Here is a 72,089-nt window from a genome sequence, read left to right as displayed (position 1 = left end):
ATGAAATTGAGTCATATTGGAGGAATTGGTTTTTTATTAATTTAATATTAAGATATTAAATTAATTTTTCTATTAATTAAAAAGGTTTAATTAAAATATAATTAGTTTTATAAAAACAAAATTTAAATAAAATAGTTTTATTTAAAACAAAAATAAATATTAGGAAAATTGATTTTTAAAAACAAAATTAAAGAGAAAGTGGATTTTTCCAATTTTGGAAAAAATCCACTATCTCTTTAAGTGGTAACTCACTAATTTCCATCAAATATTCCAAGTAGGAGCTGCATTTCATACAACCTTATGATCCTGCATGTTTTAGTATATATATTCATACTTCATGCCTAGAAATAGAAGAAGAATTTTTGGAATTTTGACTGAAAAGTTGGGAAACTAACAACCCTCTCAAACCCATCAAAATCCCCTCCAATTCAACTAGATTTGAGTGTTTCCACCACATATTTCTTCTTGAGCTTTGTAGAGAAGATCTTGGTAGGTCTTGTTGAAGTTTCAAGCTCAATCTTGGAGTATTACTATTGAATTCATGGATAAAGTCTTCAAAGGTAATGTTTGCTTCAAACCTACTTTGAAGTTTACTTAAATAGCATGTTTAAAACTCAAATTAAGAGCAGTTAGAGTGTTTATTGATTATGATTTATTTCGCTGCATGTTAGATTACTCCTTCAATCATTATCATCATGTTTTAACTTTGTATGTGGAACCATCAATAGATTGGTTGACTTAGCTCGAAGTAAACCAGAATCTTCAATAAGTTGTAAGACATAACGTTTTTTAGACAAGAAAATGCCTAATTGAGAATGAGCTAGTTCAAGACCAAGGAAAAACTTCAAGGAACCTAAGTCTTTCAATTTGAAAGCTTCATTTAGAGCAACATTGAGATGTTCAACATGAATGTAGCTTGCCCCGGTTATTATTATGTTATCCACATAAACAAGGAGAGCAAGAAAAGTTCATCTTTACCTCGAATGAAGAAAGAATAATCAACTTTGAACTACTTAAAACCTAAAGATAAGAGAAGAGTAGAGAATTTAGCAAATCACTGCATTGAAGCTTGTTTTAGTCCATATATGGACTTGTGAAGCTTGCAGACCATTTTCTCCCCCTAAATTGGAACAAGAGACTTGTATCCGAGAGGTAGATCCATGTATACTTTCTTAAACAAATCACCATGTAAGAAGACATTGTTGACATCAAGTTGAAGAAGTGACCATTGTTTTGAAACTGCAATAGTGAGAATAGTCTTGACCATGACCATTTTAGCAACTAGAGAAAAAGTCTCAAAATAATCACGACCTTCTTGTTGAGTGTAGCCTTGAGCTATAAGTCTTGTCTTATATCTTTCAATGGATCCATCTGCCTAACGTTTGATCTTATAAATCCAACAATATCCAAAGAATTTTTTCCTTTTAGTAAAGGTACAATACTCCAAGTGTGATTAGCTTCCATAGCATGTAACTCTGTTTCCATTGCTTTTCTCCAAGGATCAAATTTGATAGCCTCATGATAAAAAGTCGGCTCTTAAGTAGTAGAAATTTGTAGAGTAAAATTTCTATGTTGAGGTGAAAGCTTGTGATAAGAAAGATATTGATCAATGGAATATTTGGTAGAGACTTTTGGGCATGGTGACATGGTAAGTAAATTGCATTGGTAAGCTTGTAAGTATGAGGGTGGCTTAGAGACTCTGTTGGATTTTTTTGGTAAAGGATGTATAGATGGATTTGATGGATTTTCAAGGATAATTTGGGAAGATATTTGAAAGGTCTGTGAGGGAGAAGACTGAGACTGAAAATGAGGTGATACTGTGTTGGAAGATTCAATGGCTTGAGATGATGTGGTGGTTTGTGGTGAAAGGTATGGGTCAGGAGTTGGTATGAAGTGATAAGCTGGAGAATTATCATCACTGTTGATAACATAGTTTGATGTGGTTGGGTTGTTTCTGTCTTGTTTTGTGAAGGACAAATCTGTAGTGTCTACAAAGGTTTAAGAAAAACAATCCCAAGAAATGAATCAACTATATTTCCATTGTCTGAGATTTTATGAAAGGGAAATACTTCTTCATGAAAAACGACACCCCTTGAGTAAAAGAACCTTTTATGTTCAATGTCATAAAATTTGTATGCTTTCATACCCGAAGGATAGCCAACAAAAACAGCTTGTATAACCCTTGGTTGGAATTTATCTTCCTTGAGCCAATGTAGATGCAAAACATAGAGAAACAAAGACTCTCATCATTAGATAATCTGGTATGGAACCAGTGAGTACCTGAAAGGGAGATGTCCAGTTGTGTAGCTTGGATGGTGTCCTATTGATGAGAAACACTACATTGATTCTCCCCAAAAGGACAGTGGAACACGAGATTCAAAAAACAGAGCTCGAGCAACGTTGAGAATGTGTTGATGCTTTCTTTCTACTACAAAGTTTTGTTGAGGATAAGTTGTTGGGGTTGATGTCCTAAATCTCGTAGGGACATATAGTTTGTAAACCTTGTATGAACAAACTTTTATGTGATTAATAATATATGATATTTTTATTCACTTTGTCTATAAAATATGTGATATTTTAGTTGCATTAACCACAAACTAATAAACTAACATCCAATGTTATCAATGTAACCTGAACATGTATGTGGAGACATACAGGTGGATATGTTTAAGCGATAACCTAAATGGTCTGTAGTATATGTATAAGGTTGGGTACCTTATCCTGGTGACACATCGAGTATGGCCCGCTTTATACGTGTTACAAATATTTTAAAGTGCTACAAATGATCTGATCCTTATCATTCATGTATTAGACATGCGAGTAGGGATATTCTAAACAAAGGAGTTTGTATAAGATCGGATCACAAAATGTTTTGTCTCATTATATAACACGTACATAATAGAGACTTTCATTTCACCAAGATGACCATAGGTAACATGACCTTAATCTTGAGTGAGTTGTGAACTATTGCCTATGAGGGCGGTTCTTTGATTTGTATGGGTGAGAGTGGCTAGATCGCCGATTAGACAAGCCTACCATTTTGAGAATTCATCTGATTGGGAAGCTGCGAACTCAGCTACACAAGATAGAATTCACTCCTTTCTCAAAGCAAGGGTAAGTAGATAAATTGCTCCCTCAAGGGCTGATTCCGGGTCTTGAACAATGTGGTGCCACATCCTCTCCTGGCCCGAGAGGGGTTTAGTCATAATAGAACGATGATCTATTATTTATTAGAGGAATCAGTGTACTTAAGGAGTTGGATGTAACAACAGGGGAAAAATAGTAATTTGGCCTAACTGTATTTACAAGCAATTTGTGAAGGGTCATCGTACTGTTGAGTGGTTATATCCAATGGACACAGAAATATATCTGTAGTGCGAAGAGTGCAGTTGTCGGTCTTTAATGGAGTGTCCAACAGTTAATAGATGGTAGATAATATAATTAAAGAGTTTAATTAATTATTCATGTACAGTTGGAGCTTCAAGCTACAGGTCTATAAGGTCCCCTTAGTAGCTCAAAAGAATTTAGTTGAGAATCAGTTTTTGGGTTAATTTGAATTGTCAAATTAATAAGAGGGTTATTCGATTATATATTATATAATTGTTATAATGTATTTAATTATAGTTTAATTGGAGGAAATAAATATTTGAATGAGAGTCAATATTTGTTAATTTTAATATAAATGTGATTTATATTAAATGTCATAAAATAGAGAAAAAGAACTATAGTTTATATTGTATATAATGCAATATTAAAAGTATAGGTTATAAATATAATATGATAAGTTGGTTATCATATTTATTTATATTATTTATTATTTTTTTTTTAATAATAATCCTTTTTTTCTCTCCAACCGTCTTAGTGGGTGGTTAAGTATTTTTTTATGGCAAATGAGATAAATGAAAATAAGTTTTTTTTTTCCTAACAAGTCTGCACGAAAAATAAGAGTTTATACGATAGGCTGATACACTACACGATTGAGAAGCTTTCTATACAATAGTGTTCTTCCTCAATCTTCTTCCTCCTCAAAACTCAAAATCCTTCCTAACCAAAATAGTCAGAGTCCACAACTTCTGGATTCTTTTCCCGAGTATACCGAAGGTTCCAAGTGGTCATGTTTTCTATTTTGGTTCGTGTTTTTCTTGAAGTGGGTCTTCAAGTTCTATTGCTGTTTGTAGAGTTCGTGACAGCTCAAGGGTTTTACGAGAAGAAATGTTCTTCAAGGTATAATCTCTTGAACCTATTTCTTGTTTAAAAAGTATGATGTAATTTTACTTAGAATGCATAATTTGTATGTTTGCTGTAATTCGTGTTTTCAATCTAAATGAAATTTGGACGATCCGCTTCCGCTCAATGATCTCTTTCAAACGAGTTCCTTCAATTGGTATTAGAGTTGGGTTGTAGTTCTGATTACAAATTCTATTTCTGTATTGAAATCGTTTATAGTTTTGGTGGGTTTTTGTTTCTGCATTGCATTTAATTGTTAAATGTATATGGATGGTTGTTGATGGATATTTCGGGGTAGTAATCTTTGTTTATGGCTTTCTTTTGAAATTACAAAAGTTAAATTTGTAAGGGCCCTTACGTTTTTTGGGCATTAAACTTGCAATTGAGTCTGTATTCGTTTGGTTTAGTCGTTCGTGAAGCTTCAGAAGAAAGGTTGCATTGCGTTTCGATGGAGAAGACGAAACGGTGGTCGCATCGTGTAGCTAGAGCTAAACGATCGTTTATATTTTGTTATGCGTTTGTGTAGATTTTTTTTTACATGATTATGTAGCATTTGCTAAATGATTGCATAGCTAATGCTACGCGATCGTATAAAGTTTGCCATACGTTTGTGTTGTGTTGGTTGATGCTCGACGCAAGACATGCGTGCCAAACGATCATGTAGACTATCATGATCATTGCGTAGTCTTTAGCTACAAGATCATATGGTATGCGCTACTCGATATATGCTGCACAATCATGTAGACTTTCATGCTCATCGCATAGTCAAAAGCTACATGATCGCATTTACACGATTGTCTATACTCGACGCATGTTACTCGACGATCAAGAGTTTGCTACATGATCAAGCTGCAAGGGTTCTTGGTGGAGGGGTCTAAGGCGAGCGGTTCAAGACCCGGTTCATTTGTTTGAAATCGGTGGACTCAACTTGTGTAATAGTTTAGCTTTTTAATTTCCTGTTTTGACATTATTTATCCCGGTCCATCAACTTTAATTAAATATGCATATGATGTATGTTTATTTTATATGTTATAATGTATGTCAAATAGTTTTAAAACCCACCATAGGTTATGCATTTAATTTCATGTGTCATTTTATATTATAAGTGTTATAATATATTAATATGCATGATTTAAATTACATAAATCATGCTCATGCATCATATAATATAAGAGTTATAATACATGTATGCATGCATTATGGCAAATCCATGCATCATTTATATTATAAGTGTTATAATATAAAGTTGAATGTTTGTATGGAATGTATGCTATAATTTAATTCATTACTTGTTTACATAACAGTTATATATTAGTAATGAATGAACATTGCATAAGCATGACACTACCTTAGATTAATTTATAATTGTTATAAATAACTTATATAAGTCTAGCTTGCAATATTGGTTGATTTTAATTGTTTCATTTCTTATAAGTGTTATAATAAATGAAATTAGAATTAAAATCAATAATAAAGAGTTGCATGCAAACCTTAGGCTTTAATCATTTTTTAAAAGTGTTTTAAAAATTTGATTGAGATAGACCTAAGATCATGTTTCTAATAAGATTGGAAATCTAAATTTAATCTTTTAAATTGGTCTAATAGGATTAAATTGATTCATAATAAAAGATTTAATATGTGATAAATGTATCTATAAGGAACTTTTATCTAAGGCTGGTTCTGGCTAGGTTGGGGTATTTAAGTCGATAGAAACGTCATATCCCTATCTGGAAAGGTGAATCAGATAGATTTGTTACATGCACACAAATTTGATGAAAGTTTGTTAAAGAGTTTAATAAGACTTGAATCAAAGGTTTTTAATCATAAAAAACAAGTGTTATTTTTTAGCAAATTAAACAAACCACTTAGATAAAATCGGTAGCCGAATTTTCTAAGTTAATGAACCCTAGGTAGAACACTCAGTGGGAGAAAATGGAGTGTATGATACTTTACTTTAACCTCGACACGTATCTCCCTAAAAGTTCACACCGTGAGATCTATCCTCGGCCTCGAGGCATCAAGGGTTTCCATCTACATGTGGCATTTGGGTAGGTCAATACCAAGGTGAATGGAGAGAGTGTTCATTGTAAGTGGGAGCAAGACGTATGACAACATATCCCTCGGTCTCTTTCATTAGGTTGGATAAAGTTTTATGTATTGCCTCGTGGCATCGTGGGTGTTCCCTTAAAGGATGGCAGTTTTACATAACTCTTTATTTGATCTCCAGAAATGGATAGGGTTGCTTTAGTCTCTTGTCCTAATCAGTTTTTCCACTAAGGTTGGCTCATTAAGGCAAGACTCTATGACCTAAAATGAGGGGTTACACATAGAATTGTTAAGGATGTTAACAAATTCTGGACCAAACAATGGTGATTATTAGATTCAGTTAAGAGTTTTTTGTCTAATGGTTGAGAATGTTTTATTTCAGTGAAGGGGCATTTGATCACCCTATGGTGGCTTTTTCCTGACTCGCTGAAACATCATTGCAAAATAGATGTAACTTAGGGTACACTAGACTATTTTGCTAAAACATTATTGGTTTTCTAAAAGTGGTTTAATGCAAGTAGACTTAATTACGTTTGTTCTGTTTCAGCATATTTTATTGTGGCTATTGCGACTCCAAGCTTACTTGCCACCGACAAACTAACTGGCGAGAACTACGCTAATTGGAAAAATACAATAAACACAATTTTAATCGTCGATAATCTCCGATTCATCCCGATGGAAGAGTGTCCTCACATTCCAGCTCCTACTGCTCCTCGAAATGTTTGAGAAGCATACGAGTGATGGACAAGGGCGAATGAGAAGGCCCAAGCATACATCTTGGCCAGCCTTAATGAAGTTTTGGCCAAGAAGCATGAGCCCATGATCAGTGCACGCAAGATCATGGAGTCCCTGCATACAACTTAGGCACGACGCTCTCAAGTACATATTTAACTTGCGGATGCAAGAGGGGTCATCTGTTAGGGACATATTCTCAACATGATGATCCATTTTAACGTGGCTGAGATGAACGGGACGAGCATCGATGAGGCCAGCCAGGTTAGCATTATTCTGGGATCTTTACTAGATGGCTTCCTTCACTTCCGTAGCAATACTATTCTGAACGGGATTGACTACAACCTTACTACTCCACTTAACGAGCTGTAGACTTTCGATCCTTGTTGAAAAGAAAGGAGAAGAAGGGTGAAGCGAATGTTTTTTCTGAAGGAACTCTTAAATAGGAGAATTGTTGAGTGGAAGCAAGATCATTCCAAACCCATTGTGAAGAACGATACATTTACAAACAAACAGAAACAGTTATGCTTTATCGAGTAAATTACAACATGCTATCTTTTTAAAACCAACTAGAATCGAGTGACATACCTTAAAGAATTCTTCTTTGTGTATTCCCTTGATCAACACCAGTCTAGCATCCAAGCAAACTCGATCACAAGCACGAACGCAACGAACAACCAGTGTAACTCACGAACTGTCAGATCCTCGAACCCAATCGAGTAAGACTCGATCCTCGACCCTCGAACAGAAACACTCGACACTACCATTCGGTTGCCTTGGTATTCTCAGTGTAAGAATCCAAAAGATGTGGGCTCTGTGTGGATTTAGTAGAGGGAAGGAGGAACTCAACGATCGAGTAAGTGGGAGAATGTCTAAGTCTATCGTATAGACAGGGTACTCGATCGTCTAGTAAACGTGAAGCTGTCATCTAGTAAACTCGATTCCTCGTCGTTCACTCTCTCAAAGGCTATCGTATAGCTCTTTCTTTCACTAAATTGAATGTGATGCAATCATTAAAAAAGTGAAACATTTTCACTTTTATTCATTAGTTATTAAAAATGATAGTAACTACCCACTCAAACACGATTAAAGGAGAAAATAATAACCAACCAACAATTATCTTATAATTGTTTTGTTATAAATAAATATAATAACTAATTTATCATATTATATATATAACTTATAGTTTTAATATCACATTATATGTAATATTTAAACCATAGTTCTTTTCTCCTTTATAGCATTTAATATAAATCATTTTTATATTAATTCTTCCATTTAGTGTATCTAATACATCATATCAATTATATCACATATAATTGAATCAACTTAATTATAGCATATATAATCAAATTCCCTCTTGTTAATTTGAACACTCCAAACTAACCAAAAAACTTATTCTCAACTTTAATCCATTGAGCTACCAAGGGGACCTTATGGACCTATAGCTTGAAGCTCCAACGGTACGTGAATAACTTATTAAACTCTTTAATCATGATATCCCCCATCCGTTAACTGTCAGACATTCTACTAAAGACCGACAGCTGCACTCTTCGCACTATAGATATATTTATATGTCCATTGGATATAACCAATCAACAGTACGATGACCATTCACAAATCGCTCGTAAGTATAGCTAGGCCAATTTACCGTTTTGCCCCTGTAGTTACATCTAACTCCTTAAGTACCAATGATTCTTTTAATGAACAATACATCATAGTCCTAATATAAGTGAACACTTCTTGAGCCATGAGAAGGTGTGGTGCCACATTATTCAAGCCCCGTAATCAGCCCTTAAGGAAGCAATTTATCTACTTACCCCTGCTTTAGGGAAAGAGTGAATTTTGTCTTGTGTAGCTGAGTTCCCAACTTCCCAATCAGATGAATCCCCAAAGTAGTAGGTTTGAGTAGGCAATCTGGCCACTCGCACCCATGAAAATCAAAGGACCACCCTCATAGGCAGGAGTTCCCAACTCACTCAAGATTAAGAGCATGTTACCTATGGTCATCATGAAAGTCTCTGTCATGAACGGCGTTATATAACAAGACTAAAAATTTCATGGTCTGGTCTTATACAAACTCTTTTGTATAGAATACCTTCACTCGCTTATCTCCACATGAATGGTCAGGATCAAACCATTTGTAGCACTTTACAACACTTGTAATATCTACAAAGCGGGTCATATCTGTAGTGTTACCAGAATAAGGTTTTTCGTCCTTTATCCATATACTACAGACTATTTAGGCCATCATTTAAGGCACGATCCACTTGTATGTCTCCACATACATGCTTAAGTTATAACGATAACCAGGGATCTTAGTTTATTGGTTTGTAGTTAATGCAACTAAAATATCTCATATTTCATAGACAGTAGTGAATAAAATATCTCATATTATTACATCACAAATGTTTATTCATACACGTGTTTACAAACTACAGGACCCTACGAGATTTAGGGCATCAACCCGAATAGTTTCATCATCTAAAAAGTTCCACAAATGTTCGACCTCTGGAACTAAGTCTGCACCTTCTTTTTCTAGCACCAGAAAGTGGAAGAAGAATAAGGGTGGTAAGGGGAAGGCACATGTTAACCCACAAGTAGCTGCTCCAAGGGGTAGACAACCAGTGAAGGTTGACAAGGAAAAATGTTTTCAATGCAACCAGGATGGGCATTAGAAGAGAAACCGCCCCGGATAGTTGGCAGAGAAGAAGAAGGCCAAATAAGGTAATGGTTTGCTTGTTTTGGAGACTTGTTTAGTGGAGAATGATGATTCTTCTTGGATTACTAACTCTGATGCCACTAACCATGCTTGTTCTTCATTTCAGGGAATTAGTTCCTAGCAACAGCTTGGTGCTGGTAAGATGACGATGCGAGTTGGAACCGGACACGATGTCTCAACTGTGGTAGCGGGAGGTCTTCAGTTAACTTTACAGAACAAATTTCTCATTTTGAATGATATATTTGTTGTTCATTATTTAAAAAAGAACTTAGTGTCTGTAAAGTGTCTATCAGAATGTAAATATCAACTCAATTTTTCTTATAATAAAGTATTTATTACTAAGAATGGTGTTGATATATGCTCTGCTCAACTGGAAAATAATTTATATGTGCTAAGGCCGTTAGCAACAAATTCCCTCCACAACACAGAGATGTCCAAAATTTTCATAACTCAAAATAAGCGACTTAGAATTTCTCCTAAAGAAAGCGCACATCTTTGGCACCTAAGATTAAGACACATTAATCTCAATAGGATTGAGAGGTTGGTGAAGAATGGACTTCTAAGCAAGTTAGAAGAAAATTCTTTGCCTGTGTGTGAGTCATGCCTTCAAGGCAAAAGGACAAAAAGGTCTTTTATGGGAAAAGGTCATAGGGCCAAAAAGCTCTAGAGCTAGTGCATTCAGACCTTTATGGTTCAATGAATGTAAGAGCCAAGAGACGTTATGAATATTTCATCACTCTCACTGATGATTATTCTAGATATGGGTATGTTTATTTAATGCAACAGAAGTATGAGTACTTTGAAAAGTTCAAAGAATTCAAGGCTAGAGTTGAAAACGCATTAAATAGAATGATTAAAACACTTCTATCTGATCGAGGTGGAGAGTTTTTTGATTCATCTTTCTAGAACTATTTGATAAAACATGGAATAGTTTCCCAACTCTCAGCATCTGGTACACCTCAGCAAAATAGTGTATCAGAGAGGATAAATCGAACCATGTTGGACATGGTTTGATCTATGATGAGTTACGTTTCCTTACCTAACTCGTTTTGGGGTTATGCAATGGCGACTGCAGCTTATATCCTGAATTGCGTTTTCTCTAAAAGTATTGTTAAAACACCTCTAGAATTATGGAATGGTCATAAAGCTTGTTTACGTCATTTTAGAATATAGGGCTGCCCAACACATGTGCTTGAGGCTAACCCTAAAAAACTGGAACCACGTTCAAGGTTATGCCTATTTATAGGCTACCTCAAGGAAACGAGAGGTGGTTATTTCTATGATCCTAAAGAAAACAAATTATTTGTATCAACAAATGCTACTTTTCTTGAGGAGGACCACATAAGGGAACACAGAACTAGAAGTAAAATTGTCTTGAATGAGCTTTCTAAAGAAACTACTGAATCTTCAACAAGAGTTGTTGAAGAGCCTTTACCTCAACAAGAGTTGTTGAAGAGCCTATTACCTCAACAAAAGTTGTTGAGTAGGTTCATCTAGTAGGTCAAATCCACCTCAAGTGTTGAGGGAACCTCGACGTAATGGGAGGGTTGTAAACTCACCTATTTGCTATATGGGTTTAACTAAAATCCTAGCTATGGTAGTTGATGGTGAGGTTGAGGATCCATTGTCTTATAAGAAAGCAATGAAAGATATTGACAAAGATGAATGGATCAAAGCCATGGATCTCGAAGTGGAGTCTATGTACTTCAATTAAGTATGGGATCTTATAGATCAACCTAATAGGGTTAAATCTATAGGTTGTGAATGAATCTACAAGAGAAAACGAGGTGCTGATTGGAAGGTGCAAACCTTCAAGGCTAGACTAGTGGCAAAGGGTTATACCCAGGTAGAGGGAGTCGACTATAAGGAGACTTTCTCACCTATTACCATGCTGAAGTCTATCTGGATCCTCCTATCTATTGCCTCATATTATGACTATGAGATATGTTAAATGGATATCAATATTGCTTTTTTGAATGGCAATCTTGAGGAGTCCATTTATATGGTACAGCCCAAGGCATTCATAGTCCAAGGTCAAGAGCAAAAGGTTTGCAAGCTTAATCAGTCCATTTATGGACTGAAACAGGCATCTCGATCTTGGAATATAAGGTTTGATATTGCGATCAAATCTTATGGCTTTGACCAAAACATTGATGAACCTTGTGTCTACAAGAAGATCATCAACAGTTCAGTATTTTTTCTAGTGTTGTATGTAGATGATATCCTACTCATTTGGAATGATGTAGGTTTACCGACTACAGTTAAAAACTGGCTAGCGACCCAATTACAAATGAAAGATTTGGGAAAGGCTCATATGTGTTGGTATTCAGATCTTTCGAGATCGAAAGAACAAAATGCTAGCGTTGTCTCAAGCATCGTATATTGACAAGATGCTTGTCAAGTATTCGATGCATAACACCAAGAGGGACCTATTGCCTTTTAGGCACGGAGTTACTTTGTCCAAGGAACAGTGTCCTAAGACACGTTAAGAGGTTAAGGATATGAGTGTTAGGGTTGATGCCTTAAATCTCGTAGGATCCTATAGTTTGTAAATCTTGTATGAACAAACATTTTGTGATATATAATATGAGATATTTTATTCACTTCAATCTATGAAATATGAGATATTTTAGTTGCATTAACCACAAACCAATAAACTAAGATCCATGGTTATTGTTGTAACTTAAGCATGTATGTGGAGACATACAACTGGATCGTGCTTTAAGTGATAACCTAAATGGTCTGTTGTACGTGGATAAAGGAGCGATACCTTATCCTGGTGACACTACGAGTGTGGCTTGCTTTGTAGGTGTTACAAATGTTGTAAAGTGCTACAAATGATATAATCCTGATCATTCGTGTATTAGACATGCTAACGAGGATACTCTATACAAAGGAGTTTATATAAGACAGACCATGAAATGTTTAGTCTCGTTATATAACATCGTTCATAATTGAGACTTTCATTTCACTAGGATGACCATAGGTAACATGACCTTAATCCTGAGTGAGTTATGAACTCCTACCTATGAGGGTGGTTCTTTGATTTGCATGGGTGAGAGTGGCCAAATCTCCTACTCAACAAGCTTACCATTTTGGGGATTTGTCTAATTGGGGAGCTGGGAACTCAACTACACAAGAGTGAATTCACTCATTTCCCGAAGCAAGGGTAAGTAGATAAATTGCTCCATTAAGGACTGATTCCGGATCTTGAACAATGTGACGCCATACCCTCTCTTGGCCTGAGAGGGGTTTAGTCATAGTGAGACTATGATCTATTGTTCATTACAGGGATTAGTGGTACTTAAGAAGATAGATGTAACTACAGGGACAAAACAGTAATTTGGCCCACCAGTACTTATAAGCAATTTGTGAAAGGTCATTGTATTGTTGATTGGTTATATCCAATGGACATAGAAATATATCTATAGTGAGAAGAGTGCAGTTAACGGTCTTTAGTGGGGTGCTCGATAATTAACAGATGATGGATAATGTGATTAAAGAGTTTAATCAGTTATTCATGTACCGTTGGAGCTTCAAGCTACAGGTTCATAAGGTCCCTTTGGTAGCTCAATGGATTTAAGTTCAGAATTAGTTTTTGGGTTAATTTGAAATGTTCAAATTAATAAGAGGAAATTTAATTATATATGATATAATTCAATTAATTCAATTATATATGTTATAATTGATATAATGTATTTGATACATTATTGTTTAATTGGAGAAATAAATATTTGAATATGATTCAAATATATTTTATATGAATAAGATTCATAGTTATTAAATTTAATATAAATATGATTTATATTAAATGTCACAAAATAGAGAAAAGGAACTATGGTTTATATATTGTATATGATGCAATATTAAAACTATAGGTTATAAATATAATATGATAAGTTAGTTATTATATTTATTTGTAATTATTAACTATTTAATAATTAACCACGTTTCTCTCTAACCACCCATTAGTAGGAAGTTATTTGGTTTCTTAGTAAATTTGGGATAAATGAAAAATTGGTTTCTAATTATTCCGAAAGAGACAAGAGACACACGATCGAGTAACTACACGATTGATTCTTGAGTGCCTATGCGATAGACTTGTTTTCTCTAAAGGATCAAGAGTGTCTTTGTTCACTGCTCAATCGTCTTCCTTCTCCAACTCCAAACTTCCCCTCTAACCAAAATTAGCCAGAGCCCACCACTCCTGGATTCTCATATCGAGAATACCAAGGTCACTGAGTGGGAGTGTCCTGTTTGGTTCGAGTTTACTTGTTGCTGTTTTCTATTGTTCGAGGTGAGCTCGTGACTTGTTCGACACGTTCGTGAACAAGTATGATCGGGGATTAACTTGAAGAACGGTTCTTCAAAGGTATAATATCTAAACTTTGTTTTTATTTCAAAAACATGATGTAATTTAAGTTTTATGCATAATCTATTCTTGTATGACGTAAATGTATGTGATCAATCATAATGGGATTTGGACGATCCGCTTTCGTTAAAAGGTTCTCTATCAAAAGAGTTACTTCAATGAGATGGGTCCCCTATGCATTTGTCGTGGGTAGTTTGATGTATGTGATGTTATGTACCAGACTTGACATCTACTATGCAGTGGGGATAGTCAACAGATATCAGTCTAGTCCAGAATTAGATCATTGGATAACTGTTATGAACATCCTCAAGTATCTATGGAGAACGAGGGACTACATGCTTTTGTATGGTTCTAAGGATTTGATCCTTACAGGGTATATGGACTCTGATTTGAAGACTGATAGGGATTCTCGAAAATCCACTTCAGGACCAGTGTTCACTCTTAACGAAGGGGCAGTAGTATGGTGAAGCACCAAACAGGGGTGCATCGTGGACTCTTCCATAGAGGTCGAGTATGTAGCGGCTTGTGAAGCTACTAAGAAGGCCGTTTGGCTCAAGAAATTCCTAATTGATCTAAAAGTTATTCCATATATGCCAAAGTCTATCACATTTTATTGTGATAATAGTGGTTGTGGCTAATTCTCGTGAGCCTAGGAGTCATAAACGCGACAAGCACATAGAGCGAAAGTATCATATCATCCGATAGATTGTGCATCGAGGGAACATGATTGTCACGAAGATAGCTTCCGAGCACAACGTTATTGATCCATTTATGAAGGCCCTCATGGCTACAGTGTTTGAGGGCCATCTGCAGAGTATGGGTCTATGGGACAGACCATGACTGGACTAGGGCAAGTGGAAGATCTTGTACTGGGCGTGTTATACCCTAGTTTATTATTTTGTGTACTTGTATTTCTTTATCTTGTACACCCCACTAGCTTTAGGACATCAGATTTTTGTTTGAGTAAGAAAACCCAAGTGAATCTAGTTGCATCATCAACAATAGTAAAAAAGAAAGAATGTCCAACATGAATAAGAATTGAAAATGGGCCCCAAATATCGGCATGAATCAAATCAAATGCATTAAGAGACAAATGATTATTGGAAACAAATGGCAAGTGTTTTTGCTTAGCTAAAGAACACACATTACATGAAGAATGTTTGTGAAGCAAGCTAGGATGCAAACTCAAAACTTTATGCAAAGTAGTGATGCATTCAGTAGAAGGAGAACCCAATCTTTGGTACCAGAGAGCAACCCTTTTATCAGTTACAATACATATATGATTCAATGAGATACCAAGAATTTGTGTGTTCAAGAGATATAATCCTCGCACAAAACTGGCACTATCAATCCTTCTCGAAGTGTACTTGTCCTGGATTATGCAGCCATTAGTATCAAATTCCACAGTCACTAATGGTAAATCATTTATGAGAGCACTTATTGATAAAAAGGTTGAATGAAAAATCAAGTAAGTAGAACATATTTATAAGGATTGAAGTGGATGAAAGAGGAATAATGCCAATATTTTTAACTAGGATAGTCTGTTTATCAGGTAATATGACAAAAGTTGAATAATAGTTAGGGTAGTAAAAAGACTTTTTGAACAACGTATATGGGCAGATGCTCCTGAATCAACTATCTAGTGAGATGTAAAGTGAGTACCTATAATATGAGAAGTTGCTGAGGATGTGGGTGGAGGATTTGATGAAGATCCGGATGAGGTTACTGTTAACAGTTGAGACTGTAGTTGATAAAGAATATTTTGGCATTGTAAAATTGTATTAACAATGTTTGTATTGATTGGTTGAGCAGTGACTGAGTTAGTAGAGTTGGTGCTGACAACATTGTTTGAATTATGTTGTTGTTGCTTAGTTTTATATCCAAGTGGATAGTCATGAACCTTGTAGCACTTATCAACGGTATGGTCAACAATGTTGCAATGAGAGCAGATAGGTTGATCTTTATGTTGCTTTGATGAATTATTCTTCGAGTTATTGGCAGAGACGGCAAGGGTAACAATAGGAGGAATAGTTGAAAATGAGCCAATGGCTCTCTGTTGTTCTTCTTAAAGAAGTAAAGAAAAAGCACGAGTAACTGAGGGAGTAGGATCCATCAGAAGGATATGAGCTCAGGCACGAGAAAGGATTCATTAAGCCCCATTAAAAAATCCATCAGGTACTCGGTCTGAAGGAAGTTGGCCATGTCATGGATACCTCCAAAGTGACACTTTCCACAGTTGCAAGGAGGTCGATATGTACTGAGTTCATAATGAGAGTTTTAAACTTGATTAAATACATACCTACTGAATCTTGATTTTGATACAGAGTTGCAAGAGTCCTCTTAAGTTGAAAAATTTGTGGAGTTTTTTTCTTCTGAAAATGTTCTTACAGATCAAGCCAGATAGTTCGTACAAAATCAGCAAAAATGATACTAGCAGATATGGGCTTCGAGACTGTGTTCAAGATCCAGGAAATAACGATGTTGTTATTTCGAATCCACGCCGGAAGAATTTCACCGGTTGGATAAGGAAGAGAACCATTGATGAAACCAAGTTTATTTTTAACTGAAAGACCGATCACCATGGCTCGACTCCAAGAAACATGGTTATCTTCAGTTAGAGGTTCCGATACTAGAACAAGACTGGTATTATCATTATGATGAAGATAATAGGGATTGAGGTAAGTTTCAGATTGATGTTGAGAAATTGAAGACGTGAAGGAGTTATTTGGAGGAATAATTGCAGGGTCGGCTAGTTGTTCAGTGTTGAACGGAAAACTTTTGTTGCTCATGGTGGAAGGTTGAAGACGAAGAAGAGAACGAAATGGTGGGAAAAATTAGAGGGAAAATTTCTCTGATACCATATTAACAACCAATATTCAAAAAGAGTGAATATCTTCATATATTTTATTAAAGGAATTATGGGCATATATATATATACAGAGATAGGCTTTAACAAACTAATTAGGCCCAATACATCAGTTACATTTTATAAACATCGAGCTGCGAGTACTTAAATAAATTCTAATAAGATCTAATGCTTAACTCTTCTACCAGATGGCGGATACATATAGAAAAATGCTATAAACATTGAATCTTGATTGAATATCTTGTTTCAAATTTTTATTTTCAGAACACAACCTAGACATGCGCCCTTAAGTTTTGTCCAGAAATTGATGTAGAAATTGAGAATATTAAGAGAAGGAAAAAAATATTGTTCTTAAAATCAAATTTACCGAAGAAATTATTTTAAATGAAAAATTATTTAAAATATTTTTAAATATAGCATAATATTACAATCTATTAGTTATAGATACGGATAAATATCCATAAGTGTCTATCAATGATATCTATAAATATCTACAAGTGATAGATGATAGTAGTCTATTAGTGTAAGATAATAACATTTTATTATATTTATAAATACTTTATTTTTTACTCGGTTTGAAAACATCTCAGTATACATGCTAAATAGTTTTTTGTTACATTTTTATATATTTTTCTACAGTTCCATTATAAATTAAAAAAAACTTTAAAATAAAATTTTTATTAATTTTAGAAACAAAATAGTATTTTTTTTAAGCTTAAATTTTAAATATATCCCTATTTTATATAGAGTCTAGAATAAAAAAAAATGGAAGGTCAATTAATCAATCAACTTTCATTTTTTAAAACTCACAAATTTACTTAAAATAAAATTCACAAACTCGTTGGACAACAAATTAAAATATCAACATTTTATTTAAACAAATATAAATTTATATCTAATAGATCAATTAATTTGTAAAAAATTTTAAAATTATTTTCGCTTGGATCTTGTTCGCGTTAGATTTCATTGCGAATGTCTAATGGTCTTGACCTCCTAAGCTAATCTGCATAAAAGATTATTGCACTAATGTTGGAAACAGCAGAGCCCTCAGAACGGCGAACTGTAAACCGTCAAAGCACGACGGTCAAGCGAAGAACAAAACCTGCAAAACAGAAACTCGTTATAGGTTGAGTCGCGGAGCTCGCTCTCTTTAAGACGTTATGCGGCTCTGCACACTCAAGTGTGCAAGCAGGTCTGAAAATTGCCACGTCGTACGAAACGTGCGCGAACGTTACAGATGGGCAGACGAAACGGAACGGGATGAACAGACCGTTTTCCCCTTTTTTCCCGTTATTCAGACACAAAACACAAGGTTGGAGTACATAAAGGAGACTTCCAACACCAAATTTTCCAATGTGGGATTCTCCAACCAAAAAAATTGGTTCCCTCTTTGTTTTGAAAGTTAAATTTTCACCCAACAATCCCCCACTTGGAAATTTAAACAAAAGAAAAAGAGAGAAAATATTTTCATTGAGTAGTTTCAATCTATACAACACTGTGCATAAGCAAAGGTGTCTTACGACTTGAACCGTTACATAGTATACATGATTCAGAATATACTAGAGTAACCATTAGTTTTGAACTCTATCTCTAATAGTATCTCACACAGAGTGTCATTAGGGTGTAGTACGAAAGCCCGTGCTTTTAAGGCCTAACATGTGAATACCAGATTAGTGAATGCTCTAGAGAGTTTGCCTAAAAACTCCATAGGAAGCGGCCTCCACTTCTACATTCACACAGGTGAGTCTATCAAGGGTACTTCTGTAGTTGGGTACCCTACTTGTCATCAAGTATAAATCTCATTGAGAACTAAGTTCAACCTTTCTTACGCTTCGAAATATCATGCTAAGACTTTAAGTCATAGGAATGGAACTTTGTGTTTGGTTTTTAGAGTTCAACAATACGGAGTGGAAGAATCAAGGATCTATAAACATTCTAATTCACTAATTTTGGCAAAAACTAAAGCATGTTGTTCATAAAAATGGGTTTTCAGAACATACTTTTGAAAAACTCTTCAAGAAAATCGTTGTTCAGTTGCTGTCTTCACTTAATATTAACGTGAACACCTCAAAGCCTTCCCTACTATGATCTTGGAGCTTTAGGAAGAGTTATAGGACTCAAGAACAGCTCGTAGATATGGAAAAACAAGAGAAGCTCACAGCAACAAGTTGAAGAAGATAGCTTCTTCTTCACCACGATTTTTCTCTAAAAATTCTGTCTTCATCATCCTTTTCCAACAACTCTAATCTTCTTTATATATCAAGATGAACATGCAAAGAGATGGAGTGCATGGCTTACAGCTCATGCTTGGAGAATCAAGGTAGAGAAGATCATGGTTTGTGTGTGAGCATAAAAATGATGATAATGGAAAAACTCTTTTTCCATTATATGTAAAACATGCAAAACGAATTTCATTTCCTTTTTAAAACAAAAAAAAAGACTTTTAAATCATTTTCATTTAAAATTCGATTTTCGTAAATTAATTTAAAAAATTAATTAATTAATTTAATATCAAATATTAAATTAATTTTTGCATAACAATCATCTTTATATATTTAAATCATATTTAAATATTTATTCTCTTTTCCGTTTAATTTGAACGTTTCAAATTAATTTCTCAAGCTACCCTAAAGCGTACCCATTTACGAGCTAGTAGGGGGACATCACGGACCTACAAATCATGGGCTCCAACGATCCGAGATTAATTGGCTAAACTCATTAGACCGATCTAACCCCCATTCGTTAACTAATGGGTGATTCCACTAAAGCCCATGGTTGAACTTCCCTCACTGTAGATATATTATATCCACTCGATATAACCATGATTAGTAAGTTAATCCTTCACAGGTTGTTCATAATAACAGCTGGGTCGAATCTCTATTTTACCCCCGAAATTACCTCTTGTTCTTTAAGTTCCCCTGATCCCCTAATGAACAATTGATTTGTGATCCAATCAACAAATCGAATCCCTCTCAGGCCATTGAAGGGGTGAGGCCTCTTGTTCAAGACCCAGAATCAGCACTTTAAGGGAATAACCTCTCTACTAACCCTAATATGTTATGAGTAAATTCTCTCTTGCACCCTATGTTCCCAATTATTCATCCAATCTTATCCTCAAAATGGTAAGCTTATTAAGTAGAGACAATTGGTCTACTCTCACCGTTTGCAGATCAAAGGATAATCTCGAAAAAATAGGAGTTCATAATTAGCTCAGGATTAAGGTTAAGTTACCTAGTTCATCGCTTTGAAATTGTCAGTCTTAAATAGTAAACATCGTTATAAAGTAAGAGTGAAAAGTTTCGTGGTCTGATCTTGCACAAAATTCATTTGTACAGAACACCCTCACTCCTCATGTCTCAACATATACAAATTAGGATCACTTTGTATGTAGCACTTCACAATACTTTGTAACAACTACAGAATAGGCCGCATCCAATAGTGTTACCAGAATAAGGTACCCATCTTATTTATATACTATAGATCATTTTGACTATTTACTCAAACCTGATCCACTTGTATGTCTCCACATAAAGTTCAAGTACTCATATAATAGTTAAGGGACTTAGGTTTATTGGATTTCTAAAAAACCATATATATTCAACATTAACTATTTTGAATTCTCAGAATAAGTTCTAATGTTTACAAACTACAAGTTTTAGGATATAAAACCCAACATGGTTTAGCATGATTCACTAATATCACTCCTGATCAGTTATTACCCGTTGAACCTGTTTCCTGGGATCTCCAGCCTACAGGTTGGGTTTTCCTCATTGTGATTCATTTTTCGATAGGCATGAGTCCCATCCTTTCTAAGGTTCTAAAAACCTTTTCTCTAGCCAGTCCTTTCATCAGATGATCTGCTAAATTTTCATCAGTCTGTATGTGATCCACTCTAACTGCACTAGTAATGAGAAACTCTCTAATGGTACTGTGCTTACGACGTATTTGATGTCTTTTTTTCGTTGTAGTAACGGTTTTGAACTTTTGCGATTGCTGCAGTACTATCGCAATGGATCAATATGGTTGGTACTAGATTTTCCCATAAGGGAATCTCTTATAGAAAACTTCTAAGCCAACCTGCTTCTTCACTAGCTGTCGCTAATGCTATCATTTCTGACTCCATCGTAGATTGGGCTAAAATAATCTGTTTCTTGGACTTCCAAGAGACAGCTCCGTTAGCTATATTAAAGATATAACCACTTGTATCCTTTGAATCATCCGAAAGAGAGTTTTGATTAGCATCACTGAACCCTTCCAGGACAGCGGGAAACTTTTGATAATGTAATCCTAGATTTTGAGTTTTCTTTAAGTATCTCATGACCCTTTCTATAGCATTCCAATGTTCTTTACTAGGTCTGCTTGTAAACCTGCAAAGTAGTCCTACAACATAAGCTATGTCAGGCCTAGTGCAGTCGACAACGTATCTAAGACTGCCTATGATGCTCGCATACTCAGATTGATTAACACTGTCACCAGTGTTCTTGAACAACTTGACACTAGGGTCATAAGAAGTACATGCTGGTTAACACTCAAAGTAATTATATTTCTTTAGAATCTTTTCTATATAGTGAGATTGATCCAAAGAAATTTCCTTTTCAGACCTATTTACTTTTATGCCTAAGATTACACTAGCTTCTCCTAAATCTTTCATGTCGAAGTTCGCACTCAATATTGATTTTACATCATTTATGATGTGCAAGTTCGACCCAAAGATCAATAAATCATCTATATATAGACACAAGATAATTCAGAGGTTATTATCAAACTTATGGTAGATACATTTGTCACTTTCATTGACCTTGAAACCTTTAAATAGGATAAGGTTGTCAAATTTTTCATGCCATTGCTCAGGAGCTATTTTTAGTCCATAGAGAGATTTGTCTAATTTACACACCTAATTTTATTGACCATGGACAACAAAACCCTCAGGTTGTTCCATGTAAATCTCTTCTTCAAGTCACCGTTTAGAAAAGTGGTTTTTACGTCCATCTAATGTACTACGAGGTTATAAAGGGGAGCGAGAGAGAACAGGACATGGATAGAGGTAATTCTAGTGATAGGAGAGAAGGTGTCAAAGAAATCTACCTTTTCTCTCTGTCTAAAGCCCTTCGCTACTAACTTGGCTTTAAATTTGTCGACAGTCCCATCAAGTCTAAGTTTCTTCCTTAAGATCCATTTGCACTCTATTGCCTTACATCCTGGGGGTAGATCTACTAAGTGCCAAGTCTTATTTGACTCAAGTGAGTCCATCTCATCATTTATGGCTTCTTGCCATAGGTTGGCATCTACTGAGGACAGGGCAGCTCTTAGATCTTTAGGGTCTTCTTCTACATTGTAGGTCAGGAAGTCATTTCCGAAATCTTTAGCAGTTCTAGCTCTTTTGCTTCTTCTAGGTTCTGGGTCTGTTTCCTCTTTAGGGTTAGGATTTCTAACTAGGGTTATACCACTTGAACCAGTGCCCCCACTATTCCTTTATTTAAAAGGAAACATATATTCAAAGAAGTCGACATCATTTGACTCAATGATCACTTGGTTCATTAGATCATAGAACCTGTAGGCTTTACTATTTAAGGCATAACCTATAAAGATACACTCGTAAGCTCTAGTAGCCAACTTTCTCCTTTTTGGGACAGAAATCCTTACAAAGGCTGGACAACCCCATGTTCTAAAGTAAGACAAGTTTGGTTTCTTATTCTTGAGAATTTCGCAAGGTGAAGTTTTATTTTTAGATTTCAGGATTTTATTTAGTACATAACACACGGTAAGGATGATTTCACCCCACCAATAAGATGCGTCTTCTGAGCTAAGTAAAATAGCAACTACTAGCTCACCTAAAGTTCTATTTTTCCTTTCGGCTTTTTCGTTCATTTCAGAAGAATAAGGTGCGGTCTTTTCATGTATTATTCCATGTGAGTTAAAGAATTCATGAAAACTGTCCGAGTCGTACTTGGTTCCCCTATCACTACGAAGTCTTTTAACTTTTCTATTAAACTGATTCTCTATTTCATAAACAAAAGGTTTGAAGACATCAAAAGCATCACTTTTGTTTTTCTCAGCAGGTATACAAAAGTAAAATCATAGCAGTCGTCAATAAAAGTAATGAAATATCTTTTACTGTTCCTAGTCAATATGCCATCAAATTCACAGACATCAGAATGAATCAAATCTAGAGGCTCAGAATTTCTAAGTATAGATTTATGCAGAATTTTAGTAATTTTAGCCTGACTACAATACTCGTATTTGTCAAAATCATTCGTGGATAACTTAGGTATCATTTTTAGCCTAATCATGTTACTAATTAAATTCTTATTCACATGACAGAGTTTAGCATGCCAAATATTCATAGAACACAACATATACATAGAAGATTTCATTTTATTAAGGTCTAGATTTAATTTGAACATTCTCTCAGTAGCATACCCTTTTCCTGCAAATACATTATTTTTGGTAAGGGTATATAGGTCTGCCCCTATAGCTTAAGTAAACCCGGCTTTTTTTAGGAGATAGCCCGAAATCAAATTCTTTCATATCTCCAGAATGTGCAAAACGTCCTTCAACATGAGGGTCTTCCCAGAGGTAAACTTCAGTTCCACCTCGCCGGTTTCAGCAACTTTCGTGAAGTGGTGCTCCCAACAGAATATTCTTATCCTTAGTTTTAGTATAAGTTTGAAATAGACTAAGGTCGTGACAGACATGGCGCCTGGCGCCATTGTCTATCCACCACCCTTCACAACCACCGATCATATTTACTTCTGTGATCATGGCCAATAACGGTTCTTCTATCAGGTTCGCCTGACCAGTAGAACGACGTCTGTTCCTACAGTTCCTAGCCATGTGCCCAGGTTTATTACAATTAAAGCAGAAGAACTGCACCATTTCTCTTGAAGGGGGCTTCTGTTTTTTCTGTTGGTTCTGGTTGCTGGAGCCACAGTTCTGACCGGTTTCGACCTTTCCTCTTTGTCCCCTTAGGTTTTTGGTCAAGTTTTACCACGGCAGAGGTGGGTTTCCTAGGTACTACGTTCACCTCCTCCCTCTGATCCTACTTTTGAGCTTCCTCCTCAATCCTTAGCCAGGTTATAAGACTCTCCAAGAAGAACTCCTTGGTCTTATGCCTCAAAGTGTTCTTAAAGTTCTTCTACAAGGGGGGCAGTTTATCAATAATAACAACAACTTGGAATTGTTCGTCTAGAGGCATATCTTCAATAATTATCTCATGGGCTATCTTCTGGAGTTCATGGGATTGGGCCTCCACGGATTTTTCATCCGTCATCTAGAACTTGAGATAATGGCTAACTGCATATTTCTTCGACCCGGCCTCCTCGATGTCATACTTCTTTTGCAGGGAATCCCAAACCTCATTCACTATCTTCATTGTACTGTAGTAATCATATAGATCATCAGTCAAACCATTTAAAATGAAATTCTTACATAGAAAATCTTTCTCCTCTCAGTCAGCAACTTCTTTTATTGTTGTTTAGTTGGTTCTTTTAAGGGACGATTGGCTTAGCGCTGGTACAAGCTTTGGCAACTTTCTTGACGATGAGGAAGAATAACATCTTTTGCTTCCACCGCTTGAAGTTCACTCCTTCGAACCAGAATAGACGGTTGAGGTCAGATATCTCATTGTTGCTACTAAGGGCCATTAATGATGTCGAAACATCTTAAAATTGTTGGAAACGGCGGGGCCATCAAAACGACGAATTGTAAACCATCAAGGCACGACGGTCAAGCGAAGAGCAAAACCTGCAAAACAGAAACTCGTTATAGGCTGAGTCGCGGAGCTCGCTCTCTTTAATACATTTTGCGGCTTTGCCCAAGTATGCAAGCATGTCTGAAAATTGTCACGTTGTCCCCAGGATAAAACAACCAAATGAAAATCGATCGGAAATGCACCGTTACCGATCAAAATGTACACCCTTTCTAAACTCACTACTCGAAAATTGTTTCCCCCCTTTTTCGGTTAAAAAAATAATAATAGTTGTAATAAATAAATAAATAAAACAATATTTTTTATTAAAAATAATCACACGTCCGATCGGACGGCAGCGCACGTGTGGAATGTCCACCAAACCCACATTGGCCTATCTCCTCACTTCCTCCAAAACATGGGTACCCCTTAGGACCCAAACCAAAAACACAAGGCTGAAGTACATAAAGGACACTTCCAACACCAAATTTTCCAATGTGGGATTCTCCAACAAAAAAAGTCGGTTCCCTCTTTATTTTGAAAGTTAAAATTTCACCCAACAACTAATGTGATACCAAACCTGCTGCACTCTAATGTTTAAATTAGTATAGAGATTGACTAATTCAGCTAAGCACGAAATAGAAATAAGGCAAGGTGTCTCGAAGACTACCCTCTTCTTTAGAATGGTCAAATGGGCTATTTATAAATTGACACGCTATTATGATTACGTGTTACAGCAGGTGTGTCAGAAATGTTACCGGTGGTTTGAGGTTATAGGGTACTAATTTGACATCAATTCATCTATTTTTTTTTATTAATATATATTTATTGGCTCAGTTATTGACTCAAATTTGGAAGTACTTATATTTTACTTTATATGCGCTCCTCTACGTCCTTTCTCGATACTCCCTGAACTTCGGCCTACACGTGAGTTTTGAACTTGCCTTGGGTAAACTTAGCAAATTGAGAATTTATGAGATATTAGATGCAAAACAAAAAAAATTAGACTCGTTAACAGCACACTAAAAAATGCGAGTATATGATAAGACCGACTAATAAGTATTAAAATCTTGGCACATGTATCCTCAGAAAGAATCTTGGCACGTGTCCCTCGTCTCTGTTATTGGCAAAACAAAAAAAGTGGTAGGTAATCAAATGTGCAGTAAAACATGAAAAAGTTAGAATTTTTTTCTTTTATTTTATTTCAAATATTAAGATGGTAATTTTTCAAAATTTTATTAAAAAAATATTTTTTCTGAAACTTACTATTATAATAATATAGTTTTATACTTTAAAAAAGAACATAATCTCATAAATTGAAAGATCTTTTTCGTTCATTGAATGACATGACAAATATTTAGTTAATTTAAAGGCCGTCTCTTCCAACGACGGATCTTGACAAATAATAAGCATAGTATTTGAACGTTAAAGATATTATAAAAAAAAGTCTAAAACAAGGAATAGAGTTAGACTGAAGGTTTTACCCGAATTGTTGTCATCGACGGTCCGTTTCCTTTAATGATAATTGGTCTTCTCAATCCATGAAAATTGTCTATGATACAGTAGGGATGAAGGATAAAACCATTCATTTCTAAATTGAGAGGAACTCTCCAAAACTAATTGTTGAAATGCCTTGAATCTGTTTGTTGGCGCTTCGAACAATCGAGCTCGGTCAGCGAGCCGGGGTCCAGGGAGGCGCGCCCTGGTGGGGTTCAGGGGCAATGACCCCGAAACCTATTCAGATTTTTTATTCAACATATTTATTTATTTTTAATTATTTACGATTATGACCCTAGGGTTTAGAATAGTGCAATATATAAAATCTCTAACCCTAGAGGCACCTTTTTTTTATGTAATTTCTGAAAACATTCTCTCAAATAATATTGTTCTCCCTCTACCCGTGGACGTAGCTAACACACTGTTAGTGAACCACGTATATCTATGTGTCGATCTTCTCTATCTCTACATTCCTTTTTGTGTTCTTTAATTTTCGTTTTCGTAACAAACTGGTATCAGAACCTTGTTAGGATTTTTTCGAAATCCTGCATTTGTTCGACAATTGAAGATGTCTGGCGTGAACGTAAGGATCGACAAATTTATCGGGGGAACAGTTTTGGTTTATGGCAGATCAAGATGCGATCCCTTCTAAAGCAGCAGAGGCTGTGGGCGCCACTGACAAAGTCAAAGAAGGCTGCCATGGATGACGAAGGCAGACTCTTGAGGAGAAGGCTCATTCGATGATCATGCTATGTTTGGTTGATGACATCATCATCGAGGTCGCAGATGAAGAAACTGCCACTGGTCTTTGGTTGAAGTTGGAAAGTCTTTACATGACGAAATCTTTAACCAAGAAGTTATTTCTGAAGAAATATCTGTATCATCTACGTATGCAGAAAGGTACATCTCTACGAGACCATCTTGATCAATTAAATAAAATTTTATTACATTTGCATAACGTAGAGGTTAAGGTTGATGATGAGGTTGCTACCCTAATTCTATTGACATCTTTGCCCTCGTCATATGAGACCTTTGTTGACTCATATATTGAAGGGAAAGAAACTCTGACCTTAGAAGATACAAAGTCCATGTTGCTTATGAGAGAGGACTGTCAGAATGTAGGAAGTTCAGTTACAGAAAGTCAGGCATCTGGGTTAGCTGCTACAGGGAGCAAGGGACATAGGAATTCTGGTAAGCAAAAGTCGAACCAGAATAAAAAGTCTTTGAAGTCAAAGGGTTCTAGGTCAGATGATATTTGTAACTACTTTAAAGAAAAAGGGCATTGGAAAACCGAATGTCCTAAGATAAAAAGGAATCAGGAAAAGAAAGAAAAGAGTGACAAAAGGGAAGCATCCGCCTCTGTTGCACAAGTTGAGATTGATTCTGAAGAAGTTGAGATTGATTCTGAAGAAGTCGAGATCGATTCTGAAGGAGATCTAGCTTTAGTTATGAGTGAACATTCAAATTTTGATGATGTGTGGGTTCTTGATTATGAGGCATCTTATCATATGTACCCAAATAGATAGTGGTTCTCAACCTATCAACAAATAGATGGAGGGAATGTTAGCATGGCTAATGGTGCTATGTGCAAGATAGTTGGAATCGGCTCAGTCAAGATACGAACACATAATGGTGCCTTCTACACTTTAAAAGAGGTTAGGCATGTTCCACTAATGAAGAAGAGTTTAATATCCTTTAGTGTACTCGATAGCAAGGGTTACAGTTTTAAAGGTAAAGGTGGAGCAATGTATGTCTATAAGGGTTCTGAGGTAGTTCTGAAAGGCATAAAGTGTGGAACACTGTATTTTCTATTAGGTTCCACGATAACAGGTTATGTTGTTGTTGCATCGTCGATCGTTCACAAGGATGATATGACTAAGTTATGGCATATGAGACTTAGTCATATGAGTGAAAAAGAGATGCAAATTCTGTCAAAAAGAGATCTTCTTTGTGGGCACAAGGTGCAGGATTTGAATTTTGTGAACATTGTGTATTTGGGAAGCTTCATCGCAGCAAGTTTTTAAGAGGTGTTCATCGTACAAAAAGGACACTTAATTATATTCATTCAGACTGTTGAGGACCTTCCAAAGTTGAATCTATTGGAGGCAGTAGGTATTTTTTTTTTGTCTATAATTGATGATTAATAAAAAAATGACTTGAGTTTTTATGATGAAACATAAAAGTGAAACCTTCAAGAATTTTAAGTAGTGGAAGATATTGATTGAAAATCAAACTGGGAAGAAGATCAAAAGGCTGCGAACTGATAATGGTTTGAAATTCAGTGGATCTGAATTTAATGAGTTCTACAAAGCTGAGGGGATTGTTCGCCATCACACTGTTAGGGATACTCCACGGCAAAATGGGGTTTCAGAATGTATGAATAAGATGTTGTTGGAGAGAGCAAGATGCATGCTCTCTAATGCAGGTTGGCTAGAAGATTTTGGACAGAAGCAGTAAATACATCATGTTACCTGATCAATCGTGGACCTCACACTGCTATTGATTGTAAAACACCTTACGAGGTGTGGTCTGGTAAGCCTGCAGATTATTCTTTATTAAAAGTTTTTGGTTGTACTGTCTACCATCATGTTAATGAGGGTAAATTAGAACCGAGAGCTAAAAAGGGTATATTTGTGATTTTTGGGGATGAAGTTAAGGGATAGAGAATCTGGTCACCTTCTGAGAATAGAGTCATACTTAGTAGGACTGTGATATTTGATGAAAATTCCATGCTTAACTCAACTGTAAAGCCTTTTGTGACGTCTACTGATGTGGGAGAAAATAGTAGTGTTGATAAATAGGTGGAGATGCAATTCGCTTCAGCTGTGAATGAATTACAACATCAAGGTGGAGAAGATCAACACGTTACTATAGAAACTGGTGTGCAACCAGAAATTAATGTGCCTAAAATGTTAGAAGTTGATTTGCCTGAGAATTCTAGATCATGAGTAGATCAACCGAGCATAGCTCGTGATAAATCTAGAAGAGTTGGTGTTGGACCTCCTGTGAGGTATGGTTTTGAAGATATGGTTACTTTTGCGTTGTAGGTTGTTGAAGAGGTGGATCCTCATGAGCCATCCATATATAGAGAAGTTGTGTCATGTGGTGAGTCTGCTAAATGGCTTGTTGCTATGGGGGATGAGATGAAATCTCTTGACAAAAAGCAGACATGGGAATTAGTTAAACGACCTAAGGAGAGAAAAATTGTCACTTGTAAATGGGTCTTCAAGAAAAATGAAGGAATATAACCTTCAGAGGGCATTAAATATAAAGCTCGAGTTGTTGCTAGAGGGTTCACACAAAGGGAAGGAGTTGATTATAATGAGATCTTCTCACCAGTAGTCAGACATACTTCTATAAAGGTGTTACTAGCTATAGTAGCACATCAGGATTTGGAACTTGAACAACTAGATGTGAAGACAGCTTTCTTACATGGAGAGTTGGAGGAAGAGATTTATATGACCAAATCAGATAGTTCCAGTGTCCAGGTAAAGAAGATTATGTTGCCAAGTGAAGAAAATCTTTGTATAGGTTAAAGCGCGGTCTCCAAGCAGGTGTACAAACGATTTGCAAACAGCTATATGATTGGAACTTGGCTAAATAGGAAGTTCGTATGATTATTGTGTATAATCACAACAAAGCGTTGATGATGGTTCGATGATTTATCACTTTTATATGTAGATGATATGCTCAGCTGCAAAGTCAAGTTTGATATTTTTGAATTGAAGAATCTCGTCAGTGCTGAGTTGAATTGAAGCGATTTAGTGTGCTGCTCAGAAAAATTTCTGGGTATGGAGTTTATAGGAACATAGATAAGAATAAGGCTCATATTGTCACATAAAGGATATATTCATAAAATTATTGTCCAAGTTTGGTATGTTTTGATCAGCTAAGCCTATAAATACATCTAGTGCTGTAAAATGCTCACTTCTCTATGCTTTCACCACAATTGAAGCTGAGGGGGGAAAAGGGGAGTACATGTCTCGAAAGTTCCTTATTTAGTACAGTGGGAAGTTTGATGTATGCTATTGGTCTATTACTAGGTCTGATCTTACCCATGCTGTTAGTGTTGTTAGTAGGTTTCCATGGGTCAAAACCTTGGAAGGAACATTGGCCAAGCCGTTAAAATGATCTTTCGTACCTTAAGGTACATCTGGATGTTGGTTTCTTGTTTATGGGAATTGCATAGAGTGGTTTTGGTGACCCGGTTTATCTGAGTTCTAACTAGTTGGAGATGTTGACAGTAGGAGTCTATGACTGGCTATGTGTCACTCTGGGTGGTTCTGTTGTTAGTTGGAGGCAAACCTTACAGCCTACAGTTACTTTGTCTACTTACTAAAGCCAGAGTTACATAACCTTGACAGAAGCTTCTAAAAAAGGAATATGGCTGAGGGGGTTAGTTGGTTGATCTTGGTTGGCATCATTGACCAAGCTTATTGTATTATTGTAATAGTCTGAGTGCCAATATGCCTAGCAAGAATTCAAGTCATCATGAAAGAACTAAGCACATTTAGAGTAAGATATCACTTCTTAAGGAGGTGAGCAGAGAGGGGTTTAAAGTGATGAAAAATTGGTACTGCTGATAACCCTCCTGATATGTTCCCACTAAACTGGTTTCACAAAACAGTTCCAAACATTGTTTGGACTTGTTGAATGTTTTGGAATTGTTAGTGATCCCTTGTGGGACAACTTTGAGGCATGAGGGAGAAGTCTGGGTACGTCTGGCGATATTTGATTTATGTTGCATATTTGGTACATTTATCTGGGATAGAATTCAAGTCAGGTAGGATTTGTTGAAATGCTTGAATCTGTTTGTTGGCACTCGACAAACAAGGCCCAGTCAGCGAGCGAGGGTCTAGGGCGGCGGCCCTGTGGGGGTTCGGGGGCATCGCCCCCGAAACCTATTCAGATTTTGTATTTAACATATTTATTTATTTGCAATTATTTACGATTATGACCATAGGGTTTAGAGTAGTGCAATATATAAACTCTCTAACCCTAGAAGCACCGTTTTTTTTTATGTAATTTCTGAAAACATTCTCTCAAATAATATTGTTCTTCCTCTGCCCGTGGACATAGTTAACACACTATTAGTGAACTACGTATATCTGTGTGTCGATCTTCTCTATCTCTACGTTCCTTTTTGTGTTCTTTAATTGTCGTTTTCGTAGCACTAATATTCTATATAAAATGATACTATAAAAACTCCTCATTACAACCTAAAAATGACTATTTATAAATCTTACAAGAAAATAAGACAATTAATTAATTAAGTATAAAATCCTAATTAAACACAAATTAACCTAAATTAACAACTAAACTAAATATTAACTAAAAATATACTAATTGTATCTAGTTAACTCTTTTCATAAGTAGACCATCGTTTAATTTGTCAATATTACCTTAAGTTGGTCTACCTAGAATACCGACAGTTCAATATTTTCTAAATAAATTATCTGTTCAAATACTTTATATATAAAGCGTATTGGAACTTATATCAACAATCCATTTCGATGATTGCATTGAAAATTTATTTATGATGCCAAACCACATTTAACCAAATTGAAATTGGAAGATCATAATATATAGAATCCATTAAAAGAGCAAAGGCTACTAACTCCACTTTGAAAAATTTCGATTTCGTTTAGTAACTATTTAGATCTCATTTGGTAACGATTCGATTATTTTTATTTTTGAAAAGTAAAACTATTTCATCCACATTTCTTATAATAATTTGCATATCTTTTAAATATAATAATTGAATTCTTAGCCAAATTCTAAAAACAAAAACAACTTTTTACAAACTATAGTTTCATTTGGTAACCATTTGGTTTTTTGTTTTTTAAAATTAAGCCTAATTTCATCTACATTTCATACCATATTTTGTATGTTTCTTAAGTACAATGGTTAACTTCTTAGCCAAATTCCAAAAATGAAAACAATTTTTTGAAAACAATTTTTTAGTTCTCAAAATTTGGCTTGGTTTTTTAAATCACATGCAAATATCAAAAGAAGAAATTTGGAGGTGAAAATAGTGTTTATAGAGTTCATTTTAAAAAATAAAATGGTTAGCAAACGGAGCCTACTTTTTTTAATTCTCAAATATTGGATTTGTTTCTTAAACAATTGGTGAAAAGTAGATAATAAAAGAATAAATTTGGAGGTAGAAGTATTGTTCATAGACTTAATTTTTAAAAACAAACAAAAAAAAAAGATTACCTAACGAAATCTTGGTTTTTTGTTTTGTTTTGTTTTGTTTTTTTTTTTTTTTTAAATTAAGCCTGTTTTATATACATTTCTTATAATGAATTGCATGTTTTTCAATTACTATGTTGAATTCTCAACCAAATTAAATAATAATAATAATATATAAATAACTTTTTTAAATCTACTTTTTTTTAGTTCTCAAAATTTAGCTTAATTTTTTAAACAATTGATGAAAAGTAGATAATAAAGAAAGAAATTCGGAGGTGAAAATAATGTCCAATAAACTTAATTTTAAAAAACAAAAACAAGAAATAAAATAGCTATCAAATGAAATCTTCCAAACGTTCTTATTACTCGAGGAAACTTGCTCGAGACATTTTTTTGTGATCAATTTGTTTGTTTGAGTTTTTTTGCAATTAATTTCATTAGCATTATTTGATAACCATTTTTTTTAACTTTAGTTTTTTAAATTTATACTCGTTTGATCTCATTTTTATTATAGTTTTTCATTTTTTTAAAAATAAACATGTAAATTCTTAACTAATTTATGTTGGAACTCGAGCTTCCATTGAAATGAAACATTTTGTAAACAAACAGAAAAATAAGGGAAAAAAATAAAGAGCAAAGAGAGAAGAATCAATATGAGAATTTATAGTGATTCGACATGGTGTTCACATCAATTGTGAATCAAAAAGCCATGAATTTTTTTTTATCTTCAGAGAGAGAGAGAGCAATTGCAAAGAGAATTAATCTCTTAGCGAATGAACGAAAACAACCAACCCAATGCTCTAAAAGATACATAGTTCGAGTGGTAATTTCAAAAGCGGAAGGAATACCCCTCAAATTTTTTAGTAACTCGAGTTACTTAACCTCAATCTGATAATTACCGCATGAGTCACGCAATTGCTGAGCTGGATTAATTTCTCAAAAATTATCATTTTCTTTCTAAAATAGAAAATTTTTAAAACTACTTACCGCCTTTTATTGTTTACCGTTTTCTTTTCTTTTCTTTCTTTCTTTTCTTTTTGAAAGATTATAGGTATTGTTTTCCATTCATTCCACATATTTATTCAATCCCAGATTTCGGTAAAGTCCTCGGTATTCATGGATTGGATTGGATTGAAAAGCATTTTAGACTCAATCCAATTATTCGGGTGGTAAATTTTTTTCAACTCAAATAACCCTTATTAAAAAAAATTTTCAACTCAATCCAATTATTCGGGTGGTAAAGTCCTCGGTATGTTGGTTCGAGTTAATCGGATCATTTGTTTAACATTCTGTTCTAAAAAGAAGCACAACGTAAATATATAAAAATCTTATTTAATTATTTTCATATATTGAATTGAGATTAACAACTCAATTTCAATTTATATATTGAAAATTTTCTTTCTAAAGGTAAAGAAACTACTTTTACGAGTTGTTGAAAAATAAATTATTAAAAAAAATATTGAAATTAATTAAAATTAAAATCAATATATATATAAATAACTGTGTTATATGTAATAAAAAAAATATATTTTAAAGTTAATAATAAATTTGAGTTGATTCGAGTTATATTAGATGAACTCATAAACCAACCCAACCCATAAAATTTTCATTTATTTGAACCCAACCTTGATAATCCAACTCAAATCACACGGATTGGATTGAATTAATCGATTTTATTTTTTTTATCATCAGATTTTTTTAACATCTCTATTTGTCCTAAAAAATATCTTCGTACAAGTTGCAGTCGAAGTCTAAAATATCTCCATCCTCATTTTCAAAATATAATATTTAAATTGAATTAATTATTTAACTTTTTCCAAGACACTGACGCGTAGCAAGAAAGAGGATTCCCCAACTCAACTTTCGTACTTTATCTTCTCTTTTAAGAAAAATTATTCAAAATTAAACTTTTTGTTTAGAATTTCTTTTGCTCGTTGTTCCCCCAGTTGGTCGGTAGGCATTTAATTATTTATTATCCTATGGGATTTAAAAATAACTATTTGCTTGGCCTAGAATAGACGACGTGGTCGGTTTACATTGGCTCATTTTGCCACGTAGACGAACCTAATTTTGTTTCCGCCCGCCCTGTTTTAACGACACGTCTTCAAAGTGAAAAATTTCTCTCCTTCTACACGCGCGGAGATTTGTCTAGACGGTGCCACGTGGTATAAGTACCTGCCGGTTGGCCACATAAGTATATCTAATTATTTTTATTTGATGCCACGTGGTCTACGGTATGCGCCTTTTGGCCACGTAAGTATATCTAATTAATTTTATTTGATTTAGAATTCAGGAACCAGGACTCAGTATGTGAATATCGATTTTTTTTAAAAAAAAATGAATTAGTAATATGATGCTTATATAACAAAAATGTAGTAGATTATTAACAAAATTACATTTTATTTGCTGAAATAAACCAGATCTTTTATATGGTTAATTAATGATGGAATGTAGTTTAACTTATGTAGGAAAATTTATAAAAGATCGATGTCTCGAATAATTTTTCCTAAATAAAACTCAAATAATTACACTAAACATTTATAAATTGACATGTCGATCAATGCTAATATCTTCAAATATATATATATATATTTTGTTATAAGTAGTATATTTGGAGTTTCATCTTTGGAATAATACTAAAGAAAATCACTTTTAGATTATTTTAAATAAAATAAAAAATTAAATTGACAGGGTGAACCACATGAGTTTATTTAAATTAAAATAAAAAGATACTGAGACCTAAATGAACTAAAAAAAGTAAAAACCAGAGACAAATATTTAGTTTAAAAAATAAATATTGGGGAGGGAAATTTGTCATTGAACATAAATTTATATATCTATTTTAAGGGAGAATGGTAATTTAAACTACGAATCTATTCCTCTTCAATACATACTTATATCAGTTGAGGTAAGCCCTAATTTGAAAAGACATTTTTATATTACAATAAATGTACAATATCGAAAATATTTTATGATATTGTAAAATTATAGGCAACTACAAAGTACCAAGCGTGCTAAATCCTCAGTCTGTTTCTGTCACATCACGACTATAAATACTCCCTTTATTCTCGTTTTCTGTTTTTTTTTCGGGCGTCTAGAGAGATATCAAACATCAAATTACTCTGCCTCGTCGTGGCCTGGTACCAGCGTTTTTGGTCTCCCCGCGTGAGGCATCGCATACAATCCATTTCTCCCGTTTAGGTTTTGATCCATTCGTTCTCTTAGAACTCTTCGTTTGATTTTTCTTCTTCTTCAATCTTCATCGACCTCCATCTTCATGATTCTCAACTTGTATTCATGCTTACTATGCGTCTTTGATATAATTTCCGGCTCTTGTTTTGCTTCAATACTCGATTCTGGTGTTTTTATGGCTTCTCAGTTCGATCACTTTTCTCATGGTCAAGGAATGTCGTCTCGGAAGCTAGTTCTTAGATCCCTTTGGTTTGCTTTAATCCGCGAGGAGAAGAAAACTGAAGAAAGCGAGAGCCCGAGCGCAACTGTTCCTCTGTGCCTGCGAATTACTAGGTCATCTTGTTTCTAGCGTCTTCTTATGACCCAAACGAAGCATTACGATGTAGAATCGGGTTATTACAGAATTCGCTTTCCATCGTAAGTTGTCTACACGCTTTTACGTACTTACTACGTTTTTCTTACTGATTGATCTACTGCGCAATATTTATAGTTCGTTTTCTCATTTCATTACTGCATCTGTTTGGATTAATATGAAGCAAACATAAAATTAAGAGTGAAGGACCGATCTGGTCTGGTATTTATCTCACCTATCTCCATGTGTGCGCGTGCGTATGCGTGCGGTATAATTATACTTTTTTTTTTTTTTTTTTTTTAGTTTGTCATTTTTCGCTTTACCTGTCAGATAATTTGTTATATTGAGATATTGACAAGGATGCTTGCTTTTGTGTTTGTATACGTAACCTAAACACGTATTTCATAGCATTTGCATAATATGATATTTAACGATTTTATATCCAAAGAGTGAGGAATCATAGAGTAAGAAGTTTCATAGCTTCAAGTGTTCGGTTCTTTTGATACTGTACGAAATTTAAGCTCTCGAAGTATTCCGGAGATGGCCTCTAGTTTTTCGTTATATTATGTTTTGTTTTGTTTTCTGTTTTTTTTTTCCCCTTTTTTTTTTCCACTTTTAAAGCAATGGAGATTCCGTGGACAAGATTATCTGTTTTTATATTTACGCATCCATAACTTGTTTGAACATAAACCTAGGCAACTGATGTTCAAGTTACTTATTCACTACTTTGAAGGACTTCTATTGCAACATTTTTTTATCTGTTGCTGTAAAATGTTTTGGATGTTAACGAGATTATATTGATTTGCTTGTACCCTCCCTTCCCTTTTCGTCTACCTTTTTCTGTTTGTTACTGATTATGATTTGTTTTCAAAATATTGGATCCTTTTGTTTGTTAAATATATATATATAAATGTAGGGAGGATATTGGTGATTGATCACATAGTTTGAAGCTCTAGAGCTTTGGGAGCTAGAAGTTCATGTTTACCGAGTAAGGTTATCTGAAAACGTACTTCTGATTCTGAGACATGCCTGATGCTTTTGTTTGTTGAAACGGAATCAAACTGACTTGTTTATAAGATATTGAGTATGGATAATATTTTATTAATAGTAATGAGTTAAGACTCGAGCGCTGTTGAATGCTATATTTGTCACATTCCTTAAAAGCGCGATTTTAGTAGAATAAGTTACACAAGATCATCTTTGAAGCCTTTGTGATGTAGGGTACTGTAAGTTTCGTAGTTAGTTAGTTAGCACTCATAACTTCTGTTTTGGTAGTTAGAAATTTCAAATGGTACCTCTCTATCATATGTAGGTAAAGCCAAAACTCTTATAATTGTGTGATTACAACAAAATTTGCGCATATGCATAGTTTTTTATGCTTACTCTTGTATTGTATTATTTGTGAAACTTGTTTTTATTTTTCTTAGGTTTTTATTTGAATGGCTTGTTTATTCAGTTCTCTTTATAGTTTATTCTAGTGAAATCACAGATTTATTAAAAAGATTTGAAGTTAATATTATGAAAGTGAACTTATAGTTATTGAATTGAGTATCAGAGCAATAGGGCTTTCAACTTGCTTCCTTATGTAGGTATCATCCACACTTAGATAATGAATTCACCTCGAGGTTTACACTAGACCAAACTTGTGCTTTCAGTAATATATACAACAAAACTTCTTTAAGAGGCTGCTCAAATTCTTCCATTGGTAGATCCTGCCATGAACAAAAATAAAATAACCACTATTTGTCATGTCTCGATGAATCAAACCTCTTGCAATTTCCTTTCCATGGAAAGGTAAAACATTTTGGTTCATCTTTTTTGGTGGTTTGTTCGAACCAAAATGTCGGCCGTATTTGTTGGATAAAGATGTCTAGTATGGATTTTAGTGACATTCTTGCAAAGTTGTGCCGATCACCCACCAGGTAAAACCTTAAAAATAGTTAATAATGAACTTTTCATCCTGATTCCTGAATAATTTTTAAATATGATGACCACTGGCATTATGGATGGAAGTTTAAATGGGCTGCTGGTGCATGGGGGATCATAGTGATGGTTTTATGGCCATGAAAAGTCTCAATGGTGGGAACTGAGCAAAATAAATTTTAAGGATGTTTCTATAGTTGATGATCTCAAGGACTTGGATAAAATAGTTTGGCCTTGTTTTTAGAAGTGTTTTAGTGATAATCGCAACCCCTAATTAATTGATATCTTCAAGTGAACCAGTATTTTTTTTTTTTTTTTTTACATAAATTGACTTTTCTGAGATTTTTATTAAGAAGATTATATAGGCTATGTTGATAATCTGTGATTTTGGCTTGCTCTAATGATTGGCATATCCAACCATTAAATCGTTTATTCTTTTGGAATGTGCCATAATTTGTTTATCATTTTCCCAAAATTTACTCATTTGGTTGAAGATTTTTCCCTTTTGCCATCCATCTATCTTGTTTTATATTACTTGATTAGTTATTATAAGTGCAATTTTTATACATTCTTATGCACCCTTTGAGCGCAATTTCCACTGAAATTGATCTTAATGGGTAGGAAACTTGGAGTGAGTATTTGACAACCCTGCTTTCGATCTACCTATCTTCCCTCCTTGAGAATTGTTTATAAAATATTTTTAGCTAAGTAGTTTCAGTGGCCTGCAACTCCTGCATTTAAAAAAACAAAATTATTGAATTATCTCTGTCCAAATAAATTTAATATTTTATAGCTAGTAACTAAGGAGATCTGTGAAATTTCTTTTACCTTTCGAGAAAGATCACTTGTGTATTAAGTGATCAAATTTGAAATTTGTGAATCCATTCTGTTGCATATGATACCTTCTTTGATTGTTCAAAAATGGATTATAGCAGTTTTTCCAGTGTAGGATCATTCCTTCTGATGTGGAATAGGAATGGTAAGTATGTGAGAACCATCGAGAAGCATGCCCATAAAGCTTTTTATTGAATTAGAGTAGTAAACGCCAATTTACTGAAGGTTTGGGTTGGATAATATTTTGTTGGTGTTGCACCAGTGCACCAGTGCACCACACACCTATTTGTGATGTTCCATCATGTTTATGGTGACCATCGTTGAAGTAAGCTTACCACAAAGGTTCTTTGGGGCTTTTTTATTTTTTTATTTTTTTAAGAAAAGTACAGCACCCACACACCCAAGATGGTCCGCTCCTCTTGCTTTCATTGCATTCACTATAATTTGTGTTGAAATCACTTTTTCATCCTTATAGTCTCATTCACATAACTCTATTCCTGATAGTGTTGTTACCTAGTCAAAATTCTTTTTCAGATAAAAATCACTTTTGGTCCCAGAATTTTCATAGAAGTAAAACTTTAGTTACTAAACTTTGATTTATTAAGATTTAGTCTCTATATTTTTCAATTTGTAACAATTTAGTCTCTAAACTTTAGTAAGTATCATTTTAGTCCTTGTACTTTCCGTTTGTAACAATTTAGTCCCTAGCGTGAAAATACTATTAAAATCTAGTGAAATCTCTTACTTGTGTAGATTGGTAAATGATTATAGGTCAAGTTTGTGTATAAATTATGAAGGCTAAGTCATCATATAATCAAAATTGATATTAAGTTTGAGGAGATTGTTCATGATAGGGACTAAATTGTTACAAATTTTGGTAGTACATCAAGGATTAACTTATTACAAATTTGAAATTACAGGGACGAAATCGTTTTTAAACAAATTTCAGAGACCAAAATGATTTTTAGTCTTCTTTTTCCCTTGGGTTCTTTATTATTATTATTGTTATTTATTACTTTATAGATAGGAAACAAACATTTCATTTATTGATTGAAATGACTACAAAAGAGAGTCCTAAGAGGATTTAAAAAAATCTCTTTCACTGTGAAATGAGAGAAAAAAATGGTGTAGACTACAAAAAGGGGTGTTTGTTTACATCACGAAAGAGCAAAGTAAGCAGTATTTTCCATAAGTGTGTCGAAATTTGAGTGTTTTTCTTTGAAGACTTGAGCATTGTGTACTTTCCAAAGATTCCAAAGAAAAGCTCCGATGAAGTTTTGCCAAAGGGTCTTTCTTTTTCCTTTCTAGAACAGATGTCCTGTGAGAATGTAGGAGAGAAAAGTGTGATTTTTGTTGGGGAAGACAATAAACTGACCAAAGGGTGCAATCAGCATGCTCCACAAGTTGGCAGCCAGGGGCAATTTTTGATTTAGTGTATTTTTGTTTCAGCATCCCTGTAACAAAGAGGACAATAATTTGGGGAGAGATAAAGCCAAGGGAGCCTCCTTTGAAGGCAATTTTGTTTAATGCATGAATGGCTGAGCTCCCAAATAAAAGATTAAATCTTCTTAGAATGTCCCTTTTCCAATATGAAAATAAATGTGATATGAAAACCAAAAAATAAAAAAATAAATGTTATCACCTCCAGTGCAAGAAGAAAAAGCCAATGTTTGGGAGAAACGGTTCCAAGATTGATTCTCAGAGGACCAGCAAGTTCCTGCAGTTACCTCAATTTCATTATCTGTTTGTAACTCCTCGCATAGGCATTTTATATCTAATAATATTAGTTTTTCATGCATTGGATGCCATGAATTGCATTTTTTTTTGGCTGAAAATAGGAACAATTTAAATAGATTTTTCTAAAATTCATTCTATTTTATGCATTGTGCATATTGTTGTTAGATTTATCTACTTAATGTGCACATAATAGGATCATTATTATGAGTATGACATTCTGTACATATTTTCTGAGTACTATTTTTGAAAATCAATTTCATTTGTCGACGTATTAATTATTATGAGTATAACATTGTTCACCTTATGCTCGAGTAGTATTACTTTTGAAATTTTATTTTGTTTGCTTACACCCTGTCATGCAAGTATGTTAAAAGTTAGGGCTTCTTTGTTTTTTTAATCTCTTATTGGAGTTACGGTTACATTTAAAATATCTATCTTTAGAATGGTTACAATTTGAAACAAGGTCCTGGATCTGTTTCTGGACCTTAGAGCATCGCCAATTCGAAGTTAGTTGCTTCATGCTAGCTGGGAAATGCATACAAGTTAGTAGCTAGATTATTTTCGATTCTCTAGAGGCCTTGTTTACTTTATAAGTTGTTATTAGGACTGTTTTTTACAAATGTACTATGAATATTGATTGTTTTTGTGATGTGCAATGCAATATGTTCGTGAACCATTCATAGTTCTTTTTCCATCAGTTTCATCCATTTCTAACATATCCATTTGTGGAGTTCTTGTTTATGTGATAAGGTGGTTCCCAAACTTTAGATGAAGATCATTAACCCGGCAAGCATAATCGAATAGCCAGTTCCACTATATTGCCAACGATTGGGACATCGCATTTATAACTTTTATCTATGGAGTTGGGCTTTTCCTTTCCGTATTTCATTGATTGATAAAATGATGTTGCTTACTTTAAAAATTGAATTTATGCTGTTGGGATTATCATTATTTGCAGTGATGTAATGATTAAATTATTGTCTTGGATATATAATGACTCTGTTTAGTAGAAATGGTTTTTATTTTATTTTATTTATTTAATTTTGGTTAAATTTTTTGTTGTATTGTGGCTTACTCTCATGTTATGCAAATTATCTTGCTAAACAGACTGCTGGAACAGTTTGCTGTAGTTGAGCAGAAGAGATTCGAGGTAAATACTATACGTCCATTCCTCATGAATATCATATACAACTGTTGGGTGAAAATTAGTGTGGGATAACTGTTCTTTTAATCTTTTTGTTTCCTTTTCTGGACAATTCTCCAGAATTTTCTTTTATTTTATTGCAAGCATCAGTCATAAAGTAAGTATGAACTTTTGAACCTAACTAATTACAATGAAGGTGGCAAACAGACCTTAAGATTTTTTTAAAATGAAGTGTGCATGCTGATGCGATTTTAATTATTTTTTGTTTTTTGCATAGCCTTCTTGTCACATAAATAGCCTTGTTTAAATCACCACAAACTAGACAAAGGTGGTTTCTTTCGGTATGGAAAAGTGTGTTACTCTACCACATTTCACTGATTGAAAGATAATTTGCAACCTTACACCGTTATCTTGATGCAAAATAAGAAATATCTTCCTGGTTGGTGTAAGGTCTCTTTTTGCTAGCGTAGTTGTAGTCTGCTGCAACCATCAAAAGAACAAGATTGAAATAGTGACTATGGAAAAGTTCATTTGTATTCATTATTGACATTTATGAATTTTTTTTATAGTTGTACCCCAATTTTGTAGCTCTTTCTGGTGCCTCATTGTCTTGTTGCTGTGGCTGGCTGAGTTGAAGGTTGATAGGTATGCCTGCATCCTCTCCAACACCAAGTCCATTTGTAAGACTGCTTATGTGTGCTCCATTGGCATCCTTCGTTCCATAAACCTAGGATGGTGAAAATTTTCTCTTGAGGGTGACTAAGCAACTCAAAGTTTTATTGGTTAACCGATTAAATCCTTTGGTTTTTCTTTTCTTGGGATTTAATTAAAGTTTGCCTCAGTTATCTACATCTATACCTTTTTGTGTAATTCCTGGTTTTCTTGACGAATTAGGGTTACCTTCTCATAAAGTTCCATATTGTTTTGGTGAATAAAGTTTCCCTGTAACAAAGAGAATGGAATTTAGTAACCAAAATAACTGAGAGCGGAAATTTCAGAGCCGTAGTTCCTTAACCTTTCTGGTTAGTTCTTGTATCTCATCCACTAAGATTTGATCCTGCTCAAAGAAATGAAAAGTTGTGTAAAACACCAAACCCATTTAACAAATAATGCAGTTAGATACCTTCTTCATACGGACACCATGGAGACTTATCTCCAATTGATTTTCTAGATTCTGTAGGTCTTTGACGCTCAGACCAGTCAGCTCTTCACCCATCATCTGCCTGTAACTATATCTATTAGTGGTGTTCTATCAGAAGGAATTAGTGGTTTTCATTTGAACTTTTCTAAGTTTTATTTCCTTTCAAATTGTATATCTGCTTTAACTTGAGCAAACATGTGGAAGTATGATAGGCAATATACATTTGGATCATGCTTGGTCATCAATAAATGTTATTCCCATATCTGAATAAGTGTACATGGTTATGAGTTTGTGAAGTAAATTTTTGGCTCAATGCACTCAACGCTATGGCCTAAGAAGTTGAAGGGAAGTCTCATATTTGCGATTCACCCTATTGCATTTTCTTCTAGTAGTATCGTTTATCAAGTAAACATATAATGATGTATAATATAATAGGTATGCTAGTACCGGTGATTTTCATGTAAGCTCTGCAGTTGCTGCCGTAATGTTGCTGCTTCCCTTTGCCAGTACTGATTAAAAATCAGAGTGTAATTTCTTTACTATTTAGAAATACAAGAGTATGCCTTCTATATACAGGCGCAGAAATGTTTTAAGCTAGCATAGAGTTTATTGGGAAGCATGTATGAAAATGAAGGTACTTAGCATGTTTATTGTCGGTAATTGTTCAGACACCATTTCTATCATCATATGTATAAAGAATTGTTATTTAATGCATGAATATTCAAATACAATAACATGAACATTCTTTTTCCACACTACAAACAGTATATACATGTCTGCTTATGATCATCAATCTTTAAGTGAAAAAGTTAACCTTGATACTAAATTGGATATCGAGCCTGAAATGCATATATGTTGTGAATGGAAATTTTGAATATTTAAATTTGACTAGTGTAACTGTTATATTGAAATCTTAGAATTCTTAAGTTTTTCATTACAGATGGCAATGGAATGTTAGCCTTCAGATGGGCATGGAATCTCATGTCTACACCTCATTTCCTCTCAAAATCCTTGCCTACAACCCTTGTTCGCTCAACATCCTGGCCTACAACCCATTTCCGATTTACGGAATCTGCAGGAGTCCAGAGAATCCCATTAATGAATTTGAGAAGACTTTCTTGGTCAGCTTTTATTTTAAATAATTGAATAACATAAAATTATTTAGATATTAATTGATAACGTTATAACTTTGGGGGGGGGGATAGAGTATTATATTTTTATTTAAAATTATTTATTATAGTGTATACTTTATGTAATTTACTATGTAGAAATATGATACTTTTTGTTAATATATAGATGGCACCTTAACTTTTCAGGTTTGTCATGTTGCTATTCTTATGCATTCTGCTCTTTTGTTTTTCTGGATTTAGATGTTAAATCATCTGTTTGATTTTGTTCAGAAACATCGCTAGCTCAAGGGTCCAAGATTCATGCTGTCTATGATCGTTGTTCAGAATTGTTCTTTCAACATGGCAAGTACGTAGAAGGTTTGTGGCTCATCTCTCTTAGCAAAATGACTTGCATTTATAATCTTATCGTTTGTCTCCAATTAGATACAAACATACATGCTCCTATCACCTAGACAGTAGTAATGATGGGTACTAATACATCCAAATTCACTATGATTCGGATGTAATTGCTTCTTCATATCCAAGTCAAACTGCTGCCATACCTCGATTGCACTGTCCCAAACCCTCCCGCTCCTCCCCACCCCCACACTCCCCAACATGCTTGTACTAGCAACAACTGTGTTGTGTAATACCTTATTAATCTTCATCTTCATATCAGAGACTGTACTAATAAGAAATATAGATATTTATGTTTAAAAAATCATACATGATCCTTTGCCTAATATGCCTGGCAGTTAAGAGGAAAGGAAAAATAATGTAGTCTTGGATGCTAAAAAATACCTTGACTTCAGAAGTCGAGATCCCAAGCTGATGGTGCTCATCTTTTGTTTTGTTATATCGTTCTATTAGTGTTTTCATGCTGGTAAGAGAGTCAATAATACATGAGTTAGAAATTAAGTCCTCTTCCTGTTTCTGAAATGGATTAGTGAAATGAAAATTTATTGAGAAGACATGGAAAGTAGAAAATTTAACAATTACCTTGCGAGCATTATCATAAGATGACCGTAGTTACTCCATGATTGCTTTTAATTAGTTTTCCCAGTTAAACCTAAACTTTTAATCTCATGAAGTAGGCTCTTTACCTTTTCATGATTTTCCTCAGAGTTCTATGGATGAAATTCAAATTTGCTAGTAGGTAGATTGAAATTTGACTGTAGGATTACATAAGAGGGTGGTAAATAGGGTCGCCTAAAAATTGAACCAACCTTTTTATTTTAGAAAAAGTGGAATTAAATCAAGCAACCAATTTATTCTGGAATATCCATAGTTCATTTCAAACAAACAAATTTTAACAATTTGACCTATTATATAGATAATAATGAAATAATATTGAGAATAATGTTCAAGACAATACATTGCCACCAATAAAATTTATAATTTGTCAATGAATTCATATTAACAGGAACAATAGTACAGAAATTAAATTGAAGAGGTGGGTTAGAGAGTTCAAAGACAAATTTGTAAAAGTTCGACCTATAAACCTAATCCTCAATGTGCCTCTTTGAATATTATAGTCCAGCCAGTTATCATGTAGGTGAGTATCGAACGTCACTGAGCAACCCTCATCAATCTCTACAAGCTTAGGATTGAACAAATACAAAGTTTCCATAGTAATAAACGCACCACACAAAGTGGATTTACAAGTTTCTCCTGGTCCCAAAGATTTCGCCAGTCTTTTACAATGAATCCTTCATAGAATTCTCTTTCAAGATTTACAGAAAAGAAAAAGGCTTGAAAGGATCGAAACCCGATGTCTGAGAGAGCTTCTTCTAGGAGAGGCTTTCTTCTCGAAGTGTCCTACAAGTTTGTTTGTTTGTTTGTTTCCCCCCTCTTGAAGTTTGACTGTGTAGACTTGTGAGACCCAGGCATGAAGTTGTATTTTAGTCTATGCCAAGATAGAGTTTAGATGGTCGTGTGCACACCACATATCATCATTTCAGTTATATTGGACTATAACTGCCTAATTCCTTCTAAGATCAAGGTTCAAAGAAAAAATCTCACTTTATACGGGCTTTCTGCCCCCATATAAATGAAGAGGCACTTAGAAAATGTCTGAGGCCAGTTTCCTGATCCATCTATCTTCGGTTTGTTTCAGCCATCACATCTGTCCATTATGGTGGTGGATCTAGAAATTTTGTTAACAGGTGCTAAAAATTTCGTTGACAGGGTTTTATATAATTTAGTAAAAATAAATTAAGTGGGATTTGAACCTAGGTCTAGAAAGGGTTAAGAGACAGATTTACCACTGAGATAGCTAGTGGTTTTGATGTTATGTTAGTTCTTTATATATATATATATATATATTATATAAAGAGCATAAAGTTGAGGGGGGTTCGAGCCCAGTCCATACTAAATCTACCCCTGGTCCAGTGGTTGCGATGCTCCAGATTGTAAAGGACTTCTTTTTTTTTTTCCCCTCTTGAGAGAATCGTTCCATTGATATGATGAAATTCACAAAAAGAAAGAGAAAAAAAAAATAAAGGAGATTCTGTCTAATGGATTACAAAACAACACGTACAATTGGTCATGAGATTAGTGAGACTATAGTTAGAGTTACAAAAAGAAGATCTCAATTTACACGAATTTAGAGCTAAGAAATTTATAGAGGAGAGAATTCTGAGTGTCTTCTTCTTTATATGAGAAGAGACAAGAGTTGCGCTCCAGCCAAATAGATTAGAAGAAAGCTCGTGTCAAATTCAATCAGAGTCTTCTTTCTTTCTTGAAATGATACCAATAAACAACATGGGGAGGATGCCTCTACTGGGACAAGGAAAAACCAGGTGCCAATCAAAGATTTCAACAATAAAATCCCTGAAAATTCGGGCCAGGATGCACTAGATGAAAAGAGTGTTATGATCTACCATCACTTTTGCAAATTGTGCAGCAATTTGGGGTGATAGAGATCCTTTAAAGCGTGTCAAACTGGCTCAATTCTCAAATGAAGAATTTCACCTTCTTTAGATAATGGCCTTCCGAACAGATAGGTACAGGTTTTCACATCCAGTATCTCCTATTGATGATAGAATTAGAGTTCTATTAAGCGATCTCGAACAAAAGACCCCACATTTTCCCGAGTTCCAGTTCCAAGTATCGGTGATCTCATAAAGAATAATCACCTTAGATCACCAAGAATAATCACCTTGCAGCAATAAGGTTGGCCTAATACTCAATTTGTCTGTCTGTCGTGTTTCTTCTAGGCTAAAAATTCCAAGATACTCCCTCGGGGAAAAGCAAAGGTAACCCTCACAAAATGTCAAGCCAAGCAAAAAAACAACTCTGGCATTTTCTACCCTAAGGGAACTACAGAATCCAGAACTATCTCTAGGTCTCAATTGAAATGGAACTTTGTTTGATCTCATGACAGGTAAAGCACGGAGATACAGGTAGTCATAGTGGTTTGACATTGCAGAGCAATGATATCCGGATAAAACGTAGGTCGGGAGTGACTTGGTCAAGAGGGATAGGTGGTCCAATAGGTAAGTGCTAAATTTTATTTATGATCTACTGATATTTCACTTAGGTAAATACCATTTTTTTTCTCCACCGATTATCACTTAACCTATCTAATAGTTCTGCATTTGGATCTGTTTGGTAACAATTTGGTTTTTGAAAATTGTGCTTGTTTTCTTATGCTTTCTTTACAATGTTTTCATCTTTTTTCAGAATACATTTGATTTACATGGCCAAAAGGTCGAGAAAGGTATTGAATACATTTGATTTCTTAACTGAACTCCAAAAAAATAGTAGTTTTTCTAGATTTAGATTTAAAAAATTGAAAACTAAAAACCAAATGGTTATCAAACTAGGACTTAATAATTGAATATATTGGGTTTGATTTTATTTAAAGATGTATGCACCATCCTGTTAGGTTCTGATCACCAGCACACAGGAAAACCCAATAGGAATTGGCAAATATTCAAGAAGAATAGGGAAACAGCCCTGTTTCTTATATATTTAAATCACGGAAACACCAGCTAAAGGACTACAATATAGAAATAATTGGCAAGAGAGGAAATTTGTAAAGAACTCAAAGTTACAGCAATACAACCTATATAACAGATCCTGTTCAAATAAAGTCGTCAAAGGAGATTTGCAAAGAATAACAATAGGTTCAACATATTCGAGCAAGCTGAGAATCCTCTCCAGGAAAGTCAAAGCTCACTCCCGGCCGACTACTCGATAAGGGGTTTAGGGTTTTGAATAATCGACGGCAGGCTGGAATTTTAGTGAGAGTTTTAGCTTTTTTGGAGATGATTCTCGGCTCTCTCAAATGTGCTTAGTCTGATTTTTATCTTTGTGAATTTCCATTGTTGCTAGTTACTTTTTGTATTGTGATCGTGTAGCTTGTGAAGTGTTTCCGTGGAGTAAATATATAAGAAATAGGGGGTGTTTGCCCTGTTTTTCTCGGATATTTGCATGTTCTTGTTGGGTTTTCCTGTGAACAGGTGATTGGATACCTAACAAAAATTCATTAAACTAAAAAGAGGACAGAAATTAAAGATAGTGACCAGAGCTTGGGGATTTTGTTTAACTTAGAATTAGAATAGGTCAAAATTATGATTATAAGGTTAAACTGGTAAATCTTCTGTTTGTGTAACAAAATGTCATTAACAAGATGGAACTATAAGCCAAAAGCTAAACGAGTTGGAGAGGAGTTTTCTTCAATTGGCACAAATCACTTGGAATCTATACTATTTTGAATAAGAGAATTTTTGCTTTGAATATTGGAAAGAGACTAATGTTTTAAGATACATACTCTGCAAGAGAGTGGAGAAGAACTTAATGGAACAAATAATAAGCATCAAAGAGATTCAATAAAGGAAAAAGGAAAAAACGCTTAGCAAACAAAACAAAGAAAAACTTGCAAAGAAAGAGCTGAATAACGAAACACAACAAAAAAAACCAAGCCAAAAGACAACTCTTGAGTACCATTAAAACCCTGAAACAAAAGGCCCAAAACTAGGGGGGAAAATGAAAGAAGCTTCAACCAAATAGAAAAAACCACCAAGTAAAAGAGCAGAACTGGGCCCAAAAACACCAAGAAAGAACCAGTGAACCCAAACCTCAGGAGAACAAACAAACATAAAAAACGAATTCCTTGTGAACTCATGGGAGGAATTGCACACATCTCAAGACCACAAGCTTCACTCAAGCCCATCTCTTATATTACAAAGAGCCCTTCCCTTCTATCTACAATACCCAGGAAAATGCTCCTAATGGCCTTAAACCTCATTTCTTTCTAATGTAAAAAATGTCTCCCCCAAACCTTTCACACTTCGGATGTGAAAGAGGAAATAATATAAAGATTCTCTAACCAGGTGTACTACTTTCAAGCTCTCCTAACTATTCTTATGAATTAGCATACAAACATCAAAGTCAAGCATACCCTGTAGGAGAAATTCACACCTCCTCTTTCATATTAAGATTCATTTCTAGATTATAGATTAAGATTTCAAGACAAGCTAAGAGACGTAATATTAAGGAGTGCAGAAGCTCCTGTTGCCAAAATGGCCCCATTCTTGCGAAATCTTCACAAAAATAAACCAGTCCTCTCTATTGGTCCGCTAAAAGGTCTACAACAGTTACCATCATCCATAGCAATCTGGGGATGCTAGACTCAAATTATAGTTGAAATGTTGAGCATGGGTCTATTTGCATTTGTCTTTTTTTTCTTAACAGAATCAATATTTGCAAGGGCATACAGAAAAACTAGCCTACAAAACACCCATTCTTAAAAAAGGAATTCTAACTAAGTAAGATGTTACTTAGAGAATAATTGCAAAAAAGTTTCCATACTGAAGGCAAAAGGGCAATTGTAAAGCTCTGCCAAACAATAGTTACAACAATGCTTGGAAACATAAATCAAAACAGAGGCATTGAACTTGGTGAGAGACCTAATTTCTTCCTGGGACCTACGCGTAAAAAAATTTGCTAATCCTCCCAAGTCGAACTGCCCCATAAAACAAACTACACATCGTAGATAGTCTTTTATTCCCAAAAAAGACTCTTATTAAACAACAGTCTTGGTTACAAGCCAAGAAAAACACCATATGACTCAGAAAAATAGCTCCATATTGAACGAACCATCTGAGATTGTCACAGGAGATGATCAGGATGCTCAAGTACTTGGAGAATCCTCAATCCACCACTACGACCCGATGAAATGGAAGAACTCCTCTACAAGGTTCATAGTGTCAACTCCCGTACATGACTTGTCAAGTAAAAGATTTGACATTCAAAATTTCAAATCTGTTCGGTAACTATTTTGTTTTTTGTTTTTGTTTTTTGAAAATTAAACCTATGGATACTACTACTACTTAATTTTTTTCCTTTTGTTTTCTACTTTTCACTAATAGTTTAAAAAACCAAGCCAAACTTTGATAATTAAAAAAAGTAGTTTTCAAAAAGTTTTTGTTTTTGAAATTTGGCTTAGAATTCAATCATTGTACTTAAGAAATATGCACATATAAGCAATGTGGATAAAATAGACTTACTTTTCAAAAACAAAAACAAAAAATCAAATGGTTATCAAACAAGGTCTTCATCATTTTGAAGTTAGAGAATAAAGTGTGCCTAGGATGGAGGCTCCATAAAAGATGGAAGAAGAGCTAAAAGAACATTTCCTTAAGACGGATTGGAGGCCAAAGACGAATATAGGGATCTCATAACAAAGAAAGCAAATCTAAAACGTCTGAAGTTTCTTTATCCAATAGAAGACGATGAAATTCATATAAAGCCAGCAAGAGACGTTTTTTAATAATTAAATGAGAAGCACCCCCATATTTTGCTCTTCCTTAGAGACGTTCCTTAAGATCTCTTCCTTCCTAATTACTTTGAAAATAGAGAATTACTCCAGAAAAGCATGTTTTCACTTGTTCAGGTTGTTAGAACTCATTTACATTATCGAATATCAAGAATCTGTTGGATGATAATTTTTGTTTTAAATCTTATATTTGATACGAATTAGGTCCTTAGTTTTTTCAGGTTTCTAAATCCATATTTCTTTGTCGAAGCCATATTTTTTCGTCAACCTAATCATAGCTTAACCGACTTTGGCACGAATCTTTACTTAAGAGGTTAAAGGTTCAAATCCTCATTTTAATATGTTAAACTAAAAATCGTATTTCTTTATTTTTGTCAACTTTTTAAAATATTATTTTTCAAATATTGACTTTCACAAAAATTAAGATTCTTCATGAATTGCTTATTGAGACTAGGAGAGGGTTGTTTTCTTTACATTGTTGAGATTTTATGTTCACTAGTAATTGCCTTTCCGTCTATTTTCATAAGATTTATTTTCTTTGTCCTACTTTCTTTGTTGTAGGACAGATTTAGTCTTGGAACTTTGAAATTTGTATTTATTTAGTCTTGAATTTCCAAGTGTTTAATACGTTTCTAAACCTTCAATTTTGTGTTTAATGGGCCAGTGTCTAATTTAAAATTATTGATCTAGTATTTATAAATTTGAATTTTATGTCTAATAGCTCAAGGACTAAATTTGCAATTAGTTTAGAAATTTAAATAGTTATAAACTCAAAGTTTGAGATAGAGGAGAGATAGCTTGTCATATCAAATTCATCTCACAATATTGTTGCATGATACACACACATTCATAACATAACATGGATGTTTGCTTTTATGTTTTTAAAAACATTAAATTCCAATTCCATACACCATGTATTTAAATTATTTTTCTTTTAACTTTTTACTCTGATTACTTTTGAAGTTTTTGTTTGTTCACAATATATTATTGGGTGTGCATTAGTTCAACTCATTAAGTTAAATAAAGCTTCCAAGTATCAAAACCGTGTATCTGATTTTTCTCAATTGAGAATGAGTATCAGATCACCATCTTTTATTCTTAATTTCAATATTTATTTATATTGCTTTCTCGGGGAAAAATATTTTGTTATCTTTCCTTTGATTGTTCCATGTGATGATGTCATCTTTAGTTTTATCACAACAGAAACCATAAGTTCATCTCAATAGATACCTTTTCTATGTATATTTGTGAAATTTTAAACAGACTATATAAAAACAAAAAATTCTATAGAAGTGAAAATTTCTTGTGAAATAATAAATTAAAAAGTTCTTGTGATTAACACTTATGATGATATTTTATTTTTGGTTTTCATTATCTGCCTCTATAACCTACGTGTTATACTTCGACTAGTGTTTTTGTCTAAATAATGAAGCTGTTTGATAATCACCTCGCTGTTTACAAATTTACACTTTGAATAATGTTTATAAAATTACAAATTAACTTTTAAAACAAAATAAATTTTGTTTTCGTAAGCATACTCTACTAAAATATTTCTCATTTTTCTTTCCCACTCACCTTAATCTCTAATATTTACCTTTTTCATCAACTTTTACTTTCCCCTTGCTAAATCTCTCTAAACTTTCTAAGTTAGTTTTCGCTGTCTTAACTTCTTTTCTCCTTTTTTTTTCTTCAATATGTATTCTTATTTCTCTTTAAGTTTTTTCATTCTAACGTCTCTTTCTAAATTTTTTATCCTTATTTCTAGCGATTTTTACGCTTGGTCAACAAAGTTTCCTCTAGCACATCATTATATAATCTCATTTTCTCAATCATTTGGTTTTTAGTTCAGTGACATCAATCCATAAATTTTGTTGCTTGTTACCTACTTTTCAAAGACATTTTCAAAATCAAGTCAAGTTTTAAGAATCGAAAATTATATGGATTTTGAGAATCAATTTCTATACATTCTAGTTTCACTCAAATCTTTATACGTCAAATGTAAAAAACTTGTTTTTATTGTGAGAATGTCTGAAAATTCAAATATTTTTTTTTTAACGAATGTAATAAAAAAATAATTAAAAAAATTTAAAGCTTAATTTTAAAAATTAAAAATTAAATCAATGTCAAATGGAGCTACCAAAGTAGTTTTTAAAATTTTTGTTTATCTGCGAATTTGTCTTTAAGAAAGATAAAAACCAAACTTAATTTCAAAACTGAGCCCAAAAGTGTATTGTTGATTTTCGACAGTTGTCATGTAATGTAATATCTATACCTTCTGTTCAGCGAGGAAAAGAAAAACTAGAGTAGGAAAAGAAAATGATTCATAATAGCATTATTCTATTTCATATAAACTGCGGGCAGGCTCTACATTGTTATTAATAGCTCGATAATCTTCCTTAGAAAATAGTGGCACATCATAACCTAAAACATAAATCGAATATTTGTATGAGCCAAGAGCAGAAACTTATAAAAAGTCAAAACATAGAATCTCTTGTTCTTATACATCGAAATGTTTGGAGCATGTGCACCCATCTCTTCAGCACTTCCGACCAGCCCTTCCAATTCAGTAATTGTTATGAGGAGCCTTAGGATAGCCGCTACAAAGGGGAAGAGTGAAACCATGCATTATGGATTCTATTACTGGCTATGATTCTAGGAAGTGGTCTCAAATGTTTTTCTCCTCACATCCTCTGTTTCATCTAGGGTCTAAGGACGGTATGTGTTGTGCTTAGACATTGGTTTTTTTCTCCTTTTTTCCTTATTTACAACAAAGTTTTTTTTCTTTTTGTTCGTTTATATTTTTGTAATTTTAACTCTGTACTTTTGAGGATTTTGTTTTATTTTATTTTTACATAATGTATATTTTGGAAAATGATTCAAGTATTCTCTTACATAATGAGAAGGTTTCCCAAAAGTGAGCTAAGAAGGATTATAAAGAAAAGTTATTGATCACCGTCTTTTAATTCTAACAATTAAAAACCATAGCTACAAATAACTTTTAAACATCTTATTTGTGTTATCTTTAGAGTACAGTTAATTGGTTAAGACATTTTTTACTAAAAGAGTTAATACATACACTAAAAATAAAACATGTAGAGACAACCCTTCCTAACTTCTATTAGTAACACCATCGTAAGTATGTGCATTACTGTCGAACTCCAATTACAACACCAAATTTGTTGTTTGGTTGACTTCACGAATTGAGGATGAATTAGAGTTTAGAAATTTAAACTTAAATAGTGTTGAAATGTTTTGTTTCTTAGATATAGAAAAGTGGAAACAGAACATTTCTCTATTCCCACACAACTTTGGTCTCCTTTACAGAATTCTAATGCCTATCTACCCTAAAGATACAGAATGTGAGTGAAGCGTGTTGGCAGCAAAAAGGAATAAAAACAAGAAGAGAGAGAGTTGTCCAATCTTTCTCTATTTAGTTATTTAATGTTGCACTCTCGCACGAATATGTTCAAATTGATTGGTAATGTAGGGGATTTGGTATAAATATATAATTTAGGTTTTCTTATTTAAAATGTTTTAGAACACATTCCTGATATTTGACCATAAAACTAATGTTACTTTTAAAGTTTATTTGTACCAACTTTGTGGGAAATTTTTAATTATTGCTTACAAGTGCACATTTTCCTGATAAGAACAGAACAGATATCAATTGATAAAATGAAGACAATTTTTTTTAAGAACCCTTAACTTTATAATTTTGGGCATATTTGGATGGAATAAAAAAAGATTTTTTTTTTTTTTTTTTTTGACAAGGAAGTCATTTTTATTTATACTCATAAAAATTATTTAAAATAAATTTTGAAAATGTTTTAAAAGCTATTGTAACCTAAACAAGGGAAATGTTCTACATCTTGTTACTTGTAAATTTTAAAATGTATTATTATAACGGTAGCATCTTGGTTTTATTGGTTCGTAGAGTTTCAAGTAGTATTTTTTTTTGGTCGTTAGGTTAAAAAAATGTTTGATTATGTCTTAGAAGTTTCATATTTGTGTCTATTTAATATTTAAACTTAATATATATATATATATATATAACGAGTCTTTGGATTTTTACTATTATGTTAATAAGTTTCTAAAATTTTAATTTTATATCTAGTCGATTTTTCTTTATTTGAAGTTTTTTTAGCATTCACTTACATAGCAAGCACAAATTGAATGTTAAAAGGCCACTAGACATAAAATGTAACTATATAGTCAATATATAGGGTCCATTAATCTTAAACTTTAATCTTAAACTTTTTTTTAATCTATTAGAGATATATAAGTCACTCAGATAAATATAGCTTAAATAACGGTATTTAAACTATCAATCTCAAAGTTGGAGGTTCTAACATTCAATCGCTTTAAAATTTCAAGACTAAATTTAGATTGGAGGCCAAAATTTTGTAGTTTAACCATTTTTACTTTGATTTTCTGACAAGGTACGTTTCTTATTTTCCAGTTTCTGGAATCTATCTTTTAAAATATTGGTCTTAAAAGTTCTCAAGCATTTCTGAAATTAAAAAAAAAAAAAAAACCAAGCATGTTCCTCTGTAATTATTTCAATTCTGGGAGTTTTCCTCATGTTAAGTATTAATATATCTTCACTAATCTCCAAATATTAACATCTTAGACTATAACTTATCGTGTGTTCTCCCATCATTCTAATAATATTCATTTCCCCCAAACATTCTTAAATGTTCTCAAGTGTGATACTCTTTTACATTTTAGAACTTTTACGAAAATAGAAAACGTAAAATTTTGGATCAGAGACAAGTTTACTGTTTCATTTAATAAAATAACTAATTATGAATAGATTTTTGGAAATCTTAAAGGGTGTTTGGCACATCATCATGTATTGAATTGAGTTGGTATAAATTATCAACACAATGTTTGTCCTACCAGCTTCAAATGTTGGTAGAGTTTTAAGTTGATTTTTTTTTTTTACAAACTATTCCAACTCACCTTAACTTCCACTCCAACTCTCCTTAACTCTCTCCCAAGTCTTCAATTTTTACAATGGTTCTATCCATCGGCCACCATTGGTAACTACCGCTACTACACTCTAAAGACTACCTTCTTCGACGACCACCTTTGCCGATTAACTCCGATGACCAATTTCGGTTCCCGTAACCAACTCCAACGACTACCTTCACACAAACAACTCTGATAACATATTATGACGACCACATTCGCTCAACCAACTCCGATGACCAACATTGGGCTCCAGCAACCACCTCTGACAATCAACTTTGTGCTCTAGCAACTACCTTCGACCACGACTCTGATAAAGATTATCGTCGATGATCAACTCTAGTAAACACCATCTCTATCAACCAACACTAACATTCACCTTGGACAACCAATTCCAACAAAGACCACCTCTAATGAGACCTTTAATGACAACCCTATTTAGTCTTGGTATTTCAATCTAATTCATTCCGAACCTTTGAAGATATATTGTAGTATTTTTTATTTTATTTATTTGCATTTAGCTTTTATTATAATCTAACTATGGTTTGTTATCTCACTTGTAGGGCTAATCTAATTGCACAATTCCTCCAATAATTAGCCTATGTTTCATTAGTTTTAAGCCCGACGTCTATTTTTTATAGTCTAAATTCTGTTTAATTGTTGGAAAATAATTTGTATTGTATCATGTGTTATTCATTGTTATGCATTTTTTTACATGTACATAGACATTTTTATGGATATTATTATTTCATTTGCAAGTAGCAAATTAGACTTATGCATAGAAATTAATCATAAAAAAAATGTTTGCAAAAAACAAGTTTACACAAAAAAGTGCCATTTTATTGTATTAGTGTAAAATGTAAAGAGTCAAACGTTTGCTCAAAAAAAAAAATCATTGACGATAAAAATTGAAATTCATATTTCAACAAATGGGCAAAACAAAAGATAAGAATTTATTTATTTATTTTAATTTATTATGATTGAGTTAAAATTAACATAGGGTTAAACGTGAGGGTGAGAGATTAGAGAAAATATTCCAATGAATATTATATGTCTTTAGGGATGTAGATAAATTATTATGCAATTGAGTGTTCAAGTTGTGTCATGAAAATATGTTACGATTTTTCAAGAAGGAAAGAAAGTTGTTGAATCTTTAAGCTTCTCCAGTATTCATGATTGAGAGCAAAGTAGTTGTGAAAAGTTTTATTTTGTTTAGAATATGTTTGGTGTTTAGGAAGGAAAAAAATATATGTTAGGTAATTGAGTGTTCAAAAATTAAATTCAATTTTTTTTTTTAGTATATGTTTACTTTTTTAGGATTTTGTTATATTTTAAGAATGAAAAAAGGGAGTAAAACATTTTGTAATGTTAAAATTTTTAGGAAAATATATATGTAATCGAAAATTAAAAAAAAAAAAAAATTCAAGACAATCAATTTTGTTTAGAAAAATTACATTAGATACCCAAACTCGAATCGACTAAGTTATGCACTCCAGACCTAGACTTTCTAACTCAACTCAACTTAACACTAGAAATACAGACATTCTAACTCAATTCAACTAATTTTACACCTCAAACACAAACAATCTAACTCCACAAATAATCTAACTTCCCAAATAATTATATCAAATTAATTTTTTCAATTTATTTTTAAATAAGTTTTCAATTTTTTAGAAAAAAAAAAGTATATAAAATATGACTACACTTTGTTCTTTTATGTTAAAATATTAAACTTTCAAAAATTTCAAAAATACTTTAAACTTTAAAAAACAATTAAAAAATATCTTTGTTGTTGGTTTTGGATGAAAATTATTAATATTTTGTTAAAAAAATACGCTTAAACTTTAAAACAGTTTAAAAAATACTTTTATCATTCAACAAGATATTACTATCAATATATAGAGAAATGATAGGTCATAGATTGAAGTAGGGGAGATAAATAGTTAGAACATTTTTAACTTCTATCCTTAAAGGTATTAGTACAATTTTTGGAAGTTTATAGGTATTTATGCATCTAGATATTAACTATTTATATTCATATATTAACTACTTTTTAAAGTTTAAAATGGAGATATCTTTGTCACAATATTAAGTTTAAAGGCATTTTTTATAATTTAGCCAAAAAAAAAAAAAGTTAATTGGGCAATGGGCAGTACAAAGACAAACTCAACCTGTACCTATATTTTTCTTTTCTTTTCTTTTCTTTTCTTTTCTTGCTTTTTTTTTTTTTGGCACATTTAGCCAAAAAAAAAAATTGTGGAAGCTGGAAAGTATATTGGACAGCTCATTTGTCAACATCTAAGTTTTCTCATTTTTCCAACTATCCATTCAACCTTTCTCTCTCCTCCTACCTCGTATTAGATCTGCTTTTTCTCAGCGTATCACAAGTTGGAAGGATGATAACCTTCCCCAAGAAAGTATCAAAAAATTAATAAACCCTCCCAGGAAGGGACCTCCCCATCTATCATTAAGCTTTCAAAGATGCTTACTAAGAATATATGAACCTTGCGTTAATGAACAATTAAGAATATGAATATTATGGTTTAAATATCTTTTACTTGATGAGGAAAATATCGATAATCTATTATTTATCTTTTTTATATGGATCTAAAAATCATCCTAAGTTGACTTAAGTTATTATATGGAGAATAAAATAAAGAACTTATGAGTAATGAATTTCAAATCTCGTACCTAGTTACTTGAGATTTAAATCCTGTACTAACTTTTTTAACAACTAAACGTACTAAATTAGTGAGAACTGGCTCATGAAGGATGATTGGATTGAAGTCCTTTCTAATAAGAGAGATATTGATGGTTCACAAGGATTTAGGCTGACCAACACGAGTTTGTAAAAGAATTGAACCAACTTAATGATTAAAACGGGACTTAGGAAGGACGGAAAAAGTAACACTTTAATATTATTTGAACAACGAAAAGATTTACGTGATTCATTAACAGTTGTTTTAATCAAAACTCAATTCAACTTCATATATGTAGATTTTAAGAAGTTTTTTATTCCTTTACGCATATATATAGATCTACGATTTCTTATAACAATAGATTTTCCTATGTTACATTTTCTTTCTAAAAAGATTATAGGGAACACGAAGTCAGGAAGTGCATCAGATCGAAACATCTAACCTAATTATATAAAAACAAAAATGGAAAACAAAAAATTATTTTCCTATCGAAATAGATAAAAGCTAAATAAATATTATCAGCTAATAGACCTTAATGTATGAAAGCTTGTACTCATTAAAAGAAGAGGAAAAGAACATGTACGAGAGTTCTATTCAAGTGAAATCTCATACTACACTAGACGCAAAGAATTTTATAAACAAATAATCAATAAAAATAGCTTATGAAATGATATTTAAAAGTATCCAACTTAATGGCCAATCTAAGTATATTCAATTGGTTATGGACATAAGTTTTTTTTCTTTTATGTTCGTGCGTGTTTGGACCAATTCATGCACACCTCGAGTAATATATCTCATGAAATTACCATCTGTCAGACAACATTTTGATGTCAAGAATACTCAGAATACCAAAGGGTTCCAAATTCTTTCTCGAATCCTTCACTCCAGAAGGTACAAGTACACACAAATCGAATCTCACAACATGGAAGCTATGTGAGACAGCCCGACCAACTTCAAATCCATGCTTTATTCCTATTTCATAGAAGTGGTGATCTTGGGACTGTAGCTATTGCTCGAACCATGCTTCTTTCGACTTTTAGAATATAAACTAAGAATGTGGAATAAGTTATTTGGACCTACAGAAGGAGGTATTAATGTGTAACCATACATATATAGCCATGAATGTTAAGGTCAGAAACTACGCCTTTATTTCTACACTCTTAACTAATATAAGATCTGGTCCTTTAACTCAAACGGATGAGTTTAGAAATAATCTTGAGTCGAATTATAACTGTTATAAATGACATAATGTACTGTTGACCGTATTTTTCTATCCAACCGAAGAGGCTAGAATGAGTTACTAGCTACAGTTGGCTGATCAATTAGTCTGCAGATCCTACCTCAACTAAAGACAGCACGGAAATCCACTCTTCCAACTATTGTTAACGCAAGTTCACTCGGTTGGCGTTCATTACAATGAAAATTATTGCAAACGATCTGGTCATCCAGCTTCCAGTATCGTGCACGATCTTCACATAAATCGATCGAGATAATGCACTCACTACTTATAAGAGAGTGTACGTATTTTCTTGCATGATCTAACTATATTTCCCTACGGAGTTGCAACTTTCTATTCGGATAAGTCACGTTTATTATATACCTATCCGAGTTATGTTGCAACATTTCTATTGTCATCACAACTCAAGTACGATAATCAGGGAGAGATTGTCACTAAGCAATAAATTATTATTATAGCCGTCCATCTTAAAGACATAAACTAGTAGAGTATCTAACACTGGACAGCCAATAATAAACTCTAAAGACATTTGATATCTGCCAATCGAGTTTATGAGCGGAATAGATGAAAGCTGAAACCACCGAAGTTTCAGCGATAGAGATCGAGCTCAGGCAAATGACAGAACTAATGATTCTCATAAAATGACAAAATGAAACAAAGACTGACCTGAAACCTAAAGATTGTATGGCTCAAAAAATCCTATTTCTCAGTGTGCATAAAAGTTTATTTTATACGATACAGCATACAGTCTTAATCGTGATTCAAGGTGCACGCTCGCCAATAGAATGAATAAAAATCAGATAAATTAAGTAGAGTGTTGCTACCGATGTCTTGTCGCACTAGATATTAATGTATTATAAATAAGTACGGAAGGGGAGCAATTACTCAGACTGAAAAAAGAAAAGTAGAAGAAAATAAAGGCAAATAGTAGAAGAAACAGAAGATGAATATCATAGAACCTGGTGCTGGAGTATTCATAGAGCTTGCTCGTGCTGGAGAAGATGATGACTCCAACATCGGCGTCGCAAAGAATTGCTAGTTCTTTCGCCTTCTTCAGCAATCCGCTCCTACGCTTCGAGAAAGTCACCTGTCTGCTCGTCGAATTATCGATTCTCCTAATTACAATCTTGCCTCTCCCCATACTTAGATCCGCAACTCGATTCTTCTATCCATTTTTCCGGAGAAAGTTATAGAAAATAACGAAACTCCAGTAAATTTCACAAGTAACAAAGATACAACGAAAATCGCAACCAAATCCAAAAAGAAGGGAAAAAAACGCTCTATACACTTAGTTCTTACTCGATAACGTACATGAATGATATAGATGTAAATTTAAGACGTGCGATCCAAAAGAAAACAGAAGAAGACAGTCCGAAAACAGATGAAAATCGACTAACATAAAAAATGAAAAAACGAAGCAATCATTGAAGAACGAAAGAGAAAATGCGCAGGAATTTTCGAAGAAATCGTAACTTACTCTTTGCGGATGAGTGCGGTGCTGGTTGGAGTCAGGCAAAGTGAGATCAAACAGAATTAGCGCTTTTTTACGGAGCGTTGTACTGAAGCGGATTCACATCATTCAGCTGCACAGCGCCATTTATGGAAAGGGATCTGCTGCGTCCATGTATTGAAGCCTCTCTGGGTTTTTTTCCAGTGTGGAAAGACCACATAATTACGAGGACACGTGGCCCAACCAGATCACGATATTTTAACATATTGTTATTCCTCGGGGTTCGAGTGGTCCGTGATATGGATCATCGACGCGTGGGGATATGGCTGTGGGATACGGACACTGTTATTTTCTCCTTTTGGAAATCTGCTTCTTGTGAAAGATACTTTTTGTGTGTGGAATTAGAAGGATGCAACATTTTCCCCAAATTGCCCTCCCTCGTTTTTCGTATCTATTTATTTCTTTTATTCTACTTGAAAATTTTTCTAGTACTAAATAGCATGGAACTATTCCCATTTCTGGCTTCTCATGATTATATGGAGTACACGAAATTCCTATACAATTTAATGAAATATCAAATTAGGAAGGAAAATAGTAAATATTATTTTGGTACTATACTTTTTTTTCATCTATTTATTATTTAATATTTCTAGTACAATTTGGAGTGCGAAAATTCAAATCACAACCTCTTAGTTACTAATATATACTATATATAAATTGAGTTATATTCACTTTAATTATTGTTGTGTAACTTGTGTATATGAAATATTTATATGTATCTATGTCAGTACCACATATATACATGCAATCAAGGGTGTGGGATTAAACCTTTTAAACTCAAAGGAGGAGTATATATCAGATATTTTTGAGTTAAAATCACTTTGACAGATTTTACATCATTATAAGATGGGAATCCACTTCAATTATATCATTAAAAATGGCATCACTATAAGATGGAAATCTTCTTCAATTATATCATTAAAAATGGACAAAATTCAACAAAAATAAATGTTAATAAACTATTATTCATGTGAACCTTATATTAATAATAAGATGAATTTTAAACCTATTAGAAGTTGTGAAATGTTTATTATGTTAATTTAATTGGTTTTTAATAAACTTCTATATAATTTTTTTAAAAAAATATATTCATTTGACATCGACATTTTTATAAAATTAAGATTCCTACATTTTTCATCCATTCCGACATTTAAAATTATGGTATAAATGAAAGTTTATTTTAATTCATAGATGGTGAAAATAAAAATTTGACCATCAATTTTTAGAATAGTAACACTATTATGGTTTAAATATGAAATTTTAACTGAGTGAAGGAAAAAAAAAACAGAGGCCAACGGGGACAAAGTCCAAATATGCACATTTTACCATTCATTTACTTTACTTTTACAATCCATATATATTTTATGCTTCCTCCTTTGTAAAGTACTCGACAAAAATGATATACATCGTGGTGTCCATGTACCCCGTGAAAAGGAAAGCAAGATTTAAGGGTGAATATATTATATGGACAAACATGCTATAAATACACAAACATATCAAAGTTTTATCTCTTTTCCATTTTTTTTCTTTGTAATTTATTATATCATATTATTTATGGATTAGAATTAAGTATATATGCATATATTAGATAGAGGAGAAATATGTTGATAAAAATTATAGTTCACAAATGGTAAAAGAGATCTGTGGTAAATTAATTAAAGTCTCGTTTGATAATTATTTAGAGACATTTGAGGCACTGAGTGGGCTATTATAGTCGTTGTGTTGTAATTATGTGTGAGTTATAATAGTTTTGTGCAGACTATTTTAGTCTAGTTAATAATAGACGGGGTACAGGCTATTTTGGTTTGGATAAGAAATAGTAAACATTGTAAAAAGGGGATGGAGAGAAAATGGGTAAGAAATAGTAAACATTGTAACAAAGAGAAATTTCAAATAGTACCATTGTAATTAATTGTATGTTATAAATACTTGTGAACACCACTATTATATTTGAAACCCAAAACATGGAGGGTTATAATAGTCCACCCCACTAACTTTAATTTTGTTTGAGAAAATTAAGTTTATAAATACTATAGCTGCAACTATACACTTACTAAAAGACTAACTTAGGCCAGCGTTAAACTAAAAAAGAGAGATGTGCCTAAAGCTGCATGCAAGCAAACTGTGCACGTTAAGAGAAAAGGAGACATGTTCGAAATTACTGAATGGGAGTTCGCTTTGAAATTGTTCGCCCTGCACCCACCTCTTGAGTATATGCTTCAATAGGAATTAAACGAGGATAGATTGATACAAGAGAAACTTCTAGTAAAATGTCCATCTATAACCCAACAGATAAAGTACATTACATACTCCATTGTAAGGATTGGTGACTTACCCATTCAATCACTTTGGCATTGGATGTTCCAAAAATGGATACTATCAGGTCGGGTGAATTCAATGATAGAGGCATGTTGGCTTTCCATCCTTCATTTTCCTTTTAGGGCCTACCTAAAAGAAAATCCAATGTTTCTTGGTCGTGAATATCTGAGTATCTTTCCATGTGCTCTTGATGCGATGTTTCCTATGTGATTGAAATGTCGGAAGGAAAAATCGAAGAAAAATATGAGTGAGGAAAACCTTTCTTTTCTCCCAAGAAAGATCTGTCAGTCAAGAAATTAATTTGACTTGTGAAGTATAACAATTATTACGAAATAATCGAGTTAGAATTGTAGCTGTGACTACTACAGATGGTCTAATGAGTGAAATCGAAGTGATTGACATGAGAGCTCCTCTAAGTGTTCCCGTCGGTGGAACGACTGAAGGCCGAATTTTCAACATATTTGGAGAGACTATTGATAATTTGGGTCATGTAGATACTCGCACAACATCTTCAATTCATAGATCTGCCCCCCTCCCCTTCTTCCCCTTATCTTTCTTTCACTATTCCTACTCCTGGAGTTGCTTGGCCGGTCTCGGACCAGCATTTAGTAAGCTAGGCCAATTGTATAGGTTGGAACTTCAAAGTGGACTTTCTTATTAGAAAAAGGAGAAAGGGGTTTTTCATTTGCTTACAAGGGTTGGCAGCTAAATTCAGTCTTTGAGACCCGATAACATAAGAAAGTCGTGATTACCAGTTGATTGTAGCAGAGGTATCATCTTTTTAACAACAGACGAAAATCTCCAATTTGGAGAAAGGGGACTTTTCTGATCTTACAACTGTCAGTGTCTTAAAAAGCCCCTTATTATTATTTTTTTTTTAATTGATGAAGGTAAAGCCAATCGATTCTCTTTTTTTACGCTTCTACCTATAACTTTTTATTTATTTTGAGTGTTTGTGTGTTTTGAACAATAAGTAAGGGTTTTGTATGAATGACCCAAATTTTGAGGGAAAAATGATATTTTTCCTAAATTTGGAAAATGAGGTTTTTTCTTAATCATTTTTTTACGTCAAATTTGAGTGAAATTACCAAAACAAACATCACACATATGAAATGGGCTTTCTCCCTCTCATGCACTCTTGCTCTCCCACTCCCTTTTTTCTCTCACAAATCGCTCTCCTCCCTCTCCGCTATCTTGCTATCTTGTTCTCTCGCACTTTGGTCTCGCTTTTCGACAGGCGGTCTCGCCCAACAACACAAACAAAATAGAGGAAGAGAAGAAGAAGAAAACTATCAGAGTTGCTCATGTGGACTCATGCGGAGATGATGCGTGGTTTCGTCGAAGTTGGTTGCGTCAGAGAAGTTGTGGTCATGTCGGAGAAAAAAAAGAAGAATAAATAAATAAAGAAGAAAGATATCGAAGGAAGAAGATGAGAAAAAATAAATAAGAGTAATTTTGTAAAGGAAAAATATTTTAAATGACAAACCTGCTGTAAATATTTACAAATAATAGCAAAATATCACAGTCTATCTGCGATGAACCACGATAGACTACTATCTATGTCTATCTTAGATAGACAATGAAATTTTGCTATATTTGTAAATATTTTTGTTTATTTTCCTATATTTGAAAATAATTCTTTTGTAAAACTATTTGATGATAAATAAGTAATCAATTTTTTTTTTTTTTAAAGAATACGATCAAAATCATTTTGGACTTTAAAAATAGGTCTTTTAATCAATTATCTCAATAAGTAGGATAAGGTGAGAAATCGAATCTCGATAAAACAATATTGGTGTTAGGTAAATTATATTAATTTGACGGTAATAACGTTATTATATGCTTTCTAAACATGTAGCTTATAGGAAATAAAAGAAAATATTATTACGTAAACATAGTTTTTAAAGGAATTATTTATTAAAACCTCCATTTTCGTCGATAGCTATCTACTAGAATATTTCACAAACAACTAAACTAAATGGTAAGATATTCCAAAGATGGCCCGTCAAAGAGAAATATATATTAAAGGTAGTAAATTCAAAGATTCTCCTCTATAATCCAATTTAAAGAAATGGTAGATTATAGATTAACCTCTACTTTACAAAAAGATCTTTTATTACTTTTCAAAGCTCTTACTAAAATTTAAATGTACTTTAGTTCGTGAGTTGTTACTTTGTATTTAAAGTGTTCATAAATATTAAAAAAATATCTAATAAGCTTCTAATCATTTAATCCTATGTTAAATAAATTTCGAAACTAATAAATTTATGAATTTCTATTTTTGTGTATAATAGGTATTTTGCATATTTGAAATTTTTTTAAAAAATTGATTGATCTACTAAATATAAAATTTCAGTTTTTTTATCCCTCAAGAATTTTGAACTTTTAATTTGGTGTCTAAGTAAATTTGTGAATTCTAATCAAGGTTATTTAGTTACCTATTAGATACAAATTTAAAAGTTATAAAGACATATTAAACAATTTTTAAAATCTAGAGATCTTTTAGACATTAAATTAAAATTTTATAGATCAATAAATCGCTTTTTTTACATGTATGGGTAAGAGCTTTTTAACCTATAAATTTTTTGAGGAACTTAAAGAGTTGCTTAAAGCATGTATTGGGACTGATTTTAGAATTATCAAATCACTCTTGACATGTCTAAAATATTTTTATTGTAAAATTGTGATATTTGACAATGATGGAAAATGATTTTGGAAGCATCCAAAATAAATTTCTTGTCAATCACTTGGTAGTCCGATAATTTTCAAGTAAATTTTATTAGGTGATTGCTAGTAATTTTCTTTTTAAAAAGAATATTATTTCATTTGAAAAAATTATTCGCATATTTCACTTTATTTTGTCTTATAATTTAAAAAAAAAAATTGTATTTTTCTTTTTTAAATTTTTTGTCCATTTTATCTTTATTTCTCACTTGTTCACTCTCTGATGGTTTTTAGGTCGCTTTTGTTTTTTCTCACTAAACTTTTATTCTCTCTAGTTTGTTTACCTCTTTTCTCAACCTTGAATTTTTTTCTTCACTCTTTAAGTTTTTTTTTTCTCTTTAATATTATTCTTCATAAATTTTTGTCATTCTCCCTAAAATCTTTTATATCTCTGCAACTTTATTTATTTATCTTCAAATTTTTCATCCTCTTTATTAGATTTCTTTCTCTAAATTTCTCCAAAGTCTCTCAACATTCTTTTTTCTCTTTGAAGGTTTTCTTTAGCACTGGAGTCTCTCTATTTTTTTCACTCTTAAACTTTTATTTTTCTCTATATAATTTTTGTCTACTAACATCTAATTTTTTTCCATCTCAATGTAATGCTTTTTTCCCTCTTAAACTAATTATAATTAAATATTTAGTAAAAAAATCATTTTAAAAATATAGAAATGATTGTATGAAAATAATTTTTAACAAATCACTTGTTAATAGACTAATTGTGTTAAATCACTATTTTTAAAAATACCCCAAACACGCTATTACCCTTGCACACTATTACACTTTTGAATGGGTTCAATTATGCTTCTTGGCTTTTTAAAAGTTTCATTTTAGAATTGAACTTCAACGTTTGTTTTAAAAAAAAACTAAAAACCTAAAATAATGTAGGAATTGAATGCAATAATTAATGTGTTAAAAATTAGAAAACATATTGACATCATTTACAAAAACATTCACACAAATTGACATGGTAGTTGATGTGCAAATTAAATTCGATTGTGTAAATGGTTTAAACGATATATTTCGAGATAAAATAAATAGTAATAATGATCTTTTATCTTATATATATAACATGAGTCTTCTAATTTTACCTATTAACTATCACGTCAATTACAATAATTTATTTTTTAAAAAAAAGATATTTTTAAGATCAATTTATATAAGTCCCGTTAATTTTTATCATTTATTTTGATGAAAAGGATATTTTCAGATTAATTTTTAAATTTAAGATAGTTTCCCGAATACATTATGAAGTTTGAAGGATAAAAACGATATTTTTCCATGTCTAACAGCATAATTAAAACATACTTTAAAGTTTATGGATAATTTCATTAAAAAAAAGTTCAGGGATATTTGATAAAATTTAACAAAAATAAATAAATAGGTAAAAGGACATGGATATTAAATTTAATGCTCTTGGTAAAGTTGGTGGAGTTGGACCACTCATTTGTCCAACGAACTTGGTGTGTTGTTTCTTTAAGCGAAGAGTACGAGACATTATAATCGCTTGCTAGATATAGGTAGGGGGACCACCAACGCGTATAACTATTATATATTATTGCTTTTTTCACAATATTTTGATTTAATTATCTTTTCAAAAAAATATTTGATTTAATTATTTAATTTAAATTTTATACTTTTAATAAATTTTCAACTTAGTTCTTAAGGTTGATTTTGATCCAAATTAGTTAAAATAATAATGATAATTTTATTATATAAAAAATATATTATGCGAACATATTTCCATAATTTTCTTTTAAAAAAAAATAATGGAGTACATTCTTTTAAATAAAGCATTACAATAAACTAAGTACATGGCTAAGTTTAAAACTATAGTTACATCTGAAATTACAGAGCTTAAAATGTTCTTTTAAATTATGCTATTGAAAAAATAAATTTTGGGTCTAGTTTCTAGTTGATTCATAAATTTCAAAATATTATATATTTAGTCCTTAATTTTTTAGTTTTATTTCAATTTAATCTCTATGTTTCTAAATATTACAATTTTACTGTTGAAATTTGAGTTCCATTTCAATTTGGTTATTAAGTTTTAAGATTTACACTTTTAACCTCGATTTATAATTAGATACTAATTTTTTAGTAGTATTAATGTCTATTAATTAATTTAAAAGAATTAAAATTAATTAAGTTTAACTATTTCTTCACCAGTATTAAAATTAAATATAGAAGTTCACTTCATAATTATTTTAAATTAATTAATACACATTAATTTTAAATGCTAAAATTAAATATTCAACAAAAATAAGTTTAATTAAAATTAACCAAATTGAAACAAAATTCAAATCTCAAAAATAAAATTATAACATTTTGAAACATATATGTTAAATTGAACTAAATATGTAAGGGGTTGTTTTTAGGAAATCTGTTAACAGAAATTTGAAAACAGTAGATTCAATGAAGATAGAGTTATACTCCATGTTTTTAGATATGTTTGTTGATAACAAATTCAGACATTGAACTCTAATTCAAATAATTGTTTAAATGTGTTTAGTAGTATATTTATAAATTATAAAATTAGATATAGTTATCCAATAAATATTTAGTTGACAATAAATTAATATTAATTTATTTATGAAATATTTCTTTTTGTTAAAAATTATATACTTATCATTTTGTAATATTATATTTAATTAATAATATGTGATATGATATATTTTAATTTTTTTAAAAAAATAAATTGGGTTTATAATATGACACTACTTATAAATGTTTTTATTTTTATTTAATATAATTATACATTTTAAAATTTAAAAATACCAAACACATATTTATTAAACTCAATAAATTAAAAAAAACATATAATACAATTTAAATGGTCAACCAACCAAACTTTTCACATTTCAAAAATTAGAAATCTAGGGCAAAAAGGTAATCTTCCTCATATTATCCTATCGAGTAAATATATTTATTTAAATTGGGACTGTGAGATGAAGACAGTCACATCACGTGGGCCACGTCTCCATCCCACTTTCTTTTTAATGTTTTGTGCTGATGGGAAAAGAAGAATAATGAAAACAGCCGGTTTCTATTTGGACATTTTAAGGTTTCTAAATTGGGAAAACCCACGTGTCACCTCATCAAACCCTTTCTCCAGCTCCTCATCCCCGGATCCCCCGGTCACCGACTACTAGTATTTAATTATTTGGATTTATTCTCCAAGCAAAGAATGATATGAAATTTGTTCTTTCAAAAGAAAAAAAAAAAAGATAAGAAAAAAAATTGAACATCAAAAGTAGTAATGTCAATTATCGTTTTTTTTTTTTTTTTTATAATTAATCCAATTTTGAAGAAAAAAATATATAGTTTATTTATTTATGAGTATTTGGTGTAAATACGGATGGTTGTTTGTGGAGGGTCAAATGATTATTAATATTATAGGAGTTGGTATTTTCCATTGCAGTTTTGGAGGGGTAGGTGGTTCCATATGTGATATAGAAGTATTAGATATGATGTTTAACTATTATAATTCTATGGAAGTGTTATTGTATTTTAGATAACTTTGTATTTAATTTTGTGGTAGAGTGTATTGTTGTATCTATTGTTATATTTTAGGTTGGGGTTATGTAGAGGCGGAAACGGTTCGGTTCGATGGCCAAATCAAACCATACCGATTTTTCTAATATGTGGAACTGAACCGGACCGATTTATTGATTCAAATCGTGAAGAAGTATATCAACATGCAGCGGAAGCAACAAGGATCAATAAGCATTCCAAATCATTAATTTTGGCTGTAAATAAAGCATGCTCATACAATAATAAAATGGTTTCAAGTAATACCTTTATAGAACCCCTTGAAACTCAAATTCAGCTGTAAATCTTCTTCAAATCTCGTTGTGAACCACCTCAAGATCTTCCCTACTATTCTCTTGGAGCTTATATTGAGTTGTGAGACTCAAAATAATCTTGAATTAAGGGAATTTGAAGAAGAAACACACAGTTGCACCCACTTGAAGAATACCTTCTTCAACTCAAATTTTTCAACAAAAACTTAACTGATGCATGCTCGATTTCCACTTCAATCTTCTCTATTTATTGTAGGACTATCATACAATGGAGAAGCCTGCATGAGGTGTAACTCATGCTTGGAGAATTAAAGCTAGAATCAAGTGGGATTAGTGTGAGCTCCTTTGGTTGAAGATAATAGAGTTTTCCAATCTTCTATTTTTGTTAATTTTTGTTCTATAAATTGATTTCTAAAATCAATTTTAAATTAATTTTCTAATAAAGTTAATAAAAAATAATTTAATTAATTTATTAATTTAATATCAAATATTAAATTAATTTTACACAAATTCCACCTTGATGAATCCTTATTCATGAATTTAATATTTAAATCATATTTAAATATTAATTAATTCTCCAATTCCATTCAATTCCAAAATTAAATGTGTAATTATAACACATAATTACTAATTCCCTTAATTCTAATTTGAATGTTTCAAATTAACTTATCACGTTGCTCTAAGACTAATCCATTTACGAGCTAGTAGGGGGACCTTGTGGACCTATAGATCATGGACTCCAACAATTCGAGATTAATTGGCTAAACTCTTTACACTGAATTAATCTCTCTCACTGTAGATATATTATGTCCACTTGATATAACCATGATTAGTAAGTTAACCCTTCACAATAATGGTTGGGTCAAATATCTGTTTTACCCTCAAGATTACCTCTTGTTCCTTAAGTCCCACTGATCCTCTAGTGAACAATTAGTTTGTGATCCGATCAACAAACCGAGTCCCTCTCGAGCCAATGAGAGGGTGGGACCCCTCTGTACTATCCTTATTGCACCCTATGTCCCTAACTATCTACCTGATCTTACCCCTGAAATGAAGGTTTATTGAGCTGGCGCTATTGAGCCAACCTCTACCTATGCAAATCTAAGGATAATCCCTAATAAACAAGAGTTTATAGTTAGCTCAGGATTAAGGTCAAGTTACCTAGGTCATCGCTTTGAAATAGTCAGTCTTTAATAGTAAACAGTGTTATAAAGTAAGAGTGACTGGTTTCGTGGTCCAATCTTATACAAACCCATTGCACGGACGCCCCCACTCTTCATGTCATAACATATACGAATTAGGATCACATCGTCTGTAGTACTTTACAACTTTTTATAACAACTACAGAGTGGGTCGCATCCAATAGTGTTACCATAATAAAGCGTCTAACCTTATTCATATACTATAGATCATTTTAACTATTTACTCGAACCTGATCCACTTTTATGTCTTCACATAAAGTTCAAATACTCTGTAATAGTCGTGGATCTTTTAGTTTATTGGATTTATTTCTAAAACGAAATAAGCAATTCATATATTCAATAACAACTTATTGAATTTTTCAGAATAAGTTTTATTGTTTACAAACTACGAGTTTTGGGATATTAAATCCAACAAACTCCCACTTGGACTAAAACTCTAGTGGTAACTTTATATATCCGACTATATAAAACTAAGTTTCTGAGTTTTACAGAGAAATACAATAAACTAGAGCATCTCATACCTATGGTTTTGTTGGGGTCGATGCCCTAAATCTTATAGGGTCTTGTAGTTTGTAAACACGTGTATGAACAAACATTTGTAATGTAAAAATATGAGATATTTTATTCACTATTGCTATGAAATATGAGATATTTTAGTTACATTAACCACAAATCAATAAACTAAGATCCCTAGTTATCGTTGTAACTTAAACATGTATGTGGAGACATATAAGTGGATCGTGCCTTAAGTGATAACCTAAATGGTCTGTAGTATATAGATAAAGGAGGGAAACCTTATCCTGGTGACAGTACGGATACGACTTGCTTTGTAGATGTTATAAGTGTTGTAAAGTGCTACAAATAGTCTGATCTTAACCATTCATGTGGAGACATGCGAGCGGGGGTATCTTATACAAAGGAGTCTGTATAAGACCGGACCACAAAATGTTTAGTCTCGTTATATAACGGCGTTCATGCAGAGACTTTCATTTCACTAGGATGACCATAGGTAACATGACCTTAATCCTGAGTGAGTTGGGAACTCCTGTCTATGAGGGCGGTCCTTT

At 32.9% G+C, this 72,089-nt stretch overlaps 1 protein-coding gene and 1 long non-coding RNA gene across 21 annotated transcripts; one reads left to right on the top strand and one right to left on the bottom strand.

Annotated features, from left to right (window-relative positions):
• Window positions 1-35,333: 35,333 nt before the first annotated feature.
• LOC120086412 lies at window positions 35,334-57,214 on the top strand. Of its 12 annotated transcripts, none has more exons than XR_005484215.1 (7): window positions 35,334-35,545; window positions 35,724-35,953; window positions 36,805-36,876; window positions 41,490-41,532; window positions 42,096-43,788; window positions 44,068-44,154; window positions 47,162-53,443. It is a non-coding gene; the product is annotated as an uncharacterized LOC120086412 (long non-coding RNA). The 12 variants fall into 12 exon arrangements; XR_005484219.1 differs by lacking the exon at window positions 36,805-36,876 and having other exon boundaries at window positions 35,337-35,545; window positions 47,162-47,273; window positions 47,461-53,443; XR_005484214.1 differs by lacking the exon at window positions 36,805-36,876 and adding an exon at window positions 56,095-57,214 and having other exon boundaries at window positions 35,338-35,545; window positions 47,162-47,497.
• On the bottom strand, window positions 36,888-61,183 carry LOC120086410 (MADS-box transcription factor 23-like). 9 transcript variants are annotated; one of them, XR_005484203.1, is made up of 11 exons: window positions 60,945-61,176; window positions 60,427-60,632; window positions 44,578-44,656; window positions 43,115-43,176; window positions 42,650-42,749; window positions 42,542-42,583; window positions 42,385-42,468; window positions 42,102-42,253; window positions 41,929-42,006; window positions 40,288-40,362; window positions 36,888-40,099 (listed from the first exon to the last, which is right to left on the bottom strand). XR_005484203.1 is itself a non-coding variant. In XM_039043043.1 (9 exons), the coding sequence occupies exons 2-9, from the start codon at window positions 60,606-60,608 to the stop codon at window positions 41,988-41,990; spliced, it is 720 nt and encodes a 239-aa protein (XP_038898971.1). In that variant the 5' UTR covers window positions 60,609-60,632; window positions 60,945-61,171; the 3' UTR covers window positions 41,776-41,987. The 9 variants fall into 9 exon arrangements, 3 of the variants coding, with proteins under 3 accessions (XP_038898971.1, XP_038898972.1, XP_038898974.1); XR_005484205.1 differs by having other exon boundaries at window positions 36,888-39,963; XR_005484206.1 differs by having other exon boundaries at window positions 41,924-42,003.
• Window positions 61,184-72,089: the final 10,906 nt, after the last annotated feature.

Source organism: Benincasa hispida, chromosome 9 (genome assembly GCF_009727055.1).
Source record: "Benincasa hispida cultivar B227 chromosome 9, ASM972705v1, whole genome shotgun sequence".
Classification (NCBI taxonomy): Eukaryota; Viridiplantae; Streptophyta; class Magnoliopsida; order Cucurbitales; family Cucurbitaceae; genus Benincasa; species Benincasa hispida.
This window is presented reverse-complemented; position numbering and strand designations above follow the sequence as displayed.

Bases quoted from the DNA above. Each gene is read 5' to 3' on its own strand.
- LOC120086410 (XM_039043043.1), bottom strand. From the start codon at position 60,608: ATGGGGAGAGGCAAGATTGTAATTAGGAGAATCGATAATTCGACGAGC. The intron at 42,750-43,114 runs GTACTAGCATAC...ATATAGTTACAG, and splicing joins AGCTTACATGAAAATCACCG to GCAGATGATGGGTGAAGAGC. The intron at 42,584-42,649 runs GTATCTAACTGC...TTCTTTGAGCAG, and splicing joins ATGGTGTCCGTATGAAGAAG to GATCAAATCTTAGTGGATGA.